Genomic DNA, 72,089 nt, shown 5'->3' on the forward strand with positions numbered 1-72,089 from the left:
AAAGAGTTATTTCCGGCCTGCTATGATTATTTGGGCCTTGATCGGGATGGTTTGAAACCCCCAGAATGATCCAATACGACTGTGCGTATGTTCATGATAATGGATGAAAAATAAATACTGAGAATATAAAAGAGATGGAGACATACATATCTACGTGGTTCAGCATAAAGCCTACGTACACCACGAGGGTGGTGGGGAGGGATATTCATTATAATAAGCTTATTTACAGTCATTTATAATTTCTCACCCCCATGCACTATACAATGGATATCGGATGCTTATTTTCTAGTGTAGATCTTGTCGCTAGAGCTCCTTTTCCTTTTGAGAGGTTGAAGAAATTGAAGAAGAAGTCCCCTCTTGAAATCGTCTTGCCATTTTCTTTTATTTGACCCCTCTTTTTGCGTGTTCCTAGGGAGTGGTTAGAATTGACCACCTTCATTTACGTGTTTGACATCTTCTTTTACTTTCTGTCTTTTTCCTTTTCCTCTAATCTTTTCCTCACTTTTCTCATGATATGTTCCATCTCAATGTCCCCTTTTGCTCTCTCTCTCTTGTCTCCTAGTGGTGGCCTTTAGGTGGGCTCGGCCTGGTCTTGGGTTTGAATATTTTATCCCCTTCCACATATTGTCCAAGACTTTGGAGCGAATGTACACGATACATGCGCTAGATTTATCTGTGGTGTTCATCGTGCAATATTACTGATGATAACAAACAAATGCAATTTGATCAGGGTGACTCTGAGAAGTTGATCCCTTACATGATTCCCCTTTCGAGCAACTTTCAAGAAAAAAAAAAAAAAATAGAAGCTAGCTAGTATCTCGATGTATATCAATGGACTTAATTTTTCTCAGAGATTTTGATACTGGCCAGATACTTTGTAAAGATATATATATATATATATATATATATATATGTTAAACAAAAATATATTGCACAAACTGACTTTGATCAATACGTCGATCTTCCAGATATACATTAAGGCTCACATTTAAGAAGACAGGACGTACTGAAATGTTATGCAAATTGCAAAAGGTGATTATTTAGCAAGCGCCTTTGTGTGATGTAACTGATGATCAAACTTCATTAATAGTTCTTAATGCTCAACCATGCAGAGAGCTTTAAGAAGAGAGATAAATACACGATTAATAGAATATTTATTATTGTTTATGTGGATTTTCTCGAGTAGCATTAAATATATGTTCAATGATTTTAATTTATAAGATCTATTTCATATCTCTATTTACTAATTTATTACTTGAAACCCTCAAATTCGGATAAGAATTTTAATCCAAAGGTTCCAACCACAGGCTCCCATACATCTATCTTGTTATAACTTCCTGACTTCAGTCGAAGACCCCATCTTGGTATTGCCAATCAGACCACCAAAGGTCTATATATGTAGTGTGTAGCACTAGTGGTACATAAAAGCTATGGGTGAACATTGGTCTGATGCTTCTGGCGAGACCAATTCTCAGGTGTCAAGAGAAGTACAATCCAATCCGAACAGAGGCAGCCTGATTTCATATTGTAGCCATTAGAAACAACTAATAATTCATGCCCATTTGTCCCAGCTAGCTGGTAATGAGGTCTGAAGTATTGGAGCTTGTTCTTTCACATGCATATATGAGTTTTCTTCTCCTATTGAAACCCTCCCTCCCTCTTTCCTCTCTTTACTGTTTGGCAGTCATTAAGAGGAGTTTTTTCAAATGAGTTTGTGTGCTTTTAACACCGAGACCCAAATGTTATTATATAATATATTATAAAATATATATATATATATCATTACTAGTATATTAATTACAACGCCCTTGTCACCTTCACACGGCCTGCTCTTGTACGCAGAAAGAATTATAAAAATAAAGAAGACGACTTTTAAGTTGTTAGTCTTTGGTACAATAAGAAAGTATAGTTTTTCTAATTTGTTGTAGGAAATTTAAGTTTACAAAGAGAATAGTACTTTGGTTGTTTGTTTGTTTGTGAATATGTTTTTACTGCAAAAATAATAAGAGAAGAATCGTGTGTAATAAGTTCTTTGTCATGCACAGAAAGCCTGCAGACGGATCGATGTAGCATTGTAATTAGGGTCATGCCAGGATCTTTGCAAAGTCAAAATAAACGAGGTTTAACGATGCTAACCAATCAATACAAGACACGTAGTACACATTTCATGAGCTTCATCCTGTCTGATTTTGGCCAGTGAGCGCGTGCATGTTACGGTTACCAATCTTGTTGATGTTTGGATTCGAAGATGACTTGAGATGATTTGAGATGAGCTGAGATGGATTGTGAATAGTAATGAGATGAGTTGTGAATAGTAGTGAGATTTATGAGTTAAAGTTGCTGAATAATAATGAATAATAGTGAGATGAGTTGAGATGAGCTGAGATGACTTGCGAATCCAAACAAGTGAGAGAGAGGCAGCAAGGGACACGGTGTGGGCCTAAGATTCCTTAAAAAAACTACTCTCTCTCTCTCCACTGAAACAGCATTCACATCACACTCTTTCCTAACCTTTTCCTAATTTTCCTCCTCTGCTATATTCTCTCTCCTGTGATCTACGCAGTTTATCACCTGTGGAGTTTCCAGAATGCAATCTATGGGCAGGTTTTGTTTTGTTTTTATTCACGCGTTTGTACTGTTGAAGTTGTTGAGTCCTACTTGTTTTTTCTGAGTTTCTCTCCTGACGTGTAATTTGAGAAATTCTTCTCTGGTGAATAAAATTTGAGAAATTTATTGGTTATGGAATCGTTGCTTTGTGAATATGGTGGCTTTGATTATGGTCTTGAGGGAATGAGTGGGTAGTTGCGGGGCTTTCGGCATGTGGGCAACTCTTGCTTTGATCAATGAATGCGTTGTACCGTTTTGGAGTTCTTGGCGTGTAAATGGAAGGGTTTAACTTTTGTGGGGATTAAAATTTTCTAATTTCTTGTTGGATTCCAACATTGCTCTATCTGCTTCTTGGATTCTTGTTTAATTGAGTAGCTGCGTTTGGCCGAATTGGAATCTGGGTGTTTTGACTGATTGCTTCTGGTTTTTTTGGAAGTCTTGATAAATGGAGGCTAAATGTAGAGGCAAAGCTCATGAATTATATGGTCCGGCGGTTCCAGATTTGAAGGGAGTTGGGAAAAAGAGTTTGGAATGGGATTTGAATGACTGGAAATGGGATGGAGATCTCTTCAGAGCAACTCCATTGAACTCTCAACGATCAGATTGTCAGAGTAGGCAGTTATTTCCAGTTGAACCAGAAATTCCAGAAAATGCTGGTCTGTCCAACAGTTCATCTTTCGGCTCAGATGAGATCAATCTATTGGATTATGGGGGCAAGAGGGAATTGGAGAAGCGGAGGAGGGCGGTGGCCGTTGAAGATGAAGAATTGAATGGTGAAACTGGGTCTCTTAACTTAAAGCTCGGTGGGAAAGTTTACCCTATCATGGAAGGGGAGTTGAAGAGTGGGAAGAAGACAAAGGTTGTTGGGACTATGGCGAACCTTGCGGTTTGTCAGGTAGAGGACTGCAAGGCTGATCTCAGCAATGCCAAGGATTACCACCGACGACATAAGGTTTGTGAAATGCATTCCAAGGCCAGCAAAGCACTGGTGGGAAAGGTTATGCAGCGGTTCTGTCAGCAGTGTAGCAGGTCAGTTGTGTTTTATAGTCGTCCTTGTTTGAGAGGAAACATTTTAGAGTTATAATCAGTCCTGGTCATTAGAATAGTTGCTTTTGTACATGCATTTTTACAAAAGCTGATAGATGATCACAGATGGGTTTTGGTGTTGAGCTCTGATACGGGTCCTATAAGTAGGAGCACGAACTTTTTACATGTCTATGTTAGGTTTAAGTAATTTTACGGGGCAATTTGTTTTTCAGATTAGATGCAACTTGGTTATACTTATTGGCATGTCCCATGTTACATGTCTGCATTAGGTATATGCCATTTTACCGTGCAATGTATTTTTCAAATAGATGCAACTTGGTTTTATTATTGGCAGGTTTCATGTTCTTCAACAGTTCGATGATGGAAGGAGAAGTTGTCGCAGACGTTTAGATGGCCATAATAGGAGGAGGAGGAAAACACATCCTGACACTCTGGTTAACGGAGGCTCTCTGAATGCTGAAAGAGGTAGCAGTTATATACTAATAAGTCTGCTAAGAATTCTCTCCAACATCCATTGTAAGTCTTTTTATTTAGTGCAAATTGTTTTCGTTGGGCTGCTTTACGAATGTACTATAGTTACAGTAGTTTGTTGCATATGTGATACCAGTCTGAAAGCTATTGGCTGATTAACTTGTCTAAATTTAATGATCTAATGAAACTCCTATCTTTTTTGAGTGTTGTTAAGAATATGCTTTGTAACCACCTCACCAATAACCCAGCAAAGTTGATATCTTGTTATCTTGATTCTTATGATATGTCAGTAGATGAGTTCATCAGGCCTTATCTTTATTAGGCTATTCTTTCTTTGCAAATGACATGCTAAAATTTAATGCTGATTTTTTGAAAGTTAAAATTTCTCTTGGGGGTGAGACTAATCTTTGCATCTCTCTCTCTCTCTCTCTCTTTCTCTCTCTCTCTCTCACTCTCTCTCTCAGAGTTGCCGTTTTCCTTGCACTTTCCTGCTTCAACTTATGAAAGTTAGAATTTCTCTTCGGTGCGAGACTAATCTCTGCATCTCTCTCTCTCTCTCTCTCTCTCTCTCTCTCTCTCTCTTAGAGTTGCTGTTTTCCTTGCACTTTCCTGCTTTAATTTTTTTGGGCCTATTCATTCTATATTAGACAGTCTATAATTCTTTAAAAGGGCAAACTGTCCTAGTGGATGTTGTTCTTGAAGTAATTCCATATCACTTGTCTTACTTTATTGTCAACATTTGTTTGTGGTTTTTGTGTTGTTTCTCTCTTTTTCTTGGGTTTCATGATTGGCATACTTATTTGACTCCACAGACTGTGCCTTCTATAAATTGCAGCAAATAGCTCAGATCAAACAAAGGACCAGGATCTGCTATCTCATCTGTTGAGGAACCTAGCCAATACAGTTGATGGAAGGAACATATCTGCATTACTCGAGGGATCTCAAGGTTTGCTGAATGCTGGGACATCTACTGGGGCCTCACAAAAGGCGCCTGATGTTATTCCAAATGGCTCTGAACACTCTAGGCCTTATAGTTCCGCCTCTAAGATGGATGATTGCGTCAACGTTCAAGACCATTGTATTCCTGTGGGACAATCCATGACAGCGTTTGCATCTGTTATGGCACAGAAAAGAATATGTTCAGATGATGCTGAGGGTGGACATCTAAAAGCTCTATCAGGTGCACAGGGCACAAATCTGCCTCCATCAAGGGATGGGCTTCCATCCAAATCAATTATATCAGAGACGAAAGTTGGGGAGGTCAAATTAAATAAGATTGATTTGAATAATGTATGTGATGATTCAGAAGACTATATTGAGCAAGTAGGGAGGTCTTGTGCACCTGAAAACTCAGGGACTGGGCTTATTGGCCTTCCATTATGGCTACAGAAAAACCCTCATAAGTCTACCTCACCTCAGCCAAGTGGCAACTTGGATTCAACTTCCTCACAGTCACCATCTAGTTCCAGTGGAGAGGTTCAGGTATGTTCTTGTTGTGACTGTATCTGAATCCTTTTATAATTTCTGAATTGGTAGCATTTGTAAATGTGTATATTATGGTGGGTGGTGGGACCATTGTAATAGGTTCGAGTTTATCACAAAAATTCATCTGGTTTTCCTTTTCAGTTGTTAGCAGATTTCACTGGCTGACCTCAACTTTTTACGAAAGTTTTAGAGGTTAACTTTTCGTGTCAATGCCTGTAGTTGGGTTGTGACTTGGTTGAGTCTGCGTTGCTAATGCCTACAGCTGAAAGAAGGGATAGAGTGATCAAAGGTCCTTATTAGAATCATAAATTGACATATGTGACTTCTTGCTTGTGTAGCACATCATCTCCCTTGGTTTCTGGGTCCTCTTGCTTGTTGATCTTGTTAAATGATATTCTTACTAGTGAGCAAATGGAAAAAAGTGGTTATGCATCTATTTTTAGTCTAGTGTTGTACACATTATAGCTCTCAGATATTGGTACATGCATTTTGTGAGTTAGAATTAAATTACTTCCTTTTTTACATGGACCTCAAAAAACTAATTCTCTAAGCCACTCTTTTCCTACCAATCTTCAGGGTCGCACCGATCGAATAGTTTTCAAACTCTTTGGAAAAGATCCAAACGATTTACCTCTTGTTCTCCGAACACAGGTATATAATAGGCCATGAAATTTCTTTGCTGCAACCTCTTTTGGGTGTTTTATTCATCATGTGGTTTGATTTTTGTTTTTTGTTTTACATTTTCAGATCCTCGACTGGTTATCCCATAGTCCTACGGATATAGAGAGCTATATAAGGCCAGGCTGTATCATATTAACGACATACGTCCGTCTAGAAAAATCCATGTGGGAGGAGGTAAGCTTCCATACTGATGCAAGAAATGTAAAATTACTAAACCCAGTATCGGTACAACATTTTTCATTTCCTTAACTACAATTGCTATGTACAGTTTTGTCGTGATCTGGGATCCTATCTGAGAAGGCTACTTGATTCAAGCAATAATTCTTTCTGGAGAACAGGATGGGTTTATATTAGGGTGCAACATTGTGTGGCATTTATGTATAATGGTTTGTTCTCTCTCTCTCTCTCTCTCTCTCTCTCTCTCAAGTGTGAGTGTGTGCCCTTGTGTGTGTGTTTCTATTTCTTTTGTTAGAGGACATGGTTGTAATAAGTGTAACTTAGGTATTGCATCCGCATGTCTTGTCTCATCAACTCAAGATTAGGGGTGAAAAACCGACCCCTTGGTTTGGTTTTGTGCACAAACTGAAACCGACCGATACTGATATTTTGGGGAAGAAAACCGACCAAAAATTGGCCGTGTAAGGGGTAAAACCGGCCGGTACGGTTGCCGGCCGGTTCACGGTCGGTTTGGCGGTTTGTTGAAATCAATTACGTCTCTTAAAAAAAAAAAAAATTGCCCCAAGTAGCCATTCAATCCAACCAGACAACCACAAAATTCAAAAATCCAGAAAATAGAAATTGTAAACAACAAAATCATCTAAGAATCCAAGAAATCGTAAACAACATAATCATCTAAGAATCCATGAAAATAGTAATCAACAGAATCATCAATCAAGAAAATAGAAATAACACTAGACAAAAAAAATTTTATCTGGAGAGTGGAGAGGACGAAATGAGGGGGACGGTTGAGGAAGCTGCCGATGCCGATGCCGCTGGAGAGTGGAGACTGGAGTGGAGGGCCAGGGCTTGAAATGGAGGGAAGTGGAGGGCTGTGCTGCTACAGATGTTGGAAGGGATGAGTCGCTGCGCCGCTGGAGATTGAGAGCAGTGAGAGGACTGAGTGTTGAGGGTCGGAAACGACAAAATGAGGAGACTGAAAGCAGGGTTGTTTAAACCCAGGCAGAAACGGCGGGCACCATTCTTTTTTTTTTTCTTTTTGGTTTTAAACTGCATAAGCAAAATGACGCCGTTTCACCTGGAATTACGTCATTTTAGAATGGATTTTATATATAAAAAAAAATTGGTTAAAGACGTCGGCCAGTTCAACGATTTTCTACTGGTTCGAACCGAGACCGAACCGGCCGACGTTGGTTTTGATAAAATTCCACCGTTTGCCGACCGGTTCCCTGTCGGTTTCAACCGGTTTCGAGATCAGCCGGCCGGTCTGAGTCTGTCCCAGTTGGTCCTTCGGTTTCTTGTACAACCCTACACAAGATCCATGGATCATTGATTCAGGAGCTAATGAATATTTGACCGGTTTTCCCTCTGTCTTATCTAAGTTAAATACTGTGATATCTCCAAAAAGTTCGCTAATGGTTCTCTTGCTAAACTTACAGACATTGGATCCACTAAGCTCACTGACTCTATATCCTTATTATCTGTTCTATATGCTCATAGTTTTCCCTTTAGTTTGATGTCCATTAGTAAGATTACTCAAAGTCTTCAATGTTCAGTGACCTTTTATCCCTCTTCATGTGTCTTTTATGATCTCAAGATAGGAAACAAGCTTGGTATGGGGCATGAAGCTGGTGGTCTGTATTATCTTGATGTTAAACAGTCACCCACTCCAGCCCTTACACCCTCCTCATCATTTGCTTATGAATGACATTGTTGCCTTGGTCATCCCTCTCTTTCATTTTTGAAGCGTCAGGTTAGGAATCTAGGAAATGTCTCCCTTTTCTAGCATGTCAAATTAGTAAACATCATCGCGTGTCTTTCGTACCTCGAGTTAATAAACGAGCATCGAGTCCTTTTGAATTGGTTCACTCTGATATATAGGGACCAATCAACATTGAATCAAACAAGTTTCAGTATTTTGTCACATTTATTGATGACTACTCTCGTGTGACATGGGAGTTTTTGATGAAGGCAAGATCTAAACTTCTTTCCATATTCAAAGTATTTTGGAAAGAAACTAAAACCCAATTTAATAAAAGGGTTCAAGTTTTGCGTTCTGATAATGCTAGAGAATATCAATCTAGTGTCTTTGTTACTTACTTAAGTAATAAAAGAATTGTTCATCAAATTTCATGTTCTTATACAACCCAACAGAATGGGGTGGCTGAACGCAAAATTGTCATTCATTAGATGTAACTTGAGCACTTTTATTCCACATGCATATTCCTAAATGAGTTTGGAGTGATGGTGTTCTTATTGCTTGTCACCTTATTAACCTTATGCATTCATCAGTTCTCAATGGTTCCTCTCCCTTCTCAATCTTGTTTCCTTCATCTCTACCATTTACCCTTCCTCCAAAAATCTTTGGGTGTGTTATGTTCATAACCTTAGCCCAGGTTTTGATAAGCTTGATCTACGTACTACCAAAGATTTTTTTATTGATTATTCTCGGACTCAAAAAGGATATCGTACTTATAATCCTATTCTTAGACACTACTTCACGAGTGCTGATGTTACCTACTTTGAGTCCATACCCTATTTCTCGGATACAACTTCGAGTGTTGAGTGTGATCCTCTACCATTACCTACGCTTACACTTTGTCCTTCACACTCACCCAACTTTACCCAACCCTCCTCAATGGCTCTCTGAGTTTCTTTACAGGTTTACTCGCGTCGCTTGCGGCCGTCAGCTTCCATGCCTTCACCAACCGTGTCTCCATCTTCAGATCCTGAGTTACCTATTATTTCAGACTCTCCACTTATTGCTCTCCACAAAGGTACTCGATCTTATGTTACTCAACATCCGATTAGTCAATTTGTCTCATATCATGCTTTATCTCCTTCATTCTCATGTTTTACTTCTCAATTTTTAAAATTTTATGTTCCTAAGACAGTTCAGGATGCTTTATCTGATCTGGGATGAAGGACATCTATGAAAAATGAAATGAATGTCCTTCACCATAATTGAACATAAGATTTTGTTCCACTACCACCTGATAAGCAACTTGTTGGCTGTAAATGAGTATATACACAAATTTGCATATGATCATGTCAATTGAGATTTCCTCCTGTATTTGTTGGGGAGATGTGGCTTTGGGCCTAGGTGGTGTAATTGGATTAGTTGGTGCATTTCCACAGCCAGATACTCAGTATTGATTAATGGTTGTCCTACCGGCTTCTTTAGTAGCTCTCGAGGTCTAAGGCAAGGAGATCCTTTGGCCTCACTTTTCTTTATTATTATTATGGAGGCTTTGAGTAGGATGACATTGGCGGTGATTATGCACGGGTTTGTGACTGGATTTCCAATTGGTGATCCCAATAGGGGTATTATTATTTTGTCTCACTTACTTTTTGCAAATTATACATTCATATTCTGTGAGGTTGATCCAAACCAGTTGAGGGCTTTGAAGGCTTTGTTACTATGCTTTGAAGCAGCGTCAGGCTTGAAAGTGAATTTTGACAAGTCAGAGTTAGTGCCAGTGGGGAACGTGAGTAATACTAGGCAGCTAGCTAGTATTCTTGGGTGCAAGGTAGCCTCTCTTCCTATTACCTATCTAGGATTGCCGTTGGGGGTTGCAGCAAAGGCCTTATCCATATGAGATTCAGTCATAGAGAAGATAGGAAGGAAATTGGCAAGGTGGAAAAGATTGTACTTGTTGAAAGGTGGCCGTTTGACTCTTATCAAGAGTACCATTTCTAACTTACCTACATACTTTCTATTTTTGTTTCAGTTGCCTGCCAGGGTCGCGGCTTGGATTGATAAATTGTACCGTGATTTCTTGTGGGATGGGCTAGGGGATGAATTCAAATTTCACCTAGTCAACTGGGATAAAGTGTATACACCACTCTCGTCTGGTGGTTTGGGTATAAAAAAAAAAATTGAGAACTTTCAATCGGGCCCTGCTTGGGAAGTGGTTATGGAGGTATAATAACGAGACAGAAGCCTTATGGAAGCTGGTGATTGACTGGGGGATGGTGTACTGAAGAGGTGTATGGGGTTAGAGGTGTGGGACTTTGGAAACAAATTAGGAAGGGGGGGGGGGATTTTAGAAGCCTTTCTAAATTGTTGTTGGGGAGGGGTTCTCGCATTAAGTTTTGGAATGACATATGGTGTGGGAATGAGGCCCTAAAGGATACATTTCCAGCTATTTTTCAGTTGGTATGCAACCAAGAAGCTTCAATAGAGGACCTTATGCTTCTAACAGGGGACCAAGTATAGTGGAATGTCACATTTAGTAGAGCGGCGCAAGACTAGGAAGTGGACACCTTTGAGGCGTTTTTCAACTTTCTTTATTCTGTGAAGCCGAATGGAGAGCAAGTCGATAGGCTGTGGTGGACTCCTACGGGTAAGGGCATTTTCTCAGTTCAATCCTTTTATAAGTCTCTTTTCTAAGTTGCCAACAACTCGTTCCCATGGAGGAGAATCTGGAGAAATAAGGCGCCTCCGAAAGCGATCTTCTTTACCTGGACAGTAGTAGCATTGGGGAAGATTCTGACTACTGACAATCTGAGGAAGCGCCGTTTAGTCATACTAGACTGGTGTTGCATGTGCAAGAGATCTGGCAAGACAATGAATCACCTTTTGCTACATTGCGAGACTACTAGAGCTTTGTGAGTTGAAGTATTTAGCTGAATAGAGTTAGCTGTTGTTATGCATGCAACGGTAGTAGATCTATTGACCAGCTGGACACTTCCAAGAGGAGTTCAACAAATCAAGGCGGTGTGGAATATGATCCCGATCTATATTATGTGGTGTATATGGCAAGAGTGCAACGATCAAACTTTTGAAAACAAAGAGCAGTCTTCAGAGGAACTTAGAACGCTTTTTTTCCGTACTTTATTTCTATAGGCCATTGCTTTAGATTTTAATGGCCTATCTTTTCATGACTTTCTAGTTTCCCTTAGTTCGACCTATATAGGTCTTATCTCTTGTATACTGTCTTGTGTACTTGGGCTCTGCCTATCTTTATTAATATATCTTTGATTACTTATAAAAAAAAAAAAAAATCATCCTGATGGTTAAGTGGAACTAGGGGTGGCAATATGTGATACGACCCGTTAATCTAATACGAACACGACACGATAAAAGCTGGTTAGGGTTTAGTTTTAACGGGTTCGGGTCAAAACGGATTGACCCGTTAAGACACGATTGCTTAACGGGTCACTAACGGGTCAACCTGTTATGACCCGTTAAGAAAATTAAATTTACCTTTATACCCTTAGACCTAAAGGGCAAGGAGGACGCTCCACTTCCTTCTTCAAGTTCTAAATTTGTTTAAATCTGTGTTTTTAATTTTTTATTATATTTGGGATTGTAACATTAATATATTTATATTGTATGTTTTGTTTATTATATTTGAAATGTAATTTTAATAATAAATATTATTATAAATTGTGTGGATCATATTTGTTTGGATTGTAATTTTAGACTTGTAGTTAGTTTTTCATTTTTTATAGATATTATTTATATTTAAATATTTATGTAAAATCAATTAAGTCAAACGGATCGTGTCGTGTCATATCGTGTCTGTTCAACCCATTAACGTAAACGGGTTGAAACGGAAATGGTCGTGTCGTATCGCGTCGTGTCAATTTATTTCTTATTCATTAACGGGTCGTGTCGTGTCAACCCATTATCTTACCTTGTCGTGTTCGGGTTTGGAATTTTGACACGAAATCCTTAACGGGTCGTGTTCGTGTCGACCCATTAAGTGTAATGTATATACCTTGACACGATACGAACACGACCCGTTAACACGATTTGACACCCCTAGGTGGAACGTCTAAAAGTCCGCTTAATTGCTAAGGGTTATACTCAAACATATGAAATTAATTACGAGGAGAATTTCTCACTGGTTGCCAAAATCTCCTTTGTTCGAGTGTTGATCTCTCTTGCTTTTAATTTAGACTGACCCTTATTTTAGTTCGATGTTAAGAATGCATTTCTGCATGGCAACTTGCATGAAGAAGTTTATATGGAGCAACCACCTGGGTTTGTTGCTCAAGGAGAGTATCGAGGTACTGTATGCAAATTAAAAAAAACATTATATGGTTTGAAACAATCTCCTCGAGCATGGTTTGAGAATTTTTCTGATGTTGTATTGGCATTTGATCTTCATAAGTTCCAAACAGATCATTCGGTATTTCACCTACATAGTAATGCAGATCACATTTTGTTGGTTGTATATGTGGACGACATTGTAATTACGGGGAGTGACTCTGCTAGAATTGCTAAGCTGAAACAGTTTTTACATGATCCGTTTCAGACAAGACTTGGGCAAGCTTAGATATTTCCTTGGAATTGAAGTAAGTAGATCTAAAGAGGGTATCAACCTATTTCAAAGGAAATATGTACTCGACCTGCTGGAAGAAATCAACATGTTGGGTGCACGACCTATTGACACCCCTATGGACCCAAATCGTAGATTCTTGAAAGAGGAAGGAGAGTTGTTTGAAGATCCAGGTAGGTATCAAAGACTTCTTGGGAAATTCAATTATTTCACTATTACTAGATCGAACATCTCTTATGCAGTGAGTGTACTGAGTCAATTTTTACAAATGCCTAGGGTTTCACATTGGGATGTTGTAATTCAAATTCTTCGTTATCTTAAGCGAGCCCCTGGCCTTAGATTACTGTATTGATCAAATGGACATCTTAGGGTCTTTTCAGATGTTGATTGGGCATGATCCCCTTCAGATAGAAGATATACTACTGGATATTGTACCTTTGTGGGAAGTAACTTGGTTACATGGAAGAGTAAGATACAAGTAGTAGTAGTTTGGTTTAGTGCAGAAGCTGAATACAGGGCAATGGCTCACACTACTAGTAAGTTGACATGATTGCAACACTTCCTTCAAGAGATTGGGTTTCCAGCTCCTATCCCTCTCCAGTTATTTTGTGATAATCAAGCCGTAGTGAATATTGCCTCTAATCCCGTGTTCCATGAGAGGACTAAACATATAGAGATTGATTGTCATTTCATTCGAGATAAGATACTAAGTGGTGACATTTCTACACTTTATGTGAAGTTGGCCGATCAACTCGCAGATATGTTTACTAAGTCCTTGTGTTAGAGGCAGTTAAAACTTATTTGTTTTAAGTTGGGTTTATATGATATATATGCCCCAGCTTGAGGGGGAGCGTTAGAGGACATGGTTGTCATAGGTGTAATTTGTGAGGGTATAATTGTCAATTGTATGTAGTATATATATGCTATTGTACATCAATGAATAAAGAGTGTGAAGTATTTTCCCTCCATAAGTTTTTTATAAGTTCCCTCCATAAGTTTATACGCTTTTCATGCTTTATAGCACCAAATTTCTAATTTCTGTGAGAAGGTAAAGCATTTTGATTTGTTATATCTTCCTTGCAGGTCAGATTGTCTTAGACACACCCTTACCTTTTAAAAGCAATAAAAATTGCAGGATTTCAAGCATTAAGCCAATTGCTGTTTCCTTATCTGAGAGTGTTCAGTTTACCGTAAAAGGCTTTAACCTTTCTCGGCCCACTGCTAGGTATTCTTTTTCTTCTCCATGCATCCCTGAATAGTTTGTCTACCTCTCTCAGAATTTGTAAGGGAACAATAATGTTTCAGTTTTATAAAACTTTCAGGGTTACTGCATAGATATTAAGTCCTGCCTTTTGGTTTCAGGTTACTCTGTGCTCAAGAAGGGAAGTATCTGGTCCAGGAAACTTGTTACGACTTGATGGACGGTGCTGATGCAGCCATTAGGCATGATGAACTCCAATGCCTCAGCTTCCCCTGCTCTATTCCAAATGTTATTGGGAGAGGGTTCATTGAGGTGTGGTCATCCCTGATTTTAAACATATCTTGTTCTAACCTGCTTAGATCAATAATGGGTGTCTGTATATGGTAAATTATTTGAAAATGCATTTGGCTGACTAAGTTTACAAAAGATTGGATCAAACACGAGTGTCCACTATAGAAAAGTTTCCCCAACACCTGTGATTTGACATTGTTTGTCCTAACATGCGTTGTGTTACTTCCAATGTTTTAAACAAATCTTTGTTCTAACCTGCTTAGCTCAACAACGGGTGTCTGTATTAAACTTTGGTTTACATATGGTAAATTATTTGAAAATGCATTTAGCTGACTAAGTTTACAAAAGATTGGTTCATACACATGAGTGTTCACTATAGAAAAGTTTCCCCCTCACCTGTGATTTGACATTGTTATTCCTAGTATGCATTGTATTACTTCCAATGTTTTAAACAAATCTTGTTCTAACCTGCTTAGCTCAACAACGAGTGTCTGTAGTAAACTTCAGTTAACATATGGTAAATTATTTGAAAATGCATTTAGCTGACTAAGTTTACAAAAGATTGGATCATACACAATTGTCCACTATAGAAAAGTTTCCACCACACCTGTGATTTGACTTTGTTAGTCCTTGTATGCATTGTATTACTTCAAATGTTTTAGACTATTTTGGGTTGGTCTTCAGCCTTAGTAGGTCACTGTGTGTAATTATCTCACAACATATGGTTTTAGTTTTGTTTCAGAAGTTAGGAATTTTTACACCCCATCTGTTAAGTTGCCTGAAGTCAGGCAGTTACAGCTGGTTTCTCTGGACTGTCCTGTTTACATTTAATTGTTGATCAATATCTCAAATAGATATTGGTGTTCTTACTCAAAATATATGTATTTTGAGAGAGAAATTTTCATGAAATAGGATGGGAAACTGATGCCGTGTTAATCACATGAAATTATAAAGATCTCATTTTTTAATTATAAGAACATATTGAGGCGGTGGTTCACTCAAAAGCAGAATGAGCAGGGACAATTGAACTAACTTTGAGAAGCATAGTCAAAAGAGCCCTGGCACAACAACATGAGAATGCTCTGCAAGAATGTTTGTTTGTATCTTTAGAGAATGCATAAGAATATGCCCATTTATCATTTAACACTTAAATATTTCAATGTTATCAGGTTGAAGATCATGGTCTCAGCAGCAGCTTCTTTCCATTTATAGTTGTGGAGAAAGAAGTCTGTTCTGAGATCTGTATGCTTGAGCACACAATTGACGTGGCTGAAACTGTTGATGACATTCAGAGAATGCCTGAACTGCTGGAAGCCAAAACTCAAGCCCTGGACTTCATACATGAAATAGGTTGGCTGCTTCATAGAAGTCACGCAAAATTTAGATTAGGTGACATGGATCCAAACCAGAATCTCTTTCCCTTCAAACGGTTCAAGTGGCTCATGGCATTCTCCATGGACCATGATTGGTGTGCCGTAGTAAAGAAACTCCTGGACATTCTTCTTGAGGGTGTAGTTGACACTGGAGACCACCCTTCCATTGAGCTTGCATTGTTGGATTTGGGTCTCCTCCACAGAGCTGTCCGGAGAAACTGCAGGCCTATGGTTGACCTCCTGTTAAGATTTTGCCCAGATAAAGTTTCGGATGAAAGAGGAGCCCGGGAAAAGCAACGGGTTGATAATGCCTATAGTGGCTTCTTATTTAAACCTGATACAGTAGGGCCTGCAGGACTTACTCCTCTTCATGTCGCTGCCAGTAGATCCGGCTCTGAGAACGTTTTGGATGCCTTAACTGATGATCCTGGACTGGTAATATGCTGTCTCTCATTATAAAACAATTTTTTTTTCTAACCCTACAGAGGGAAGACATAAAATTGGTTCATGAATCCATCCCTAGCACACATTTGACCTACCACTCAAGTAATCGAGCTGCATCTATGTGCATTATAGACCAGCAATAGCTTGTGGATGGTTCCTAGAGCTAAAATTGCCCTTGTTATTTTGGTCTCTCTCTCTCTCTTTCTATCTATCTCTCTCCCCCTCGATTTGACAAGTGCCATGTTCTCTCAAAGCATGCTTACAGGGAATTTCGGAATATGTAGCAATTTCTTGTATGTATGATCAATTTTAAACAAATCTAATATTGGTTATCTTCTGATTATAAATGAATTTCCAAAAGGGAGTTTCTCTTCAAACCTTACATTTTCTGATTATAAACCTAATATTGATTATCATCAATCAAAACTGCCTCTTCTCTTTCTTTCTTTTTTTTTTCTCTTTCCTCGCGCGAGGAGAGGGTGGGTGGGAGTTTCACTTCAAATCCTTATTTTGATCAGATATCTTAGTTTGCAATGCTACATTTGTTATTATAACATTTATAAGATCCTTGCGTGGTGCTTATATGGCCTGCCTTTTCCAGGTTGGAATTGAAGCATGGAAAAGTGCTCGCGATAGTACAGGTTTGACACCCAATGATTATGCTTGCCTGCGAGGCCACTACTCCTACATACATCTTGTCCAAAAGAAATTGAGCAAGAAATCGGAAAGCAGGCATGTGGCACTTGATATCGCTGGTGCTGTCCTAGACTTCAATAACAAAAGGAAGCAATCAGATGGGCATAAGTTGTCAAAAGTTGCCAGCCTGCAAATTGAGAAGATTGAAATCGGAGCAACTTATCGACATTGCAAGATATGTGAGCAGAAGCTGTCTTATGGCAGCGTGAGAAGATCACTGGTATACCAGCCGGCAATGCTTTCAATGGTGGCAATTGCTGCCGTTTGCGTGTGTGTGGCTTTGCTCTTCAAAAGCTCACCTGAAGTTGTTTACGTGTTCCAGCCATTCAGGTGGGAAAGGTTGAAGTACGGGTCAAGCTAAGGTGCTTATGTTTAAGGGGTGGGCTTAGATATCACCAGAGTATACTGTATGTATATGCATGTATTAGTGATAAGCCTATTTACATGGGGAAAAACTCAAAAGAGTGTTAATCCATTATACAGAAATGAATTCACTGCTTCAGTTGGCGAGTGAATGCCTTGATGGCTTGCTTTTTATAGACATCATTAAAACACGGGTAGTGCCAAGGTTTTAGTGGATATTTCAGGCTGAGTTTGCAGGCTGGCAATCTTGGAAGTGTAAGCCATTGTCAAGTCATGAATATGAGCTTATTAGTCTTCCAGTTTGCAGTGGCTTGAGCTTTGTCTGATTACCTGATCATTATAAAAAAGAATGGCCGACAGATTTAAGAAGCCAGATGAAAGGTCTCTTCAATAGGTCTCAGCTAGCAAGCATGTTTATATATATATATATATATATATATATATATATATATATATAACAATAAGAAGGTAGAAGATTCTTTAAATTTATTAAAAGGATTTCACTTAAACATTCACAAATTTGTATAAAAAATACATTCACAAATTATTTTCCTCTTTTCAATTTAATATCCAAACACCTAAACCCCTTAATTTGCAACTAAGTTACTCATTTTGCACCTCTTTTGTTAGTAGATCTCAAGTGATCGTTTTACTCAACAATTAAAACAATCTGTAATGGACCCTTCTCTTGTTGACTGGTTCAAGGGAGTCACCCTTCAAGAAAATCAAGAACTAGAAAGAAAAAGAAAGAGAGGGAATGAGTTATCTGAATTTCAAAATTAGACTCTTCTTCCAGCTCATGAGAGTATTTGTGTATTTCTACTTATAACACGGTATTTACTTCCTATCAAACGGTGTCGTTCCACATATCACTTCTGATTTACAAGCAAAACGACACAAAACTACAACACTCTACTAAATGAAAACGAAAACGTATCATTAGGGTACGTTTGGGTAGTGAGAAGTGTTGAGAATATTTGTGAATAATAGTGAAAAAGCAATGAAAAAGTAATAATAAAATATTGAATAGTAGTAAAAAGTAGATAAAAAGTAATCAATAGTAGAACAGTAGGTAAAAAATAATAATAAAATAAAAAATAGTAGTGAGAGTACTTGAGGTACTCTCACTTGCCAAACAATCCAGCTTCCCTCGTTACCAGCTTCCCATTTCCCTACTATACTCCTCCAATGCACATGTACTCTAGCTCCCATATCAGCCCGTCACACAATCTTAATCATAAAAGCCAAGAGAATGATGAACTTACGCCAGTCTATCAGGCTAAGTTGAAGAAGAGATGGTCACAGGATTACACAACAAACACCAGTGGTAGCTATGAAGTATGTGTGTATCACTTAAAATGAAGTGTTTTTATTTTATTTTTTATTTTATGAGAATTAGCAATGATACAATGATAACCAAACCACAACTATTACATAATAAAATATATATTTTTAAATTCAAACACATTAAATAAAATAAAAAATAATTTTTTTTAATAAAATCAATTTACATTTTATTAATAAATTTATAGAAAAGTTGTTGACATCATTTCTAAATTGAAAATGTAAATGAAATTGGAAATGTAAAAGTTGTTTGATAGTTACAAAATGAAATTGGCTATAAATAGTAAGTAGAGCTGAGCAGAGGATAAGGGTAAAAGAAGCCATTCAAGTACCCACTGCTTCTAAAACCCCACTTTATTACACTGTTCGTTCGTTCGTTCACCATCGGAGGCAAGTACTGTGTCGGAGCATGGCCTCTATATCCCTCTCATTCTCATCTTCGCTTCTCCCTCACGATCACCCCAACAAGAACATTATTTCCAGCATTAACCTCAAACCCCAAAACCCAAAATCTAGGCCCTTCCGATGCGCTTTCGCTGCTCCACAGAAAAGGACCACCAATCCCAAGTCTTCGTCTTCCTCGGTGGCTAAGAAAAGGCACTGGAAGGAAGGGGAATTCCCTGGGTTTTCAGAAACATCCACGCGGGGTAGTGGGAAGAAGACACCCATTAAAAATCTGAAGAAGAAGTTGGACCGCAAGAACAACGCCAAGGCCTGGGTCAACACTGTCACCGAAGCCTTGTCAGAACTTATCCAAAAGAAGATGTGGGTCCAAGCCCTTGAGGTATGGCTACGCTTCTAAGATTTTGGGCTTCGCTCTAAGTGGCAGTGTATTATATCAGCTTCTTGTTTTTTTTTCTATGTACTTGGTTCCTGGGAACTTGAATTTGTGAATTGTGCAACAATTGAATCTGTTCCTTTAACTTCATATCAGGTGCTCAACGCAAATGCTTTTTATCCTCTCAGTTGGGATTGCTTAAATTTTCAGATTATTATTATTATTATTTTTATTTTTTTTATTTTATATAATAAAACTGATTTGTGTTTTCTTTGCGACAACGTGTGAGTCTATATTCTTATCATAATAACTCAACAAGGGACGTGGGTTTTTCATAGTTTCAAAGAAGAAAGCATAGCCTTTTAGTTATTTCACCTCTCATGTATTGATCCCTTGTTGTTCACATCTTATAACTAGTATCGTATGGATAGATAAGAATCAATATACCTGGTTTGTAGAGTTCTTATATGCAACTGTGGCTGCTGTGATTGCTCAGGTATTTGAGATGCTCAGAGCACAGACCTTTTATCAACCTAAAGAAGGGACTTACATGAAACTTCTGGTTTTGCTTGGAAGATCTGGCCAACCCCTTCGTGCTCGTCATCTTTTTGACACAATGGTTGAAGAAGGATGTGATCCTACATCTGAACTTTACACAGCTTTACTTGGAGCTTATTGTCGGAGCAATCAAATTGACGAGGCATTCTCGCTTCTTAACCAAATGAAGACCCTCCCCCATTGCCAACCTGATGTTTTTACTTACAGTACCTTAATAAAAGCCTGTGTTGATACTTCTCGATTTGACTTAGTTGAGTCCTTGTATGAAGAAATGGCTGAAAGGTTAATAAATCCAAACACTGTCACCCAAAACATTGTGTTAAGTGGGTATGGCAGGGTAGGGAAATATGACCAAATGGAGAAAGTGTTGTCAGGTATGCTGGAGAGCAGAACTTGCAAACCTGATGTCTGGACCATGAACACCATCCTTAGTGTGTTTGGTAACAATGGTGAGATTGATATGATGGAGAGATGGTACGAGAAATTCCGGAATTTCGGGATTGAGCCCGAAACACGTACTTTTAACATCTTGATTGGTGCTTATGGGAAAAGAAGAATGTATGATAAAATGTCAACCGTTATGGAATACATGAGGAAGCTTCAGTTTCCATGGACGACCTCTACTTACAACAATGTGATTGAGGCTTTTGCAGATGTAGGGGATGCAAAGAACATGGGGTACACATTTGATCAGATGCGTGCTGAGGGAATGAAAGCCGACACCAAGACATTCTGCTGTCTTATTAACGGATACGCCAATGCAGGTCTATTCCACAAGGTGGTTAGCACTGTTCAATTAGCTGGGAAGTTTGAGATACCTGAGAATACCTCTTTTTATAATTCAGTTATATCGGCGTGTGTGAAAGCGAAGGATTTGGTGGAGATGGAGAGAGTTTTTAAGCGGATGAAAGATGAGCAATGTCAACCAAATTCCACAACATATTCTATCATGGTGGAGGCATATAGAAACGAAGGTATGACTGACAAGATCTATGATTTGGAACAGGAGCAGCAGGCAATGATGGCTGATGGTAATGAAAGTGATGAGGTCATTACAATGGAAACTATGGTTGAGATCAATTGAGAACATGCTGCACTTCTCTATATCTCCTACTTTTTCAGGCCCAGGTGAACTACTCTTTTAACAAGGTACCGGGTACCATTGATGGTGTTTACTGAATGATCAGCTTGTCCAAACTTTGCTTCGGAGATGGATAACAACAGTTGCTCTGCCTTCATCTCATTGTGAAGTACTATATAGTCTTTAGACATTCGTAGTATTTAAGGGGGAATTATCTAGGTACCTTATGTACATGGTTGATGTGTTGATAGAGGTAATTTGTGCCTCTCTACAAACTTGAGGTGATTCTTTAATTGTTTTGAAAATCTAACGTTTTCTTCTTATGAAATACCATTTGCGTGGCTATATTTCCTTTATTCCGTGGTATAAATTTGAAAGGAAATTGCTGTTATATATGCACATGCGAGCAGCCTATGCTTGCGCGCACTTACCGTTTTCTTTCTTTTAATGAAATAACGCTGTCCCTTATAAGGCTGTATTTTAGTTGTTTTAGAAAGTGTTATCCTAGAATAACCAAAAAGAAATACTTTAGTCATAAAAAGTCTTACAAAAGGGATCTCTTTGTGGCTGTAGCACTTCTCTTAACAAAGTAAGGGCTTCATATCACGGGAAATGTTTTGTTAGAACTCGGCAATACTTTGAAATGAGACAAAATATGTTCTAAATAAATCGCCGTTATTCATTTCAATAGATAGATATGTTAGACTAGGTGAATACGTGTAATGAGAGGGAGGGATTAGCAAATTCGTACTTTGAATGGCATTTTAAAGTACTAAGCTTCCTTTCCTTGCCATGTGCTAGAAATTCCAAATAATCATATACTTATGTCATGCTAGTTCACATTTGATATGTATATATACATATGCTTCCTTTCCTTGCCATGAGCTGAAAAGCCACGTTCCCAACGAACTATATAACAAATGCTGTGAAGATCTTTGCAACTTCTAACATTATCGATAACTTGGAAACAAATTTTTAGCTCCTTTCTACCTGCTTTGGAAGTTTACTTTCCCAATGCAGTAGGCAAACAGGGAAGCATAGATGACCGGATAAGCAATGAGAACAAAGGCCACAAGGCCTAAACGATCATGTTGAAAGCCATAATAATCCTCAAGAAAAGAACTAATCGTCTTGACCTCCCCAAAGATCAGAATCTCTTTATTCATGTCTCCGTATTGTGAAGTCAGCAGGCCATTTAGGGACCAAGATGTAGGGCAAATCCAATAGCACCAGATCCACCACTTTGGAATTTTCTGTAAATATATCAAGTAACATGGTTATTGTCTCTAGCTTGACTGTAAGTGCTAGATTGTATAAGAACAACTAAACTGTCCAGATCTGTTTACAAGAGTACTAATTAAACCAGTATCCTATGCGATTGACAAGTTATAGAAGAGTTGGAAGGGATTAGTACCGGTCCTGGCATTAGGAAGCCTGAGAAAAGGTTCAATATGGTGTAGACTGCAGTTGCCAAAATGGAAGCTACTTCGATATTTGTGCTCAATGAAACAATCAGCATCCCAAGATACACAAAGTATAGAAGAGTGCAGAATGTGGCATAGAAGTACCAAAAGAGCTTGTAAACTGACCATTGGTACCCTATTGTTGGATATGTAATGGCCACATACAAAACCGTTTCCAGCAGCACATAAGGTATTTCGATGGCCATCTACAGCATTAAAAAAAAACAAAGTTTATTGCTGTTACCACTATCTACTGAACAAAACAACCATTTGATTTACTTTGGTAGAAATGTCAGAAACCTGTGCAAATGAGTAAGCCATTGAGGAGTACATTCCAGCAAATTTTTCCCGGTACAGAATGGTGCGCTCAGTTACCACGTATGGTAGAACCGATGAACAATTGTTTAGGCCTAAGAATATTACAGCACTATACATGGATCCAAGTATGTTGAACAAATCCTGCTCAGTTTTTCTTCAGAAAATAAACTAAGAAATTTAGATGCTTCTCAGGCCATAATAATGCAAAAATTAGACTAGGGAAGTTTAGATGAACGCCTCAAATGGCATAAAAAAATAGTTATATGCAATTCAATGAACGAACTTAGCTAAATGAACTTTACTATTGGCCATGCATATCAGAGATGTTTTTGAAATCATTTTCTTAATGCATATGCAAGTGTAAGTGTATGTATGCATTTCAAAGTTTTTGAACTTTTTGTTATCCTAAGGAAAGCGTGCATGTAAAGAAAGCTTACATCTCCTTTCCTTTCTGCCAAAAGACTGCCCCAAACACCAGTGCGGCAGCAATCACAAACACGAAACGCCCCAAGTTGTATTCAGGACTCCTCCAATAAGATAAGTATTGTTTCCATAGGCATGCAATAAACTGAACCCAACCACTTTCTGGAAAACGAGAGGGAAACTGCAAGTCACTTGATCCTGGCTGTGGTTCACTCAGCTGTCGTACTAACTCGATGGTGTCACTAGAATGCAAGGAAAACCGAAATACTATGATTAATTACAACCGAACTAGAATTTACAATAAATTGTCTAAACTACGGGGAACAGTTTAACCCCATGCGAGATAGAGTGATACATGACTTCTAGTAAATGTATACTCACCGATACAGAGGTGACTCCTTGTAGATTTTGGCAAAATCTAAACCAATATCTGCTTCTACTGAAGCTGAAGTAACTTCTAGCATCCATGTTGCTGGATTATAATTATTTTTTATCTTTGGCACACCAGAAATACCCTGTTGAATGGTGATTTATATTCAAATCAGTAATCTATATCAACTTTCACGAATGTATGTGTTCGATATTGTTGGAAGCTAAAACAAATGTAAATAAGTGGAGAAAAAAGACTAGTCAGTAGTTGACATGAACGAGCAACTTTAATTTTTGAGTATTTTTTCAGTCTTATATTCCATTCTACAGATGGTAACAATGAGTAAATACTTATAACCAGTTCCACCAGAGCTAAGAGTCGAGACTTCCTTGCAGGGAGTCGAGAGAGGACTAGGAGGCTACCATTGTATGTAGGTATAAATCAAGCAATCTGGGAATTGATCTATAAAATATTGGATTAAGCAATATATAGAAGACAACAACATATATTTGTAACTTATATCACAAATATTTTGGAGTCATTAAATAGCCTTTTCTTGGGAGTCAAGATTCAATTTAGGGTTTATTTTTGGTAGATTTGAACTGTTACATGAACACATGCACTGGAGAATAATATTTTAACTTTTTTTTAACATATTGTTCATCGTTTATGATGGTCCACTGTCATTTGTCATTTCATATACATAAATTTTGATGTCTTTTGATTACCTTTCTGGTAAGCTCTTGGATGCTAATTCTATACTGAAAAAAGGAACTTGCATGGGATCATGCCACCATTCATTAAACTCACATGTGTGTGCGTGCCGCTTTTTGATTGATAAAATAGCTTTCATGATAGTATCTTGGTATCTGCTTATTGGACAATGTTGTTTCTGATTTCTGATTTTGTATAATTAGTCACCAATTAAAAGTGTCTCTCATTATCTAAAGATGTTGCTGTTTCAGATCACTTCAGCATCCAACATAATTCTTTCTCAAGTGTCATTTTTATTATGTATATAGTCAATGTTAGAAATAATCTATGGTGTATTGATGCAAGGAACGGCATATGTACAGATAAATGAATGTGCATTAATGTTGCAACAAGAAGTTTGCTAATTGCTAATTGTGAATCTGTGCTTACCTCAAAATATTCAATGAGTTTACTTGAATGGCGACCTAGCATTCCAGAGTAGATAATCTGTCCTCCAATTTTCATTAGAATCAACTGCACCAAAAGAACATCTATTGAGTTGTATAAAGTATCATCTAATAGCAACACTGAAAAGATTATAGTACTTTTTTCTGCAGTGAACAAACATGTGCCTCAACTTGTGTCTTGTATTTTCTTAAAAAATATATAATTTTGAAGACTCATGCTTTAAGTGGAAGGTTACAACCATAAACCCAATTTAAAGTAAAAATTTTCTGGATTGCTTGGAATTGTTATACTTATACTTTTGTTCTAGGCACTGTTATACATAATTTCAGTCTGAAGAGTGATCGATATTGTTATTAACTTATTATAGATTCCTCATCCTTGTGCATGTGAAAAAAATTGAAGGGCAAGCTGCTTGAGAACAATAGGTCGGATGAAATGAAGATTCACTCATAAAGTAGAGCTACAACAATCAATTTAAAGGAAATTTGGTACTATAGTAGTTAATCTTTACTTTATTTTGAGCTATTAATTGTATGTCAATACAGTGTACTCTGCTTTTATCATGGCATTGAAAAAATTAACCGAATAAAAAAATTCATGTACTCATTGTGACATAAAAAGAGAAAACATGTGGAAAAATAAGATGTATTCACATAATATATCAGATTTTGATAACAAAGACTGATTACTTGCCCCAATTACTGAAAATTATTGAGGTAGTAAAAAGTACTTTACATTATCTTGAAAGGTAACTAATGATATGGGTGTGAAAGCATGGGTTGACATTCTTAATCCCTCAAATACTTTGGATTAGGCACCTTTGAGTTGAATTTTAATGTGATCTGTATATCATGGGTTAACAATCTGTATACCATGGCTGTGAAAACATCGGTTAATAATCTTCATCCTCATATACTTTGGATTAGGCACCTTTGAGTTCAGTTCCAATGTAATATGTATATCATTACATACTAGCTAACTCTAGAATATAGGAATATGCTTTAGGTAGATTTAAGCACTAGCAAAGCACATTTACTGTAACCATTTGATAGCTGGGTGTTCAAGGTCACAAATGCTAACAATATGCTACCTATACAAAACCCTTTAGCATACTTGGGGCCAAGAAGAATGAAATAACTTATGATTTTAGGGCCAGAAGACATCAAGGGAAAATTGTTAGTAACTCATGGGGACGCTAGTCCTTTTACCTCATCAAAATTCTCAAATACGTCAATGCTTGGTTGGTGGATGGTGCAAACTGTTGTCCTTCCAGTGGCAACCACATTCTTCACTGCACGCATTACAATTGCAGCTGCTCTGGCATCTAAACCTGACGTAGGTTCATCCATAAATATAATTGACGGATTGGAAACAAGCTCCACTGCAATTGTTAGCCTTTTACGTTGTTCGGTAGATAGGCCACTTTGGCCGGGAATGCCAACTAACAAATCTTTTATATCATCAAGTTCAATTGTTTCAATGACTTCTTCTACAAATCTCTGCATAATAGATTTGTATAGAGTGATATGAGTAATGAGTGCATCATAATATTTAATCGATTGTATCAATAGATAGAAGTATATATAACAATATAGCTGTGTCCTCTGAAAGAAATTTTGTTTGTCTACAAACATCGGTAATTGTTTGTTTGTGCTATATGCATCATTGATATTCAGGGATTTTTAGCTTTATCTAAACGTGCATTTAAGTTTAAATCATTCTCTTGTTTCTTCCATATATTTCAATCCAATTAAAGTAGTTGGCTGTCTAAATGTGCAACACTAGTGGACACAAGTCTCTAAGTCATCAAGATTCTGACAGTAATAATTAAAAAATCCACAAAGTCTTTTATATTTGCTAATGTTTACTATGAATTTTAACTTAAAGTGTATTTGCCAAAGACTCTTGAAGCCTGTCTTTATTGTTGTTAGAGGATTAGTTTAGTTATGATGATAATGCACAAAGTTTTGACTCCCTTTAGAAATTGTTTGAAATTGAATTATAATACAGTAATACTATTAATAATAAATGTGGAGGGGAAGCAGAGGATATCATACAGCTTTTGTCTCTGGATCAGTCTCTGGTGGCAACCGCAACCAAGCTGAGTATGTCACTGATTCTTTTACAGTAATCTGAGGAGAATGTATATCATTTTGCTCACAGTAACCTGATATTCTTGCAAATGTACTCTGGATCTTGGGATACCCTCCAATTCTTATATCCCCTTCAATAATACCTCCAGTTTTCCTTCCAGAAAGGACATCCATGAGAGTCGTTTTCCCAGCTCCACTGACCCCCATAAGTGCCGTAAGAATTCCTGGCCTAAATGCTCCTGTAATATCTCGAAGCAGCTGAAGCCTTTTCTGATCGAAACCCTTCTTTCTCATCTCCTGTGCAGGAGAGATGAAGTTGACAAGTAATCAAACCTTTCTTTCTAATGTTCAAAAAAACAAAAATCAAATGTAACTCATTGGTTGAGTTTGACTACCGGAGGCGTATCAACAAAGTATTGCACATCCTTGAATGCTATTGTCAGAGGCTCAAATGGTATGACCAGCATCCCTGTACGACCAATACATTCTCTACTATCATTTAACAACCAAAGTTTATTCAGTGCATTAGGAATCGTGTTCTTTTTATTACTAGCTAAGAAGTTATAAGCTCAAAGCTTTATCTTACCAGAACGTTTTGTCTCTTCAGTAGCTTTGGAAAAGGTACCTAGAGTTGATTGGTTATCCAGTTGTGTGCTACTTCTGCTACCATTTTTTTCTTGTATCTGAGAAATACTTTTCTTCGAAATAATAGCTCGAGACATTTTAGGAGCTGTATTCATGACAAGCTTATAGGTGAACTGAATGGAATTTGAACTTCAATTGTTATGTTTGTTTCTCTAGTAAAAAGAACTTACCTGGCAAGTAAGTTAAGGCTAAGACAAAGCCTGCATCAAAAAGTATAGTGAACCCAAGCAAAGCCCCTAAGGATATCCAATAGAAATAGCCCTCAAAGTTCAAGCCATGACTGGTTAGAACCGCCGTCCCTATGGTCGTGTTTCCCTTTGAAACCTACAAAATGAGAGTGGACAGGTACTTAAAAATTCTTCTGAACAAGGGGACAGCATTTATCCTGTTCAGCTTACCTTTTGCCATCGTGGAGCAAGGAATTCATTTAGCGCTATGCCTATTTGTGCATAAGTCATGGGAGAAAGCCAGAAGCCCCAACTCAGCCAAGGTGGTAAAGAGGCTGCAAAGAAGAAAACTCTGTAAGTAGTCTAGCTGTTATCCCTTTAAAAAACAATTATGGATGCACTGACTTTTAGGAATAATGAAGCCTCCAAACAAGAAAAGTGTCATTAAGATCAAAGCGCCACAAGTTGATGCAGTCTCCATAGTCCGGAAAATTGAGGCGACAAAACGACACATAGACGTTGATGCTAGATGTAGGGCAAACAGCAGAAGAAACTGGGAAAAGAACCTGAATCATTTGCACATATGAATCATAAAGATTATAAAGGGGAGAGATTTATCCTTTTAATGTTTTGTATGGATTTTAAAAGTTACCTCCCAACTTCAGGGCTATACCCAATAACATAGTAAGTCAGTGCTGTCCAAAGTATTGAATCAACCAGAGAAAATGGAATTTTCAGTATAGATGCTGGGATCGAATAAGCCCATGCTGGATACAGATAGAATGATCTTTGCTTGTAAACCACTGGGAGTCTGATGATTGTCAAGGACAGTTCTGCAACTCCATTGGTCATGAGTCTGACAAGTGTATAGTATAGAGCGCCCAAAAAATAATTGGCACTGTTCAAGTCCACAGTCGTCTGAGTGCGTAGAAATATAGTCATTGCAATAAATGCAGTGATGATAAGCTGCGGAATAAGGGAATTTTGAAAACATTTTAGTTTGATGTGCTTTGGCACTTGGCAGTATAACTGTACAGCACCACGCTAAGAATTCTTGTGCTTAAATTATAACCTGGACTGTCTTGAACACATAGACAAATGAGTTCCGTTTCATGAGAAGTAGCTCTCTGGACATGCAAGCTTTGAACAATTCCCATTTTCGCAAAGAGTAAATACTAAATGACAAAGCATTTCTGTGGCTCTTAGATTTATCATATGGCTCTGAGAGTTCATCATTTAACCTCTGTCCTAAATCGCTTGCTTTGAACATTTCAGAGAACTGATCCACTGAGACATAATTATAGGGAAGGCCAGCATGGTTCCAGTATTGTGCCTGATCCTTCTTGGAGATTACCTGTAGATGGTTGAAATCAGAAGATATGAGACGATCAGAACTGTTGTCAACAGGAGAAAAGGAGATATTTTCTCACCTCCTGAAGGAAGTCTGCAGCACCTTTTCTTTCTGGGCACTTGAAACCACAATCCTCAAAAAATTGAAGTACATGACTACGAGGACCATGGTATGCTATTTTCCCTTCTGCCATTAGTATCACTTCATCAAATAGATCAAATGTTTCGGGAGCTGGTTGAAGAAGTGAAACCAATGCAGTTGTATCAGTGATGTGCACCAATTGCTGAAGACAGGTAACAACCTGAAAGGTTGTGGAGCTATCCAATCCAGTCGATATTTCATCCATAAATAGAGCTTTTGTGGGCCCAACAATCATCTCCCCTGCCAGGCAAAGTAGCCATGAAAATCTTGGTTGCTTGCATGGGAAGTATTTTAGTCACTTTCTCACTAGGGAAGAGGTTTAACAAATTGTGAAGCTATCACATTCCAATTTCCAAACTAAAGGTTTGAGAAAAAGATGAAGCTTTGATGATTCCTTTTATGTTCAAGAAAAACTCTTACAAGATTTATAAATAGGATGCCTGATATGTATAGATTGAAGACGTGAATTCAAGGGAAGAGGGAATTCAAGAAGGCCTGGTTGAGAATAGGATCGTCTGAGATGTACTAGGACTGCAAAATTGTATGCAAAAGGAAATTAACTAGCGACATAATCTTTTGTTAACAACCTGTTGTTAACCTTTTCTTCTGGCCACCCGAAATGCCTCTTGTCAATGCATCACCAACCATTATATCACTGCAGATATCCAGTCCAAGGATCTAAAAGGCCAAAATGTTGTAGTTTACACATCACGTTGGAAAAAAACATCTTGTTTGAACTTCTCCATTACCTACATTAATCTAGCTCTGCTTGAAGAAAAACTACCTTCAAAACATAGTCCGTTTGGAGATTTCGTTTTTGTCCTTCAACTGCTATTGCCTGCAAGTATCATGTTACTGTCTGGTATACCGTCCAATAAATTCCAGCAAAGTATTACAAACAAAGGATTACCTTCATATAAGTGTCCACATCAGGGTCAGGGACAATTCCTGCTGCTTTCTCTTTTCTGCTTACTTCCATCATGATATCTGCATACAGAGAAATGGAAATTAACTTCAAATATGTGAACTCATTGCATGAGTACCCTGGAAATGAAGGCATGAAGGAAAATAAGCCTTACCAGCTCTGCTTCCAACACCCTGGCAGCGCGCTGAAAAGTCAATTGTTTCCCTCACAGTCATTTCAGGTATGTGCAGGTCATATTGGCTTATGTAAGCTGATGATTTCTGTGGAACAAACTCATCTAGTTTGTAACCGTTATAAGAGATTTCCCCTGCAACCTAAGAAGGGAAAAGCTGAGGATTATTGTAAAGATTGTGACATTTAAATCTGATTCTCATAATCATGAAGTATATTAAGATTAATTACTTGTTCTCATGTATGAACCATAAATAAGATTAATTTCCTATGGAATATAAAAGCCAATGGAATTCTGATGTGGACAAAATGCATCAGTCTGAATGCTGATCATGCAGACCATAGTCGCATGATATAAATTTCTGTACAAACCATACTTCATGATATAGTCTTGAACTGTTTAAGAATGAAGTTTTCTTTCCTACTATCTCACTGCTTTTAAGCTCTTCTACTCTAGCATTTTGACTTGCTCACATTTAGAGATTGGTCTAGCTTTCCGGAAAGAGCCAATAACAAGGTCGTTTTCCCACTGCCTGGGGGACCAAGCAGAAGTGTAAGCCTGCATTCAAAGAGAAGTATTAGGAGTAAACAATTTTGGCCAGTAAATTGAATCTTGACATGATTTTTGTAACTTCGCTGACTCAAATTTGAATGACTTTCATGTAAACTTTTTCTGTCTTGCCTGTTTCAAGAAACCTAGTACTGAATCTAAATCAAAAGTAGCTTTACTATGTGCTATTCCAGTATCTAACATTAGAATCTTATTCAAACGTGTTGCATTTCATCCTCTACATTGCTATCCTTTCTGCCAAAGTCAGTCGTTACCTTAATAGACTAATAGTCAATACTACCACAAGTTCAATTCAAATCACAGCCCCTGATTTTGTTTAATGTATTTATATATTTATATATATATATATATGCTTTGAGATGTCCCCCAAATAAAATCTGGCTTACCTTGATGGCTTAATGATGCCACTGACATCTTTTAAGATGCTTATATTGGCTTCCTGAGAATTGCACCGTATTACCTTCTTAAAAACCTGTCCCAGAGAGAAGTTTTCATTAAATTTATAAGACAAAACTTGTAGCTCTTTTTGCTGATGACTTAGAGGTTTGGGCAGGAAAGTGACAAGGATTTATCTACCATTATAAAGGATAAATGCATACTTACTGATAACTGACTCATGAGAGAGTTCCATAGCGTCGGAAGAGGCTTCCCTTTGACTACTTCGCACTTCACTTCCACAGACAGATTCTTGTATCTCACCTCCACAGTGGGTAACTTTACGTTCACCCTAGCATTATCACATTAAGATATGTTGTTTGTAAACTTTGTTTTTTGTGATCTCTCTTTGTAAACACTTGAATAAGTAAGAATATATCTAACCAATATATCAATGTTAGTTTTCTTGTTTTGATCATGATATATATATATAAACCCCTAACGGGTTTACTGTCCTGATATCTTATACTTAGCAGAAGATGGTATGCTCTGATAGACTGAAATTAAAGGTCCAAACAGGAATTTAAACATGGCCTCAGTAATTTAGCATACAAGGGGCCTTAAAAATGCTATTTTTAGCCTATTCTCTTCATAACTTGAGAAAAATAAAAGTGATAAATTAGATTTTCTGGAACTGGTTGAGCTACTTCGCTATTAACTAAACCTGGACAAACCTGTCAATCCTGTCTCTCAGTTGCTGCAGCAACCGGAGATTATCATTCTCAATGTGCTTTATGAGCTTCTGAATGAAAAGATGTCTGTCAATTGCTCCAAGCTTGGTAACATCTGTCGTCCTCTTCCCTTTTAATTCCATTCCACTGCTTCCGAGGTCGTGATCAATACCAAACACTGAGGTTCTGAGCCGTTTAAATGTAGGTAATTTCTCAATTGCAGCCCATTGCAACTGAAGTTCCTCATCTTCCTCCTCTATAAAACAATCTGCACCAGTTTGTTGAAATGGTGGTTGAATGCCTCCTTCAATCGTGGATAACTCCATTTGAATGGATGTGTTGGTTTTTGCTTGGAGCAGAGCAGCACTCCACTGGGCTTCTCCAAGTTTTAGTAGACGACTTGTTGGAACTCGAAGTTGACAAGCACGGTATAAATGGAAAAGATATACTGGTTTTTCCTTGGACTGCAATGCAAACTGGTAGATGCTATGATCGGTATAAATAAAATTAAATTAATGGACATTTGACTTTGAGAATTTTCAGCCTTTTTGTGTCTATTAAGGCTGCTATGTATCATTTTCGAGATAAAATAAGACAGCTGCCTGTTGCTATTTTTTAATAGATTGTATTTGTTAGTTAGATTTTTTTAATATAACCGTTGCATTCCTTATATTTTTTGTTTGAATTTTTTATTTTATTATTCTGTATTTCCTAACAATGCCTCTCGCTGGACACCTGTCTTTTGATACTTATCGCGGTGAACTACTTGATGGTAATGTTTTAGAAAATTTGGCCTACCCACGACCTAATCATTATCAAAAGAGTTTTGTTATTTTTATTTTTAATTAAGTTTGTGTATAATTATGACAAGAAAGTCGCAACAAAAATAATTTTTCATGCTAGCTGATGTGGTAGACATCCACAACAACGACGTGTTTTATGTATCAATAAGCTGCCTTGCAAATAAATTGTTTAGGTTGGGATTAACTTGGCTATCAGCTGCTAATTTGAAATATAAAAGCAGAAGTAAACAACAAAAAATTCGACAATCATACAAAAAATATCAAGATTTACGTGGTTTGGCTTGAACAAGTCTACGTCCACTGGCAGAGTTGGTCGCAAGGAATTTACTATCACAAAAATGGAGTACAAGAGAGTTATAACAAATCACTCTTCAATCCTAAAAGTCTCAATACACCAAATGAGTACTCAGAATCTCACAAAATGAGTTCTCTCTCTTTTCTCTCTGTTTTGGCCTCTCAAAAGTCTCAATACAATGAAAAATAATATGTATTTATACTATATAGTGCGGAAAATCCTAATTATGAAAATTCACTCGAGTGGCGTGTTGAGCGAACAATCTGTCTAGCATTTACTTGAGCTGACTGTCAAGCAGATGCCGAGCGAACAATCTGTCTAAAATTAGCTCGAGCGAAAGTTCGCTGGAGCCAAGGTCGAGCCACAGTCAAGCCAAGCCTCTGGAATTACGTTTTCAACAAGAATCAAGCCACACTCAACAAATTTTTACCTTGGCTTTAATTCCATCAAGCCTAAACAAAAATGAATTTCAACAAATTGAATTTTACCATTCGACAACAAAGACATCAAAGATGCCCACCAAAGATTAAAAAAAAAACAAACTCACTCCTCCACAAATCCTAAACTGGACACACAACGCCTATCTCTTGAAAACCCATTTTCACCCAAAAGTCTTCATCTCCATAGGCATCTTGAGCAAATCACAAGCTTGATCCTAATGAAGAGATTCAACCTCTTCACACAAAAGCAAACATACTATGATACAAACTACTTACTTGAACAATGGCTTTCGAATATACAATAAAGCTAACAACAAATATTTTATGTCAAAGTAAGTATACCACAAAGTCTACATGAGCATATCCCGAAGGTGGCCAAACTGTCTCCTATATCTACACGATGAAACTGTAGACTTGCTCTCACTATGCACCAATGCCAAAATGAAAATCAAGCTACTTTCCAATAGCATGAACAAGAGTACCACCTGTACTTTATTGTGAAGCTCTCCCAACAACTTCACATTCTTGCTATAACCTCGCTCTTCTTTCCTGTGGAAACAACAACTGAAAAGCTGTGGAAGGAGAAAAGTTCACCCAATAGCAAGTTCTGTTGACCGCTTCACCCAATCTTTAGACAAGCCTGGCATAACAAAAGCATAATGTGGGCTCTTACACAAGAGTCTGATTCATTCCATTAATCTACCCCATTTATGTGGAGTGGACCCAACTGTACGGTCTGAAAAAAGCTCTACCTTCTTGTTTGTAGATCACTAGACTTCTCAAGTGCTTGAACACATTAAACACGTCACTCACTGCTTTAGAAAAAACAAGTCCAACCTTTTCTCAAAATGGTTATCAAACAACATGAGTACAAACAAGGCACCACCTTCCACAAGATGTACCCCAAAATCAAAACAAATAAATTGCAGTAAACCTGATTCTATACTGCTTCACAAGAATACAATGTCAACACAAAAAATCAAGTTTGCATGTCTTCTGATCACACAAAGCAAAAGTTGCCTACTCACAAATGACCACGCTCGTTCGCCCATATGGCCCAATCACATGTGCCATAAATAAATAATACCTGAATCCGAAACGTCTGAAGATGCAACTGCACCAATTATTATCTCACCAAGAAGAAAATAAAGACTATCTATCTTCTTCCCTGTCATTACTACCGAATAGCCCTTGTAGACTCGAATGACTCCACTTGCAATTGAATACTAATAACCAAATGAGTCAAGAATGCCCAAAGATATAAGATTTTTCTTTAAAGATGAAATATGCCGAATGTTAGACAAAGTTCTAAAGGTTTCATCATAGATCTTAATCTTGACTGAACCGATCCCAACAATATCACAAGTCATGTCATTTCCAACTAAAATGAAATCACTATTGACTGATTCATAGGTAGTGAACCAATCTCTCCTGGGACACATATGGAACGTATAAGCTGAATCTATGACCTACTTGTCACCAAAACGGCCTTTAAAGCCGTTGACTGCTAGGACAATATTAGAGCTATTAGACTGTTCTTCAATGCTAACAACATTGGAGAAACTTTTACCTTCCTCATTGTTCTTCAATCTGGGATACTCATTCTTGTAATGACCAAACATATGACAGTAGTGATATTTAATATTTGTTTGATTAAATTTTGAACTGCCATTGGAATTACCCTTACTTTTTTCTGAACTTCTTTCCTCAGATCTACCTCTAGAAGAACATTTCATAAACAAGTCATCGGCTTAATTATCCGTGCCTTGTTCACCCAATTTTGTTCTCAATTCCTTATAATTCAAAGTAGAGTTTACATTTGCCAAGGAGATGGTATCTTTACCATATAGCATCGAGTTCACAAAATTATCGAATGAAACCGGCAACGAACATAACACAATTAAGGCTTGATCTTCTTCATCATGCTTAGTATCAATATTTCTCAAATCTATAATAATTTTATTAAATTTATCTAGATGATCAGAGATAGGAGTACCTTCCCTCATCTTGAGAGTGTATAACCATTGCTTCAAATTTAAACGGTTGGTGATCGACTTCTTCATGTATAGACTCTCAAGTTTCTACCAAAGACCAGCAGTAGTCTCTTCATTAGCAACCTTTCGCAATACTCCATCAGAGAGATAATAGAATAACACTATGTGCTTTCTCTTCATCTTCCTTTGTCAGTGTAGAAGATTCATTCGACACCTTTTCATTCAAGACCTTTGCCAAGCTTGTTGTCGTAACAGAGCTTTCATCTTGATGCGCCATAAGCTAAAACTATTCTGACCATCAAACTTCTCTACATAGTCATCCCTCAAGATCTTCTACAGAGCTTGGCGCCTTGATAGCAGTTTGTTGGGATTAAGTAGCTATCAACGGCTAATTTGAAATATAAAAGCAGAAGCAAACAAAAGAAAATTCGAGAATCACACAAACAACACCAAAATTTACGTGGTTCGGCTTGAACAAACCTACGTCCACTGACAGAGTCAGTCTTAAGGAATTCACTATCACAAAAATGGAGTATAAGAGATGTATAACAAATCACTGCTCAATCCCAAAAGTCCCAATACACCCAATGAGCTCTCAAAATATCACAAAAAGAGTTCTCTCTCTTTTCTCTCTGTTCTGACCAATCAAAATTCTCAATACAATGAAAAATAACATGTATTTATTCTGTACAACACGGAAAACCCTAATTACGAAAATTCGCTCGAGCGGCGTGTCAAGTGAACAATCTGCCTGGTGTTCGCTCGAGCTGACTGTTGAGCGAACAATCTATCTCGGGTTCACTTGAGAGGACTGTCGAGCAAAAGTTTGCTCGAGCTAGGCTCGAACCACAGTCAAGACAAGTCTCTAGAATGAAGTTTTCAAGAATTGAGCCACACTCAACGGTATCCACTAGCAAATCACACATGCCAGGCCGGTTTAAAATACAGCACTCCAACCACCACGCAGTATTGGAGTGTTGTCCTCTTCGCTAAAAAAAAAAACGCAGTAGTATCAAGTTGAGATTGATACCATTAGTCTCGGTTCAAGGACAAATTACGCACATCTACATGATATATTTAAAGTGTTTTTTCGCAAATAGGACAGCTCCTTATGACTATTTATATAGTGCAGCCTAAACACACAGCTTATGGTGTAACTTAAAGCCTGTCTGTGTAATAATATCGTTTCTGCAATTATATTGTTTGTGCATTACGCTGCAAATGATGTCTTATAGCATTAATTCCAATGGTTTTCACTTCACCATACTGAATTTCCTTAAAAAAGGTATGACTTTTAAGTGAAATTTCATACAACATTCTTCAACAAGATTCAGAAATGATACCAACAAGTCATTGCTCTTGTTGATGTGAAAAGGCTAACCCTACCAGTTATTCAAGCAATGAGCTGCCCAGTCACCATCCTCAATATATGTGGGGAAGGATTTTATTCTTCATACACGCTATGTATAGCCATTGGCTGGTGCTATAATGTTGTCAATTCCAAGTGCAATGGACTTACAGTCTAGCCATAGGCTACTATTCTTCTTCGGCATAATTAATTTATGGGATTTTCCTTATCTTGCTTTGTTTAGCCAAAACATGAAAGTATCCCACTCTCTGAACCTTAGAAGAGGGAGTTGCCAAAAGATAGAAATCTGAAACGTGTATCCTTAAACTAAATTAAATGGAGTGTCCACTTTCAACCACTCCAAAGTTGTTTGATATTTTTATCGTACTCCCACAACAATTTGTCTATTTTTGTCGACCATTTCAGTCTTATCTTTACACTTTGTGTGTTTCTTTTGAGGGGTTACCATGTCTGTCCCATTTCATACCACTTTAATATGAGCAAATATATTTGTAATTGTGAATTGTGTAATTACTGCGTAATCGCTTTAAAAAAAGTGAATAAAATATGGGACCTACATGAAAAAAATTAATTTTTTAATAGTGGACCTCACTCTTTTTCAAAGCGATTACGCGGCATTTACTCACTTTACAATTGTATGTAAAATTACTCCTTTAACATTTCTCACTTTTAGCCCAACCAATAATCTTAAATTCTTAATTAATTTATCACGTAATATAAGGGAGAAATTAAAACTTTTAAACATATAGAGCAATTCTTCACTTCTAGGATAACATAAATATTCATTGCTTGTTTCTAGCTACTTTATATTTCAAATTATTAAAACTAGCTTGTTCCTTCTTCGAGCTAACAAGACTAATTTGTAACGTATATTAAGAAATCCATGAGCCTAGCTCATCTCATAAAATTATTTTTACAAGAGAGAATTGTTCATTCTTTATAAACATGCTTAAGATCTTGTCTACAGGTAATGTGAAATTAATCTTTAACATTCTCCCTCACATGCAGGCCAGTATTTTTTTCTGATCCTTGTCACGGGGTAAATAGCATGGGCCCCTATTCGTCCTGTGGCAGGCTCTGATACCATGAAAAATTTTATGGACCTAACTCATCTCATAAAACCGGTTCTGCAAGAGAGAATTGTTCATTCTTTATAAACATGTTCAAAACCTTGTCCACAGACAATATGTGATTATTTTTCAAAATTGCATTCTCCATTAAAATCCAACCATCAAAATTGTGTCATGTTACTTATTTTTCATCGATCTTAAAAAGAGTAGGGATTGGATTGAAGTGTTATTTGTTAGTTTTTGGCATTTTGCTAGTTAGAAGTGAGGTGTAAAATATATTAATGACTTGAGAACACAATGTGTACAATTCCCTTAAAGAAAAGTATATACACGCAAGAAGTCTTTATTTAATGTTTATAAAAGTTGGAGTTCATTTAAAAAGAAAAAGGAAAGAAAAAGAGACAAGAAAGAGAAAACAGAAAATAAAGAAAGGCAAAACAACTTAAAGTAAGTGTATGTGTAAAGTAGATAGAAAAGAGAACATTGACAAGCACAAAAGACGTACTAAAGTTAGTTAGTAAATGACATTCTAGTACTTACCTATCTCATAATAATTTTAGTAGGAAGCAAGTCAATTACATATAGAAGGCCGGATTTGGCTTACATCATGTTAAAACTAAAAACTCATTAGGTACATAGTACTTGTCCTTACTTTTTTTCAGCCAAATATGGAAGTGATCCACTCTATGAACTCTTAAAGGAGAGAGGTGTTATGTTCTTACCAAGAGTTTGATGGTCTGAAAGCATATGGTTCGGTTATCTAAATGAAAATTTTGGATTCGAAATTCACATCCACTTTGTATCAAGAAAAAAAAAAAAAAAAAGGTGGTGACAACGATAGAAATGTGTATCCTTACTATATGTATATTTTAAAAGGAATGTGTATCCTTGAAATTAAATAGACAAGTTTAAATAGATAGACGGTTCAAATTAAATTAAATTAAATTAAATGGAGTGACCACTTTCAACCTCCGCAAAGTGGGCTGATGTTCTTATCGTAGTCCAACTACTGCTTGTCTATTTAATCTACCATTTCATCAATATTATCTTTACATGTTTTCTTTTACAATTTCATACTACTTTAATATGAATAATATTATATACAGTCGTAAAATATATAAGCGTTGTACAGTCACTTTAAAAAAAAATGGAATCTATTATTAAAAAATTAATTAATTTTTTATGTGAATCTCATATTTATTCATTTTTTTCAAAATGATTACACAGTATTTGTGCACTCACGACTACAATTATCATTTCTTCACGACTGCACGACGCTTGCACACTCCACAACTTCATGTAGCATTATTCCTTTTAACATTTTTCACTTTTAGGCTGCATTTGAATATTGAGATTAATTGAGATGAGTTGAGTTTTTTATGAATAATAGTGAGTTGAGATTGTTGAATAAATTTGGTAAGGTCCACTTAAGATAAGTTTAAAATATGTTTAGATGTTAAGATGAGTTCAGATATATTTATGAGAAGTTGTAAAAGAAATAGATCTCACCATTATTCGGCTACTGTTCACCTGACAGTAAAAAAAAAAAAAAATTTCTTCTGACATTAAACACAGCACTTGAGAGAGAGAGTCAATGGTCAATGGGTCTCACAAATTAAAGAGAAATAGAGAGAGTGTAGGCAAATAAAGAGAAATAGAGAGAGTATCAGTGGATCCTATAAATTAAAGTGAGAGAGAGAAACAGAGAGAGGGGTGTAAGTAGGTACCCTTTTTTAGAGGAAATGGTATAATATGTACTAAATTATAAAAATATTATTTACTAAACTTTCTAGTTAAAAAGTATAATATGTCAGTTTTAATAGTTTGAAGTGCAAAATACAGGGATAACTTAATAATGCAACGTGTGTATTATTCTCTTAAATAAAAGTAGACACCGCCAAGACTTTATTTGAAGTTTATAAAGGTTGGAGTATACTTTTTTTTTTTTAAAAGGACAAAAGAGAGAGGAAAAAAAAATAAAGAAGAGTAAAAAGTTAAAAACTATTTATCATACCCCTTTTTTTTTGAAAAAATTATTTATTAAAGTTAGCAAATGGCAATTCATAAGTAGCAATCTATTTCATTTGAAACAATACACTACAAATTAACTCCAAATTTATATTATTATCTTGGAAAAAGTTAAAGTCACCGAAAGTTGGTCCTGATAATAGGTCTCGACAATTTCTCTTTTTAAAAAAAAAAAAAAATTTAATGATATTATAATTTTTTAAAAAAATAAAAAAAATTGACCTTATCGGAACTCATCCTCGAGCTGTAGCACGACTCTATTATCTTTGCATTCATTTCCATCAAACAAATAAAAACATAAAGGGATTGAATATTTCAAACATTTTAAAGTATATTGGGGAATATGCCAAAACAACAACATAATCCAACCAGAAGGTTTTCATGATGCGAGAGTAGGAAAGAAAAGCTTGGTGAATGGGGGAAACATTGATTGTTACATCAAATCTCAACCCCCCCAAAACTATATCTCTACGGCTTTAGTATCTTGGTCTGTCTATTCCCAAAGGGCCCTCTCACCACTGTTGCTTGGGCTATTGCTTGGGCTATCACTTTTAACTCTGTTGTTCTTTGTCCTTTTCGTTATCTACATGTTCCACGTTCTGACCATGATGTCAATGAAGTTATGTACGTAAGCAACTTCTTTTGCTGAATAACAATAAAAAGAAAAATAATAATTATATTTATGAATATATAAATATCGTATAATTATTTTAAAAAATATAAAATTTATATAAAATAAATAAAATTTTTAATAATAGACTTTATTCTTTTTTAAAGCGATCACATTATGTTTATATATTATACGACTATATATAATATTATTTAAATAAAAATATAATTTTTTTTCACTTTTTTTTTTTTTTTTTAGTATAAAGTAGTTTCAGAAAGTTGGCTCTTATTGGATAAACGTCAAATATAACAGACATGAGAGGCCAGAATTATGGAGTAAGAAAGTAATGTGAAACTCTTAAAGTAGGGTTGAGGTTGAGAAAGACATCAATTTAACTTTGGTTTTATAATTATGCCTGCCTTGGACAATACCACTCCTAGTGGAATTTGTCCAATGGCCTTGCTACCAACTGTTGCATATTGGCAAGTAAAACTAATTCATCGTTTGGTTACGCAGTTCAGATGAGATGATATGAAATGTTTTGTTAAAAGTTGAATAAAATATATTTATTTAACTTTTATTTTGAGATTTGAAAAAATTAAATTATTTATTAGATTTTGTATGGGAGTATGATAAAATTGTAATGATTATATGAGATGAGATATTTTAGTTTTGTATGACTAAACTAGTCAAATTAATTTTAGTGTGAGGATTGAGGACACCTCATGTTGTAGGGATAAATAAACAGTATGATCCACCACTTATGATTTGAGACACACCCACCATTATAATGTATATGATCATGTAATTTCATGTTGGCTACCTAATTAGGCCACCTTCAACTTATAGGCTTAAAATGGAGATTTTCATTACAAATAATATTCATCGTCGTTTTAATTAATATATTTTTATCATTTTTTGATGTGATATTAAATAATTAATTATATTTTCATTCATTCATTAGTTATTTTATGTCAGATCAAGAGTGTTAAAGGAATTATATTTAAAAGAATGACAAACACGAATTTTTTGAAATTCCATTTAGCTAATGAGGATTAGGGGTGAATTCTAGATCTTTAAATATATGGAAATTTTAAATATACAATTTATTAATTCATAATTTATGTCATTCATCATCTTGGTATGAGTGGAGTCAAGAGAAGACAAAGGCATATGACCTAATGGCATAACACACAAACTTCCAAAATGGAGGTATTGGGTTTGACCCCCTTCCCCGAGTTTAATTAAAAAAAAAAGAGAGAGAGAAAGAAGATAAAATCTATATTTTTTAATATATATATATATATTAAAGAAGTTAAGGGTGGATTAACCCCTTTAATCCTATTATGAAAAGAAATAATAAAAATAAAAACACATCTCTCATGTGCTGAAACGATACTTGAGGATTGATTTTCTCTCCAAACTCAAGAAAAATTATCCATAGTTCACGGATTCACATATGTGATAGAAAGTTGGGGAGGTGAGTTAGGAACAACTAGGCTTTGCAATTTTCGGGCCTTCACTTAAGGAAGATAGGGTTTCCCAAGGCCTAATATTACTAGTAATATGGTCCTAAATTGGGTAGATGGGCCATAGCTCATGTAACATCCCGCTTCCCAAAAAGATATTTTAGAATTTTCGAGTAAGTCAATGTGCTACTACTAAACTTGAACTTAAAAATTTTTTCTTTTTAACAACGCACCAGATACGAAAGTTTCCATATATAAAACAAACTATAATAAATACTGAAAATTTAAAATAGAGTCGGCGGAAGCACTTATTAAAGAAAATACGAAAATCTCAAGTGCTTATCAGAATAATTTATTTAAAACATAAACCATAAAAATAGTCATAGCATAATCTGTCTAGGCCTTTGCCTCACCTCCCTGGGTCAAGTCCTGTCCTGCAGTCTCGTCTTCATAAATGTCATTACCTGGGGTGGTTTAAAAAAAAACATAAAAATAAACTAAAATGAGTCAAATACTCAATAAGCAACACATCATATAGTAAACATAATAAATTTAAGGTTTCTTGAAAGACGTGCATATTCATAAATACATACATAAATAACATGAACATGAACTTATCCTTCAATTATCATAGGCTGTTACCCACTGTTGACCTCTGTGAGTTAGGGTTAGCAAATCTAAATAGATTATGATTCCGCCCGTGGCCACGGGTTGTAGAATCCATACATAAGGAAGACATACTGGGTGCACTACCAGCATGCACGACCTGGCAATGCAACATGTACATAACATAGGTACCGTCTTCATATCATAACATAAGCCGTTACACATTTTATCAAAATCATACTTGTATACTTGTCATTTCATAAATTTCAAAATAAATCATATACATCCTTGTCATATCATATCATAGATTTCAAATGAAATCGCATTATTTCATAAATATCGTGATTCATATTCCCTCACATAAATTCATGACTTTTCATAGATAATTTTATGCATAACTCTCACATAAAATAATTTTATACATAACTCTCACATAAAATCATGCATTTCATAAATAATTTTATGAAATAACTTTATCATAAAATCATGCATTTCATAAATAATTTTATGAAATAACTCTCACATAAAATCATACATTTCCTAAATAATTTTATGAAATTACTAATTTTATGAAATAAATCTCACATAAAATCATGTATTTCATAAATAATTTTATGAAATAACCTTCTCATAAAATCATGCATTTAGGTACGTAAAAATTGGCTTCCAATGAAGGGCATACACGCATAATATCTTTTATAAGAAGACACAGTTTACCGTATATACGTGTAAGGATATGATCATGCTACTCACCTCGTAGCACTAATCCAATATTTCCAGGACGCGATTGATTACCTATAAAATACACATAACTGACGTAAATTTCTTAACTTAACATGTATTTCGTGATCAAAACTTGAATTTCTAAATTAACCTATATTTTCATAAATCTTGATCATTCATAACTCTAAAATCACATTGACTCTATGCTATTGACATCAATTATGTATATCTAGAGTTTATATGCCGAGCTTAAAATACAACTCTATCACCATGATACAAATCTAATTAACCTCAAGCCCAGCCCACAGCTAAGCCAAACCCAATTTAAAATACTCCAAAAGGTTTCTTCAAGATGATTTACAGGAGCCTTCAAAGCAAGAGTTTTAAGGGCATAAAAGTAATCTTTTAATCACCTGCAGTAACCTAAAAACACAACTTAATTTGTAGAGAAACAGAGGGTATCAAGAGAGTGGGAGAGAGGCAGTCGTTTATAGGGAACGAAAACTCACCGAGAGAGGAGGCTGATGCGCGGCGGCTTTGGGTGGCTGGGGAAGGACCGGAGACGCGACTGGGTTCTCTGGGCAGTGGTGGTATGACGCCGAGAGGAGGAGAGAGGGAGTTCTGTCAAGCCAAAAACAACTGAGAGAAAGAAGGGGACGTCAACAGTTGTGGGCTTACTGGGATGGAGTGGGTGCCACTAGGTTGTGTTGGTGGCTAAGGGTGGCTGTGCTGTGGCTTACGATCGGAGAGCTCAGTGCTATGTTTTTGGGTGTGGAAAACAGGGGTGCCATAAGTGGTTGCCGTGCGTGGTTTGTGCAGTGGCTATCACACGGTGGCTGAGCAACTGGAAGGGGTTGCGGCGGGGTGGTGCAAGTGAAAGCTTGGTTGAGCGACAGTGGTGGAGGCAGCGTTATGGAGAGTGTCGGCACGTTAGGTGGCTTTCGTTCAGGGTCCTTGTGCTGTGTTAAAGGAGTTGAGTGTGGGTTTGGTTTCCCATGGTAATTCACGGCAGAGGGACGAGCGGCTTGGAGGATGGGGCTAGTGGTTGTTCACGCTGGAAAAATTGGCTCGGGTTGGACGTAATGAGCCTAACTCTATATATAGACCAATGAAAACCCTAGTGAAGAAGGAGAAGAAACGTACGTGCATGGAAGTGGATTAGGTTTCGTGCGTGTTTGAAATTTATAGAATAAAAACCGGTAGCTAGAAGTTTTATTATGAAGAGGAAAATAAGAATAGTAATAGTGTTTGGACTTTAACACACACGTGCTTGGAGTAAAAATTAAATAAAATAAAATAATAATAATGGAGCCTTAACTCTAGATTTTTAAAAAAAATCATCTGATAATTCGCTTTATCTGATTTATTGAGCTTTAAAAAAATTTATCTGTAATTTATTCCTAAAAATATAGGATCAAATCGTTACAACACAACATGCTTGCTCGTCATGCTTAGTTGGTCGAAAATACAGTTCAATAGTGGTATCAATGTCCAGGCTTTATCATAGCTAGAGTATTGGTATATGCTGGATTGTAATTGAATATTGGATGTTGTATTGTGTTTAGACTCCTTTATATTTGATTCATTTCATTTGAATGAATTTTGTCTCTTATCAAAAAAAGAACATGTATATTTTTTTTTGCCACGTGTTGTGTGCAAGAAGCAGGGGTAATTGAGCCATATTTATTAGCCTTTAATTTAAGATAAAATAATAATGGAATTATTATTATTATTTAGAAAACAATTTGTGCATTTATATATATTACATGCAAGTCTCATGCAGACTCTTTGAAAAAAAAATATCACCCACCTGAAAAAATATCACTTTTTTATATGATTAGTTATATATATATATTTTAAATAGATTGTACGAGACTTGTATGTTTTAGATTTATATCTAACATTACTTTTATTATTTTAATTCCATATAACCAGCCATTAGATTAAACAAATGAAAGTATAACCATACATCCATTGACATGCATGATATATATATATATATATATATATATATATATATATATAAGTTCCATGGCCTGTTATATCCATGCATGACATGATGTTGCTGGCATTATCATATGTGAAAACAATAGCAAACCAAAACATGATGTGTTTTCATTCAAAGGAAATGATAGAACAAAAATACAATACAAGCCTTGTGATGGTAAAAAAAATACCGAAATTCATCTATAGATTGAGGAAAATACCAAAGGTGTCAAAGGAAAGGGAATAGGAAGAGACGAAAAAGAAAGAAAAATGAGAGTGGGATGGAAAAAGGCAGACATGCAAGGAAAAACGCTACTACTCCTCACCACTACTGAGGAGCACGCGGAAAGAGGAATTGTATGAGATAAAACGAGAGGGCCATATGACTCTAGGGGGGACTTCTTCAGCAAGTCATTCAACCTCGCAACGAGAGTGACTCGATCTAAAATGTGCTTCCAAGTGTAGAAGTGTCAAGTTGTATCAAGGATAAGTCCAGGATCGTATTCCACAGGGACAAATGATTATCAAAGCATTTGTGAAATTTAATTGGAAAGTATGATGATGTATGTGAAGTGTGAAGAAGTAAAATGAAGTATGAAATTCTTTCTTTTTTGTATTTTTTATGTATGTATAAACAATGAGCAAAATAGATTTAATATATTCACAAAGAAAGATTTAATTAAAACAGAATATATGGTTGTGCTTTGAGGATCTCAATTTTGTAAATCTTAAAAAGATGGATTAAATCATAAAACAAATAGCTGCTGAAAATTTAATATTCTAAACAATGAAAAACTATAATTCCAATTCCTACAAATAACAAATAGAATTTTTAATATAAAGCTAAAAATAACAGTTCCAAAGAGATGATTTGACAAACACTTGGGTTGGGTATGAGACTCTCTTTGTTTCAGTTTCTAGAAAATTTTCTCGATTAACAATCCAGTCAAGGCATTGATAAATGGAAGATAAAAGTTATGCTCAAGTTTTGCAATATTTCCCTAAGAGATTCACTACTTTACTAGCCAAACACACATTAACAAACAATTGAGAGAAGCCTTGATAAAATTTCAAGTTTTTGTTGTGCCTTACGTCAACAACAAATCAAGAGCAAGAGCTACAATCTATTTTCCATTCGAATCCGACTAGCAACAAGTGAAATCAACATTTATCAACAAAATATTGCATTAAACTAGAACCCAAAGCAAATCAAGTCTCATTACACAACCCAAGTTTCAAAAATTAGCTACACATAGTATTTCTAAAAGCAAAAGTTAATCTAAATAAAGTCATCACAAAAACTGAGAGCAAAAGAAATCCAAATGGGTTAAACCCTAGAATGCAAAAATTAGCTTCTCCAAGAAAACGCTCTAGCCAAAATGACCAAGAAAAGCAAAGATCGAAATCGTAAAACTCAACTGTCCGAAAAGAACTCAAAATAAAAACAGCAGAAATCGATCCTAATGTGCTGAAGAAGAGACCAGAAAAATAAAAGTAAACTCAGCCAATGCTATCCCAAAAAAAAAAAAAAAATTGAAAAAGGGAGGAGAACAAAAAAAAAAAATTGCCAAAAAAACCCCAAACGTAAAACAACAAAATAAAATAATGAGAAGAAGCTTTCCCGATTTTTCCTTTTTCCTTTTATATCTCTCCTTTATCATTTGTGTGTTCCACTCCCGAATCCCCTCTGCTGTAAGTCGGCGTGCTCATTTGATTCGCTCCACTTCACTCGTGCATGTCTCACTTCATCAGCGCATCAGCTCCATTTCACTCCAGCTGCAGAATGCGATCCTCTCCTACCGCACGTTCACTCCCAAAAAGCAGCCATCAGACCACGTGGTCTTCCCTTAGGCCTTAGTTTAATCTTCATTCTTCAAGTCTAGAGTCTCTCACAGACTTCACTCTCCAATGGGCCAAGATTGTACATGGACCCTCTTGAGACCATTTATCATAAACTAAAAAGCCGCCTGAACAATTGCAACATGTAACAGAGTATTATCTTATTAAAATATTAAAATAATCATTTCACATGCCAAAACCCAATTAACTCTTATTATCTTATTAATACTCTTATTTTAATAACTAAAACTCATTTAACCCAATATATCAAGAGTATCAATAAAACATAATTGACCATTTATCACACCCTCCAACTGACTTTTTGCTAGTCTCTAGCAAATAAAGTGAATGAATTCATACAAAATGGAGGTTACCAACTACAATTCCAGAAAATCTGAAAATCACATGCCATGAAGTAAACTTCCTGAGTTTTAGAACATTAGAAATAGTTTAATTTGGAATTTAGTATCAACTGAGAGATTTATACACAATTTAGTAAATCAACCAAGGGAATTAAATGTAACAAAATTTGCTTTCCTTTAAGTGCATGGGAATAAGGTTAGAATTCTAAGATCGACTACCAAGAGACATTAACAATTTCACAGCAGTTAATCTGAGATAACCACATGGTTTTACTCTAATTCAAAGTCGTTGTAGTGGCGGCTTTCACGCTATTACACTTTAAAAGTTACCTATTTTTTTATGTAGTAAGGACCCCGGTAATAGGTAACCTTTTCCAAAACACAAATGTAAACCATATATGAAAACCTTCTTATTTCACTTCTTTTTTTTTTTTTTTTTTTAATTATTATAGGATCCCTGGCTTATCCATTTTCTCATTTAATATACTTCAAATTTCTTTCTAAGCCATTAAGATATAGTTCATTAGAGTCCCAAATAACAGAAGTGTAAATCAACAAATAATGACCCAATATAATCTTTCTGAGCATTCTGGGCATGTGTTGTGTGTTTTAGCAAAACTTTTGACATTTTTCCCTTGGTTTAACAACTAAATAAAATGGATAAGTTCCTCTTTTGACATATACTCAGATTTGCACTACATTCCACATGTTCTATAATCTTAACAAATCATTTTTTTGTTCACTTTCCAGCATGTGAAATTCAGAAATAGGAATTTTAATCTGCTTTGAATTCATTACCAGCACTCTCCAAGGTGGACCAAGATATGTCTGACGCATGCAAACAGAAAAATAAATTATCTTCCACACCCCCCAACTAGATTGTAGCATTGTCCTCAATGGTGCAAGAGAATGAAAGAATTTACATAAAGATAACAATTAAGCAGCTAACAGAAGAAACAAGTAGTTGAAGAAAAATTGAAGGAAAGAGGAAAAGAAAGTACCCGGGCAGCTTTGAAAGGAATGCAGCCAAAATGAAAATAAAGACTGAATAAAAGAAAACAAAGAAAAGAAATGGCAGATCAAGAAACCATTAATTAGGATCAAGCAAATGTAGAGTAGATTCCTCAGGTGCAAAGTTAGAAATAAAAGGCTTGAACTTTTGACCATTAACCTTAAAAATGTTACCATTGAGAGGATTCATTATCTCGACAGCACCATGGGAAAAACAGTTTGTACCACATAAGGCTCACTCCACCTAGACCTTAACTTACCAAGGAACAAGTGTAACCAAGAATTGTACAATAACACTTGTTGGTCAGGCTCAAAAGTCTTACGTTGGATGTGTTTGTCATGGAAGTTCTTCATTCTTTCTTTGGACAACTTAGAGTTATTATAGGCATCCATCCTCAACTCATCCAACTCAGACAGCTGCAATTTCCTCACACAACCAGTTTCATCAATATTGAAATTACATTGCTTAATGACCCAATACGCTCTATGTTCCAGCTCTACTAGCAAATGGCAAGTCTTACCATATACTAGTCTATATGGAAACATGCCCAAAATGGTTTTAAAGGCTGTTCTATAAGCCCACAGGGCATCAGACAATCTCAAAGACCAATCCTTCCTGTTTGGGCTAACTGTTTTTTCAAGGATGTTTTTAATTTCTCTATTTGCTAGTTCAGCTTGTTCGTTGGTTTGAAGATGGTAGGGAGTAGAGATTTTGTGATGGATATCATACTTCTTCATTAAGGCCGAGAAATGTTTGTTACAAAAATGAGTACCATTATCACTGATTATGGTTTTAGGCATGCCAAACCTTGCAAAAATATTTTCTTTCAAAAATTTTAAAACAACTTGATGATCATTAGATTTGCAAGGGGCTGCCTCGACCCACTTAGAAACATAGTCAACAACAAACAAAATGTATAAATAGTCATAAGAAGAAGGAAATGGTTCCATAAAATCTATTCCCCAACAATAAAAAATTTCAATCACTAGTATGGGTTACATGGGCATCATATTTCTCCTAGTGATTCCTTCTAATTTTTTACAAGGTTCACAAGCTTTACAAAAACTAAAAGCATTCTTGAACATAGTTGGCCAATAAAATCCGCTTTGAAGAATTTTAGCCATTGTTTTGTGGGTTGAAAAATGCCCACCACAAGCTTCCGTATGGCAAAAAGTTAAAACACCAGAAATTTTATTATTAGGCACACACTTCCAAATGATTTGATTTGAACAGTACTTAAAAAGGTATGGATCATTATAGAAAAAATACCTAGTTTCAGATTTCAGCCACTTGATTTCCTGAGCAGTCCACTGAGGGGGAGTTTTTCCTGTGACCCAGAAAATTTACAAGTTCAGCATACCATGGTAAAGCTTCAACTGAAAATAATTTTTCATCAGGAAAATAAACAGAAATTAAAGGAAACTGCTCAGAAACTTCAGGTGTAAGGCGAGAAAGATGATCCGTCACCACATTTTCTACTTTTTTTTTGTCTTTTATTGTGAGATCAAATTCTTGCAATAGGAGTATCCATCTTACCAGCCTCGGCTTGGTATCCTTTTTTGACAATAAAAATTTTAAAGTTGCATGATCAGTGAATATTATAACAGGTAAACCAAGAAGATATGATCTAAAATTATCCAATGCAAAGACTATAGCTAGTAATTCTTTTTCTGTGGTGAAATAATTCTGTTGGGCAACATTCAAAGTCTTACTAGCATAGTATATGACATATGGCAACTTATCTTTTTGCTGTCTAAGTGCAGCCCCCACATCAAAGTCACTTGCATCACACATTAATTCAAAAGGAAGTGACCAATCCAGGGGCTGAATGATAGGTGCAGTGGTGAGAAATGTTTTCAGCTGATTAAAGCAATTTTGACACTCTTTGGTCCATTCAAACTTGACATCATGCATTAAAAGTTGACAAAGAGGCTTAGAGATAAAGCTAAAATTCCTTACGAACCTTCTATAAAAATCGGCATGCCCTAAAAAAGATCTAACACCTTTCACATTTTTAGGTGCAAACAAATTTGAAATTAAATCTATTTTAGCTTTATCTACCTCTATGCCCCGAGGAGATACAATATACCCCAAAACTATCCCTTGTCTTGCCATGAAATGACATTTTTTCTAATTTAATATCAATTATTTTTCTTCACACCTTTTCAAAACAGTTTGTAAATTAGACAAACATGTATAAAATGTTTTCCCAAAAACTGAAAAATCATCCACGAAAACCTCAACAATGTCCTCAATCAAGTCACTAAAAATGTTTTAATATGCATTTTTGAAAAGTGGTCGAGGCATTGCATAGCCCAAATGGCATTCTCTTGAAGGCAAAAGTCCCAAAAGGATAAGTGAAGGTGGTCTTCTCTTGATCCTCAGGGTTTCTATTTGATAATAGCCAGAGAATCCATCTGAGAAACAATAATATTCATGTCCCGCCACTTTTTCTAAAATCTAGTAAAGGAAAGGTAAGGAAAAATGGTTCTTTCTAGGGGCGATATTTAATTTCTTATAGTCTACACACATTCTCCAACCTATGGTCTCCCTAGTAGGCACCAATTCCCCATTGTTATTTTCCACCACAGTTACACCAAATGTTTTTGGAACCACTTGGATTGGGCTAACCCATTTGCTATCAGCAATGGGATAGATGATGCCTATGTCTAGCAATTTCAAGACTTCATTTTTTACCACTTCTTTCATTGTGGGGTTTAGTCTCCTTTGCATCTCTCTAGAGGGTTTTGAATCATCTTCCAAATATATCATATGTGTGTAAATAAACGGACTTATACATTTGATGTCAGTAATGGACCAGCCAATAGCTAATTTGTGTTGTGCCAAAATTTTCAGCAACTTACTCTCTTGGTCAGGGGTTAAGAGTGCAGAAATCACCACTGGGAATGAATTTTCTGGCCCAATGTAGGCGTATTTCAGCTCTGAGGGCAGTGGCTTTAATTCCAGCATTGTGATCTTTTCATTGGAGGGCTGTGCCGAGGCTTGTAATGCTGGTAGTGGCTCAAATTTGAGCTTCCACTACATCTCATTTGAATTTCCTGCAGCACAAAGAGAAGCAAATTGATTAGTAGATTCCATTAAATCAAATGAGTCTTCTAAATCCTCCCAATGTTTATCACAATTGTAATTAAATAAAGAATTTTTAGAAAGTAAGGATTCTAATGCATTGACTTCAACGTCTTCAAGTTCTTGAGGTTGCCTGCACAAGTTAAAAATATTTAGTTTTAAAGTCATATTTCCAAAACTCAACTTTAAAACACAACTCCTACAATTAATTATTGCATTAGAAGTTGTTAGGAATGGTCTTCCTAAAATCACAGGTGGTGAAGAGTTTGAATGGGATGACAACTTCATATCCAATACCACAAAATCCACATGGTAATAGAATTTATCTACTTGGACCAAGACGTCCTCAACAATACCCTTAGGAATTTTTATGGATCTATCAGTAAGCTGCAAAATGATGGAAGTGGCTTTTAATTCCAATAACCCCAATTGTTCATACACACTGTAAGGTAGCAAATTAACTCTCGCACCTAAGTCTAGCAAGGCCTGACCAATCTTGAAATTTCGAATGACACATGAAATAGTAGGTGATCTAGGGTCCTTGTACTTGGGTGTTGTGTGATTTTGAATAATGGCATTAACTTGCTCAGTGAGAAAATCTTTTTTCTGCACATTTAGTTTGCGTTTCACAGTGCATAAATCTTTTAGAAACTTGGCATAAGCAGAAATTTGTTTAATAGCATCAAGAAGTGGAATGTTAATCTTAACTTGCTTAAAAATCTCTAGGATTTCAGCATACGGTTTTTCTTTATGCAAAGAAAACAAACGATGTGGAAAATGTGCATGTATGGGACATGCATCATTATTTGGATCTAAACTGCTTGACTCACCACTAACTAAGGGAGGGTTAGCTTTTTTTTACCTGAATTTCCTACACTATGGGTAGGGATATCCACAACCTTACCATTTCTCAAAGTTGTAATAGCTTTCACTGATCTCACATTGGCCCCTTCACCATTATTCTGAGATGGTTGACATTGCCCTTGTGGATTGGGTTGGGGTTGAGCTGAGAATTTGCCCTTCTCTTCCTTCTCTTGGTTACTTAGAGTAGTGGTTACTCTAGTGAGGGTCCCTCTGATCTCATTGATGGCCTGGGCATTTTGATTGTTGATCGTGGTCTGACTTTGCATAAAATGTTATAGGCTAACAGTTAGTTGCTGAATGAAGTCTTCCACTCCCTTTTTCGGCATTGGAGGGAGTTGATTTACAAAATAAGAGGGTCTCGAGCCTTGGTCAGTTGGTGCATAAGGGGTGTACTGACTTTGTACTTGTGTAGATGGCCCAGGTTGTTCATTTTTCCAGCTGAAATTTAGATGATTTCTCCAATCTGCATTATAAGTATTAGAATAAGGTCTGGAAAAATTTTTAGAAATCATATGCACATGGTTGGATTGATTAAGCAAAACTTCCTTAAAAGTAGGAATTGTTGGACATGCATTAGTCACATGCCTTGGATCCTCACATATGTTGTATTTTTCAGAAATTGATGGTAAAACATGCATTTCATTGACTTTCTTAAGCTCTAAAGACTCTAACTTTTTAGACATTAATGCAAGCTTAGCATGTAAATCATCATATTTTTTTAAGTGGTATTTACCACCCCCACTAACATATTTTTTATTTTCATATCTATCATACAAATTGGGCATTTTCTGCCAAATAGTCAAAATATTCAAAGGCTTGCCCAGGCCCTTTGTTGAAGAATTCACCACTGCACATGGTTTCTATAAATTACCTCATTTTTTATTGCAAACCCTCATAGAAAAAGCTTATGATCCTCCAATTCTCATATCCATGATGAGGGCATGCATTTAAAAGGTCTTTCAATCTCTCCCAACAATGATAAAATGTTTCCACATCCTTTTGGCAAAAATTCATGATTTGTCTTTTCAATGCATTGGTTCTATGTATTGGAAAATTTTTCTTTAAAAATTTAATTTGCATTTCTTGCCAAATCCCAAGAGATCTTGGTCTTAAGGAATTCAACCATGTTTTAGTCTTGTCTTTTAAGGAAAATGGAAACAATTTTAATTTTATGACCTCTTCAGTGCATGTTCTATCCATAAATGTGGAACAAACTTCTTCAAACTCTTTGATATGCAAGTAGGGATTTTCGGATTCTATGCCATGAAAATGTGGTAGCAATGGAATCATCCCGAGTTTAAAATTAAAAGCATTTGCATTAAGAGGCAAAATTATGCAAGAAAGGGTGCTAGTCCTAACAGGCTGTAGATACTCTCTAAGTGTCCTGTTTTGATTTACCATTTCTCTATCATGATGTTCATCTTCAGTCATGATGCTATCAGTGTCAGATGATGTTTCAAGAGATAGTGATGCAGAGTTAAAAGATGCCAATGATTCTGTCCTAACCAGCCGAGATGTTTGGTCTCTAGTCCAATCAGTCATACACACAAGTGCAGAAAATCAAAGACAATGAAAAATAAACAGAGAAAATGGAAAAAGATCAGATATCACCCAGGCTGTGAAGAGGTTCACAGCTCCACAAATGCCCTTTCAGCAGTAGAGGAATGCTCTGATAAGCACCAATTGTCCCAGCAACGGCGCCAAAAACTTGACTCGTTCTAAAATGTGCTTCCAAGTGTAGAAGTGTCAAGTTGTATCAAGGATAAGTCCAAGATCGTATTCCACAGGAAAAAATGATTATCAAAGCATTTGTGAAATTTAATTGGAAAGTATGATAATATATGTGAAGTGTGAAGAAGTAAAATGAAGTATGAAATTCTTTCTTTTTGTATTTTTTATGTATGTATAAACAATGAGCAAAATGTATTTAATATATTCACAAAGAAAGATTTAATAAAAATGGAATATATGGTTGTGCTTTGAGGATCTCAATTTTGTAAATCTTAAAAAGATGGATTAAATCATAAAAGGAATAGCGGCTGAAAATTTAATATTCTAAACAATGAAAAACTATAATTCCAATTCCTACAAGTAACAAACATAATTTTTCATATAAAACTGAAAATAACAGTTCCAAATAGATGATTTGACGAACACTTGGGTTGGGTATAAGACTCTTTATTTCATTTTCTTGAAAATTTCCTCGATTAACAATCCAGTCAAGGAATTGATAAACGGAAGATAAAAGTTATGTTCAAGTTTTGCAATATTTCCCTAAGAGATTCACTACTTTACTAGGCAAACACACATTAACAAACAACTAAGAAAAGCCTTGATAAATTTCAAGCTTTTGTTGTGCCTTACATCAACAACAAATCAAGAGTAAGAGCTACAATCTATTTTCCATTCGAATCTGACTAGCTACAAGTGAATTCAACATTTATCAACAAAATATTACATTAAACTATAACCCAAAGCAAATCAAGTCTCATTCCACAACCAAAGCTTCCTAAATTAGTTACACATAGAATTTCTAAAAGAAAAAATTAATCTAAATAAAGTCATTACAAAAACTGAGAGCAAAAGAAATCCAAATGGGTTAAACCCTAGAATGCAAAAATTAGCTTTTCCAAGAAAACGCCCTGGCCAAAATGACCAAGAAAAACAAAGATCAAAATAGTAAAACTCAATTGTCCGAAAAGAACTCAAAATAAAAACAGCAGAAATCGATCCTAATGTGCTGAAGAAGAGACCAGAAAAATAAAAGTAAACTCAGCCAATGCTATCCCAAAAAAAAAAATGAAAAAGGGAGGAGAACAAAAAAAACCCCAAACATAAAACCAGCAAAATAAAATAATGAGAAGAAGCTTTCCCGATTTTTCCTTTTTCCTTTTATATCTCTCCTTCATTATTTGTGTGTTCCACTCCCAAATCCCCACTGCTACGAGTCGGCGTGCTCATTTGATTTGCTCCACTTCACTCGCGCGTCCCATTTCATCAGCGCAGCAGCTCCATTTCACTCCAGCTGCAGAATGCGTTCCTCTCCTACCGCACATTCACTCCCAAAAAGTAGCCATCATACCACATGGTCTTCCCTTAAGCCTTAGTTTAATCTTCACTCTTCAAGCCTAGAGTCCCTCACGGACTTCACTCTCCAAACTCTCCAATGGGCCAAGATTGTACGTGGGCCTCCTTGAGACCATTTATCATAAACTAAAAAGCCGCCTGAACAATTGCAACATGCAAAAGAGTATTATCTTATTAAAATATTAAAATAGTAATTTCACATGCCAAAACCCAATTAACTCATATTATCTTATTAATACTCTTATTTTAATAATTAAAACTCATTTAACTCAAGATATTAAGAGTATCAATAAAGCATAATTGATCATTTATTAGAGAGCTTTAGTGAGAATATCTTCTTCAGCAAATAGGTCTTCGGCTTCCATTGTACAATGAGAAGTGAGAGATTATGAGAGACTATAACATACTCATATTATAGTGGATTTGCCCTCCAAACAATTCATGGAGGTGCGCCCAGTGTCGAACCACGTAAATTTGTGTGTTTTCATCTCTTTTATGTTTCGTGCATTATTTTCCATTCACTACCATAGATGTACGTACGAATGTTGTACAGCTGCAACGGACTGCTGCTGGAGGCTCCAAGCCATACCGATCGAGGCCCGAATCGCCATAACGGGCTGGGAATGACTCTTTCTCCCCTTCTGACTTGTCGTGCTATTTTTATGCATTAACATTTGGCGACATTGGTGAGATTCAAGTTACTTTCTACATTGAAAGTGGGAGAATGACGATTTTTCAACGTGCTAAATAATTTTCGAATAAGCATATTAGAGTTTTCCATATAAGTATTCTCAGCCTTTCGACTTTTATTTCTATGAACTTAAGCGCTTCTTTATGCACCTGGCGTGAGGCCGGGAACCCAAGTTTCCAGGCCGCTTCAACTACAAGTGCACTTTGAGTGCACTGTGCAAAGAGAGGGGGGCATGGGCAACCACTATGCACTTAAAAGAACTGTATACACGCACATGCATGCCTGAAATCTTTGACATTGTGCGCGATGCATAGGCGAGCAAGCATTGTGCACTTAAGTGCACAATGCCCCATGTCCATGCACTTCCCGACTGTGCATGGCATGCATAGTGTGGGTGCGCGACGCAGCACACCACTCAGACCGCCGGAGGGTTCTGTCACCTACCAGCTCATCCTCACCACCAAAGGCCGAGCATGATGCGCCTAACAGGTGAACATGCATCCGAGAGACTCACGGCAGCCAGTTGAGCCCGCTGAACCTACTAGTGACCACCACATGGCCCGTCGCAGTTTCTGTCCCCGCTCGGCCGTCCCTCATCGATGGAGGACGGGCATGCCGTGTGCTGCGGGAGGCAACGAGTGCATGTTGTCATGCAACCGACGGGGGCCTCTCTCCCGAAACATGTGAGTTGGTGAGATCACTGTCAGGCATTACAAAGCTCACTGGCGATTTCTGTCGCTAGCAAAATGCTCCATTAACCAAGTTGCTCGACCATCCAATGGCAGGCACCCTACCTCGGTCCAAGATCTTGCTCGGCCACCCAGTGGCAGACACCCCTCCTAGGCTCGGGATCTTGTTCGGCCACCCAATGGCAGGCAATCACTCCCTCAGCCCAAGATCTTGCTTTGCCACCCAGTGGCAGGCATGGCCTTTCACTCGGCCAGTGACAGGCATCTCTCCCACCTGCTCCTCGCCCACTTTCATCGACCATGTGTATCTCAGCCATGGCCCTGCCATGCACACAAGCGGGTATATAATAGGTGGGCCACTCACTTTCCTCAGCCATGGGTTGCCTGACAAGAAACTTCCTTGGCCATGGGTTTTCCCGTCATCCACTTTCCACGACCTTGTGTATCTCAACCATGGCCCTGGCACGCACATAGGCGGGCATGTAATAGATGGGGCACCAATTTCCTCGACCATGGGTTTCCGAGCCACCCATCTTCCTTGGCCATCACACATGTCTTGGCCACCTTTCTCGGCATCACATGCACGGCCACCACATGCATGACATGTGCTTCCAGGGTTCCTCAGCCACATGCACGGTGGGCACAGTGCCCCCTACCTCACTTGGCAGGCAACTTCTCGACAGTTAACAACCAGTGTTTATGCGTGTGTTGCGCATGTGTAATGTGCACCATGCATGAGCCATGCACGGTACACATAATGCAGAATAAGGAATCACCCAATGTTCGCTCACCCGCAGTACATGACCCGAGAGAAAATGAACAGGAAATTTTGTAAGAGATGGTTAAGTCCAAATCACTTCGAAGATACTTAAAGACGGACGACTTCTCCAACAGTAAACAAACTGAATTGCAAAAAAAAAAACAGCAACCAACAACGAACAATTTCAATCAGGAAAAAGTCATCTACAACTACTAAAACACCATGGTTTGTCTCTCTCAAAATATGTGTGAATTTCTTTTGAACTAACAGAATTGGTTCCTGTGGCGTGAAACACCGACTACATAGCCCCACTTGGACATCGTTTGGGTGTCTTAAGGTGCCTCCATTAGAATAAATTGCTTGGCATCACGAGCACTCGGATCTTCATCATCGCCGAAATATGGATGCCCACAAGCCTCGCCAGCATGCCTCCAACCTTTGCCACACTCTAGCAAAGCGATTCAGGTTTACAAATCTCACATTTGTAATTTGGGTTGTTTACGCTAACCAAGTTTGGCTTTTTTAGCACGAACAAACGTCTTCTTCAAGAAAGTCAAGTCCCTTCACTCGCCTCAATGCAAAAGTAGGACACAAGTTCCTTCACTTGCCGACCCTATCGCTGACAAAACCGAGTCCCTTGACTTGCCGTAATGTAAAAGTTGGACACAAATCCCTCGACTTGACGACCCTCGCGCTAACAAAAGTGAGTCTCTTGACTCGCCGCAATGCAGAAGTCGGGAAAAAATTCCTTGACTAGCTGACCCTCACGCCAACAAAGACAAGTCCATTGACTTGGCGAGATACGGAAGTCGGACAAAGTCCCTTGACTTGTTGACCCTCGCGCCAACAAAGTCGAGTCCCTTGACTCACTGCGATGTACGAGTCGAGCACAAGTCCTTTTAGTTGCCAACATTCGCGCTGACAAAGCCGAGTCCCTTGATTGGCCGCGGTGTACAAGTCGAACACGAGTCCCTTGACTTTCCGACCAATTAGACACAAGTCCCTTGACTTGCTAACCTTCGCACTGACAAAATCAAGTCCCTTGACTTGCTACAATGCAGAAGTCGGACACAAGTCCCTTGACTTGTCAAGTCGGACACAAGTTGCTGAACTCACTCCTGGACAACAATACCACCACAGCATCTTGTCCAGCAAAAGTCGAGTGTTACACTAGTGCCACAACTGCCGCCAGCGGGTTATTTCCGAGAACAAGCCTCCGAGCTCCACAACCGCCTCGCGCAAGTTACCTTTAAGAACGAATCCACAACTGGTGGATTCAATCTGGTTTGTAAGCAATCCAATGCGGTACCGGTTCTTAAAAACTAAAATCAGTCTTAAACTGGTGCGGTACCAGTTTTTATATTTTAAAAATCAGTTTAAACCAAACGGGACCGGTATATATTTATAACTTTTTATACTATATTAGATGTTAAATTTCTATTTCATATAACTTAAATTCTAATCTTATTATACAAGTCTGTTAATCTTATAGCATAAAATTAATCTTATAATTTGAAATATAACATTGATACAACATATAAGTTCTAATCTTATAATATAAAATTAATATAACATAAAATTTTAATCTTAAACATAAATATTAATATTAAGTTATTAATTTAAAATTACTTTTGATATATATATTTATATACATTCTTGGTATAATAAATTATAATATATATATTCTTTTTATAAATATATTTTTACATATTTGATCATATATACTCATATAAAAAGTCTAGAATTTATATGACTATAGTTAAATTCAATACTATACTTGTATGTACTAATTATTAGAAAATAATATACTTATATTATAATATAAATAAACTAATGATTTAGTATATGTAAACATCATATTATTACTAACATAGATCATCCATAAAATCGAAAAAATCGAACCAGATCGGACTAAAACTGAAAAAATAGAAGTTCCGGTTTCAGTATTGAATCGATTAAGTATCAGTTCTTAAATTTTCAAAACTAGTGTATACCGATTCAATTCTAAAAAATATAAAAAAATGGGCCGAACCGGACCGGATACACCTCTACGCAAAAGCCAAGCTCCGCGCTCGCACCTTACGCGGTCGAGCCCATCTCCTACCAAAGCCGAGCTTCGCGCTTGTACCTGACACGGTCGAGTACATTTCCTGCCAAAAGCCGAGCTCCGTGCACTCCGTGCTCACACCTTAGGCGGTCGAGTGCACCTCTCAGAATTTATTTTTTTATGAATTTCAACAAACTATCTATGTCGCATATTTTAGCTTAAAGATTCTCAAGGCCTTATTTTGGAGCAAATCGACCTTAAAAATTCTATGCAACTGAAGAGGATAAAATATCTCAGGCCTAGCCCATCAAAGGGCCTCCACTAGAAGACAATTTAAAGAGAGAGGAATGAGAGACAATGAGAGGACAAGGGAAAATGAGGTGTCAGAGGGAAGGAAAGGAAGAGACGGAAAGGAAAAGAAAAATGAGAGTGGAGAAAAGAGAGTATGTCAGACACGTTAGGAAAAAGGTTGACACTCCTCACCACTACTGAGGGGCATGTGGAAAGAGGGATTGTATGAGATAAAAGGGGAGGGAGAGATGACTCCAGGAGAACTTCTTCAACAGCTCCTTCAACCTCAAAACGAGAGTTCCAGTGAGAATATCTTCTCCAACAAATAGATCTTTAGCTTCTATTGTACAGTGAGAAATGAGAGATCATGAGAGACTGTAAAATACTCATATTATAGTGGATTTGTCCTCCAAATGACCCGTGGAGGTAGGTATAGTGTCGAACCGCTTAAATCTGTGTGTCTCCATCTCTTTTACTTTTCCTACATTTATTTGTCATTTATTGCCATGAATGTACGTACGGATGCTGTACAACCGCACCTTACAGTTGCCGGAGGCTCCAAGCCACACCGATTGAGGCCCGAATCGCCATAGCAGGTTGGGAATTACTATTTCTCCCCTCCGGCCTATTTTGCTATTTTTATGCATTAACTTACATCATTCTATATAACAATAACATCTTTTTAAAGAATAGCACGCCATAATACTATAAGTAATAGTATCCAAATTATTATTTAGATTATGATTACTAATAGCTAATAATTATGCTTACTGATAGCTAATAATGTTGAACATTTGAATTAAATGAACAAAACAATATAAAGAAAATATTCATTGGAGGGGTATAAATGAATCTATGCTAGATACAATCATGGGTTATACGCATACTCATTTTGAAAAATAGTGGAGTCTACTATTAAAAAGTTAATTTTTTTTTTATATAGATCTCATAATTATTTACTTTTTTAAAAAATAGTACACGACACCTGCCAGTTTGATGAATGTTTCAACATTATCCAAATAAAATGGGATCGATATGGATCATACCACAATTTCATATGATAAAAGTCAATAGTTGTTGAATTGACTAGTCTATTCCACAATTCCTTAATCGATGACACCCAAGCTTATCTGCCTTAAAGGACCTGTGCCTTGACCCGGCCCATGATTGGGTCCTAGTGTTCAAAATAATTTGGGCCAACACCGCAATCCAATAACAATTTGGACTTTTCGAGCCTTCCCAAGTTTGTAGGCCCAACATCACACTCAAAATGATTCTGAATCTTGTCGGCCTTAAAGACCATGCAACTAGGTCCAAATCATGTCAATTCCCATAAATTGGGCCAGAACTGCTGTTTAGATCCAGTAGCATCGACAATCAAATCCACTTCTTTTTGGGGCCTTCTTGGTATAAAGGCCCAATATCACACCCGAAGCAATGTTTCCGTATTATGATAGCAAAGAAACTATATCGGGCCTGTTCCCGACTCCGTGCTTCCTTCCACCTATCGATCAAAGGCGTTCCAGAGACTGATAGTTCCTTTCCAGACTCTCTACCATTCCCCTTCGGTCACAGAGAGAGAGGAAAAAATGGAGGGAGATTGAATGATCGTATCTCCTCGGGAGAAGAAAGACAATGGAAACAGATATGTGCTTCGAGTGTCTCCAGCGCCGAATCGAGTCAGATTTCTCTGACCGGCTCGTTTTCTCCTATGGAGTCTCTGACTCCCACTCCGCTCTCCCTCTCGGCTCTTCTGCCGTTGTTCAGGTCCCTCTCCACCTGTTTACGTGTGTGTGTGCGCGTGTCAAATGGCTCTCTGTCTAATGGAATTTGGTGTTGTGGTGGTGCAGATGTCTAATCCAAATGGTGACGGCTCAGCTTATCAGTTTATCTTGGTGTATATTCCAACTCATTACAGTAATTGCTTGACCAAATACGTGTAAGACTTTCTCATCCTATATTCTACATACCAATTCCAAATTTCATTCATTCATTCTTTTTTCTTTCCGAATTTGAGTTTAACTTCCTTGTTTGGCCTTCATTATGTTATTGAAACTAATAACATTTTTCTTTTAAATTCTTTATGTAAGTCTGTAAGCTAGAACAATTGACTAAGGGAAAGACGGAGAAACTTTTGAAAAAATGGAAATAAATATGTTCGTAGATGGTATATGTAAAAGCATTAGTAAGTTAAGAATATAATAAAAATAATTAAATTTACTTATTTCCAAACTTTTGAAACAAGTCGTGATTTTTACACGGTATCAGAACAGAGGTCCCGAGTTCGAATCCTGATTCTATACTCTATCCCATTTAATTAAATATTCTACGTATTAGGTTATCCATTGAAGGAAAGTATGACCCACACGTGAGGGAGAGTATTAAGAATATAATACAAATAACTAAATTTACTTCTTCCCATCAGCTTAAACTTTTAGAATAAGTGGTGATTTCATATGATATCAGATTAGAGGTCTTGAGTTTGAACTTTGACTTTGCACTATATTCCATTTAATTAAATATTTCACGTATTGGGCCAAGTCATTGAGGGAGAGTCTAACCCACACGTGAGGGAAGTGTTAAGAATATAATATAAATAAATTTTTTATAAGAAAAGATGTTATTAATCCACGTAAATAGGCAAAGCCCTGGTACACAGGGAGTATACAGAGAAAGCCTAATTACAAGCTAAGTGCTGAGAAAAAGCAGCATGAAAGTTGTTAAAAGATGTTCTGTTCATTACAATAGAAGAAGCCCAAAGTAGAAGGTATGATAAAAAAAAAAGTCCCTAAATCCTTTCGGTTTGCACTCCTTGTTCTCGAAACAATGACTATTACTCTCATTCCATGTGCACCACATTAGGCAAAGAGACACCATCCTCCAAATAGTCACGATCTGCCCATTACCCCAGATTCCTCTCCAGCATGCTAATAACTCTATCACCTTTCTAGGCATTACCCATGCCATACCAAGCCTTGTATGAATATCATCCCATAAAGCCTTAACTACTTCACAATGAAGAAATAGGCGATCTACTTATTCGCTGTCATGTTTGCACATGAAGCACCAATCTGTTAAATAGAGGTCACGCCTTCTCAGCTTGTCGATAGTCAAAATTTTCCCCTGAGATGCTAGCCAACCAAAGAAGGCCACTTTGAGGGGAGCATTACTCCATATGCACTTCCAAAGGAATGCATTGGGAGGGTGGGGCGATAATACCTTATAGAAGGATCAAATTGAGAAGTTTTTGTTCCCTGTAGATGTCCAAAGCAAGTGATCCTCTCCATTTGCATGGAAGTCCAGCGCATATAATGCATTGTAGAAATTAGCAATATCTCCCATTTCCCAGTCCTATGCCGCTCTAATAAATCTCACTAACCATTGAGTGGAGTCAGAGGAGGAGGCCATATTATCAACAACTACAGCATCCTTATTGAAACAATCCTGAAAAGAGAGGGAAAAGTGATCTTCAAAGCAATATCGCCACACCAAGTGTCATGCCAAAATATGATACCGCCATAACCAGTTTCCTAGGAGAGCATTGTTGAAAGTTCTCAATTTACGAACCCCCAAACCACCATTGGACAAAGGCGTGCATACCTTATCCCACTTGATCAAATGAAATTTTTTCACGTCCTCAAAACTGCTCCAAAGGAAATCACAAAAAAGCTTCTCCAATCTATGCGCCACATCTGTAGGCAAGGAAAATAGAGATAAGAAAGATGTCGGAAGATTGGAGAGTGTGCTCTTAATTAAAGTGATTCCGCCACCTTTGGACAAGTAAAGTCTCTTACAACTTGCTAGTTTGCGCTCGATCTTCTCAACAATCCCATCCCACATTGCCTTGGATTTATAAGGGGCCTCCAGATGGAGTCCAAGGTACTTCATAGGCAAGGATGACACCTTACAGCCCAAAATGGCAGCCAAGTCGCTTAAGTTATTAACCAAGCTAACTTGAACGATTTCAGATTTTGATAGATTCACCTTGAGACCAGAGACAGCTTCAAAGCAAAGTAAGAGGGATCTCAGGGAGCATATCTAATTGGGATCTAACTCACAAAAAATCAGTGTGTCGTCAACAAAAAATAGATGGGAGATTGATAGGTTACCTTGTGAGGAGTCGCCTACAGAGAACCCCGAGATGAAGTCCCTATCCACCATCCCTTTCAACATTCTACTCAGAACATCCATTACTAAAATGAATAGGAGAGGAGATAAAGGGTCCCCTTTCCTCAAGCCCTAAGAGCTATTGAAGAAGCCTTCGGGAGTGCCATTAACCAAAATAGAGAATCTAACTATTGTGATACAATGCTTCATCCATTGACACCACCTTCCCCAAAGCCATACCTACCAAGTATATACACAAAGAAATCTCAATTTACAAGATCAAAAGCTTTCCCCATATCCAATTTGCATAAGATACCTGGAATGCTAGCTCTGACTCTACTCTGCAAGCATTCATTAGCGATGAGGACCGAGTCTAGTATTTGCCTTCCTTTTACAAATGCGTTTTGGGATGTCGAGATGATCTTCCCCATGACAGCGCTCAACCGCTGGGCTAGCACTTTGGAGATGATTTTGTAAACCTCATTCACCAAACTAATGGGATGAAAATCTTGCACCTCCACCAACCTTGCCCTTTTCGGAATAAGGGCGATAAGTGAAGCATTGAGGCTTTTCTCAAATTTCCTAAAAGAGTGAGATTCGAGAAAGGCCTTCATGATGTCCTCCTTGACAATGTCCCAACTAAGCCTGGAAGAAAGCCATTGTGAAACCATCTGGATCTAGGGCCTTGTCTTTTTCCATCCCCTTTAATACTTTAAGCACCTCCTCCTCTTCGAACGGTCTCTCCAACCAAGTTGCACTTGATGGATCAATAGAATCGAAAATCAGCCCATCTACCTTGGGCCTCCAATGATCTTGCTCCTTTAGGAGCTGGTCATAATAGTGGACAATGTGATCCTTTATAGCTACTCTGTCTGAAAGAACCCTCCCTTCTGAATGAAGAACCTCAATGGCATTGGTTCTTCGATGGGAATTAGCTACTTGATGAAAAAACTTTGTGCACTTATCCTCTTCTTTCAATCGAAGGGCCCGAGATTTTTGTCTCCAGGATATCTCCTCCATGAGTGTATTTTTTCCAGCTCAGCTACTACGACCATTTTCCTTGCCTTCTCATCAACCGGGAGGGCCCCAGTCACCTCTTTTTCCTCAAAACGTTGTAGTTCCTTAAAAAGGTTAATGCCTTGGTCATTTAAGTACCCAAAAACTTTTGTATTCCATTTTCTCAAGTCATTTTTCAAGGCTTTAAGTTTCTCGGCTAAAACAAAACTGGGAGTACCCAAGATCTGATATGAGGACCACCACAATCTAATCTTATCTGCGAACCCCTCTACCTTCAACCACATATTTTTAAATTTAAAGTATCTCCGCCCTCGTGGATGCCCCTGCAATCCAATAAGAGTGGAAAGTGGTCCGAGCAAAGCCAGGGGAGGCATTTTTGGCATAGGTTGGGAAAGTGTGCCTCCTAGGAAGGAGAGACAATGAAGAGAAATGATATTTGCAGTCATGGAATGAACAAGCGCCTTGCACTCCTTTAAAAAAAGTGAGTAAAGATGGGACCCACATGAAAGAATTAATTTTTTAATAATGGATTCCACTTTTTTTCTAAATGAGTGCACGATACTTGCACAATCCATGTCAGTATCTAGCTTTACTAGACAATGAATTTGTCTAGCCTAGACTTTGCCCTCCCATTAGACCAAGTGTAGTCGCCCCCAGCTAGAGGTAGGTCAATCAAGTCCAACTTGAAAATTAAAGCTGAAAAGTCGGCCATAGCTGACCCTGAGCTAGAAGTCCCCGACCTTTCGCTCGCAAACCGAGTGATGTTGAAATCACCTCCGATGCACTACGGGCCATCCCACCAGCTGCACAAACCAGCGATCTCATCCCAAAGAAGCTTTCTATTGTTGTCGTCGTTAGGCCCATAAACTCCTACAAACCCCCACCCAAAACCAACATCCAAACTTGTGAAAGAACATGCTACTGCGAACTCTCCAATAAACTCCTCCACCAAATCAACTACTCTCATGCCCCCTGAAGCGCCCTTTGAAGCAAGGCTAGTCCATCCCCATAAGGACAGTTCCATAAACTACAAATAATCTTCCTGTTGACGTACTTCAATTTAGTCCCCTGCAAACAAATAATGTCTATCTTTCAATCCCGTATTAAGTTATTTACTCTAAGGCATTTGTTCAAGTTATTCAAACCCCGAACATTCCATGAAAGGATCTTGGGCTTCATGGGTTGCCTAGGTTCGCCCTGTCATTATTCATTCCCCTGCTAGTGCTTCCTTCCCTTGTTTCATAATTAATGGAACAAGATAGCCTCTTAAGCTCCCTTTCTTTTTTAGAGGTAGATCTAGCTAAGAGGGGTTGTCCTACTTCAATGGCTGTAAGTAGCACTTTAAATTGATCCTCGAATCCTTCACAGGAGATCCCTATGCAGTGTTGGACTTCATCGACCTTCTTTAGTACCCAATCTGACTATGGATCAGTCCACAGAAGCACTGGAGGCAAAGAACAAATAGGATCAAGGTTGTCCCCAGGGTCCCCCAGTTCAGAAAAGGGAACAATATCTCCGGACACTTTGCAAGCCAAGTATAGATTTGACCCAATTGATGCCTTGTCGTCCGAGAGTGCCTCATCTTCAGAAGCAGTCTCCTCTTCTTCTTCCACCGTACATAGAACCCTGGAAGGGATCTCAGTTGCTGTCATCGTGAGAGGTCCTAGGCCCTCGGTTGTGTGGGTCCTAGAGGGAGCCTCTAGAGGTTGTGGGAGTTGGAGTCCAGCGAGGGCTTCGACCAGCTCAGGTGAGGCCTCCACCTCATCTTGGCTATTTACTCCCTCCAAGGCCGAGAGGTGGTCCAAGTTACAAACCATGAGGGCGCCTAAGGAGGACGCATCATGTTTGACAAGGTAAATATAGCCGCGCTTAGAGTGCTAGAGTTTGGATTTCTATTCCAATGTGCCTTTATGTGTATGGTTTAGTCAAAAAGAAATACTTGGACAGATTCAACAAACTTCGATCTCAATAGAATAAAAGATTCATGTAGTTGCTGTGTGCTTGGATATCTGCATTTGTGAATGTTTTCTCCACTTTTATAATTTTTTTTTTTTTTATTATTAATTTTTTTTTTAATCTTTTGGACTTTGGTTGTAATTTGTAATCTCCTAGCTTGTAATTAGGTGTTCTCTTTTGTATACTCCCTATGTACGTAGATTATGCCTAATTACTTGGTTTAATAATATATATATATATATTTGTTAGCAGTAGCTCTTGTATACTTCATGTGTATTGGGGCATACTCCTCTTTTTCATAAAATGATTATTTACCTTAAAAAAGAGTATGTTCGTAGGGAGTATATCAAGTAAAGGATGCGAAATTTTAAACTCTTTTCCTCTTTTTCTTTTACAGAAATGAATATATTGAAGAAAATCTTCAAGAAAGTTGTAGTAATTGTGGGATTGATAATATTAGTCAAGATCAAGCGGATGTCGCCATACTAGAAACTCCGAGTGATAAAACTATTTCCGATAGTTCTACATGTAACCATTCTGCTAGGTTCTCTTGCTCAAGGATAATCACTGCGTTGGCCTCTATTGCTCAAGTTGGGATTTGTTCCTACTCTGTTTTTGAAGAGATTGTTGCCAACTACCTGTCTGGGTCTCTAGAAGATCACATTTTGTGTTCACTTAGTCTCTTGGTTGAAGGGAAAGCTTCAGGGCGAGACAGCATAAATTTTCTTGGTTTACTTGGGATACCATCATTTCAGGAGAATAACTTTCCCGGTGCCCTGAGGCATCCAAATATAGCTCCTGTTCTTGCAATTCTCAAGACATCTGGCTATACTAATTTGGTGCTTCCAAGAGCACCTTACACCTTGGAAAACATTCTCCACTATAGTCCAAATGCTTTAAAGTCTGAGTGGCATATAAAGTTCTTAATATATCAGATACTCTCTGCCCTGGCTTACATTCATGGTTTAGGGGTTGCCCATGGTTATATATGCCCATCCAGTATAATGTTGACTGATTCATGCTGGTCTTGGCTGCGGATTTTTGATAAGCCATGGTTAGGATTCAATTGTAGTACAAGACATAATGGGCACACTGATGCTACCCCTGCAAAGATAGGTCGCTGCATAGAGGGTTGTCCATCTCAACGTCTTTATGCTGATTTGAAGCTTTCATCATCTATAGACTGGCATTCTGATTTTAAACGGTGGTGGAGGGGAGAGATGAGTAATTTTGAGTACCTGCTCATCTTAAATAGATTAGCTGGGAGAATCTGGGGTGACCATACATTTCATACGGTGATGCCATGGGTGATAGATTTTAGCACAAAACCTGATGAGAATTGTGATGCAGGGTGGAGGGATTTAAGCAGGAGCAAATGGCGGTTGGCAAAAGGGGATGAGCAGTTGGATTTCACCTATTCAACATCTGAAATCCGCCACCATGTATCAGATGAATGCCTTTCTGAATTGGCTGTGTGCAGTTACAAAGCAAGGAGGCTACCTTTGAGTGTTCTACGTACAGCTGTTCGTTCAGTATATGAACCCAACGAGTATCCTTCTACTATGCAAAGACTCTACCAATGGACCCCTGATGAATGCATTCCAGAGTTTTTTTGTGATCCTCAAATTTTTAGTTCTCTTCATGCTGGTATGACTGATTTGTCAGTACCTTCATGGGCAGGTAGTCCTCAAGAGTTCATTAAGTTACATCGTGATGCTTTAGAAAGTGACCGGGTCTCACGCCAAATCCATCATTGGATTGATATCACCTTTGGGTACAAAATGTCAGGTCAGGCAGCCATTGCTGCCAAAAATGTTATGCTGTCTTCTTCAGAGCCCACAAAGCCAAGGTCAGTAGGACGCCGACAGCTCTTTACTCGACCACACCCTATGCGTCAAGATGCTGCCAGGAGAACATGTGATGGTGCCAATGGCTCAACTACGCATCAATGCCGACCAAATGAAGTGGAGTGTGAGGAATCTCTTCTCTTTGAAACTGCTTATTTACAAAAACTGGAAGAAGCTTCTGCCTTTGCTGAACATGCCAGGCATTTGGGTGCTCCCTATGGCTTCCACCCAGAATATTTTGGGAAGGATGTCTCTCCTGCAGAGGAGCCACCAGGTGAGAGTTCCAAGGGAAGTATGTCTATGCTCTCTGACATTGTCAGAAACAATGGAGTGCCTTTTGGTATTGATCTGAATTATCTTCTTGAGCATATTGAAGTTGAGGGTGAAGGTTCCATGGGATATCAAGATTTCCTACTCTGGAGGCAGAGGTCATCTTGTATGAGTATTTTTTCTGAAGATGCTGCAAAAGACATATTCTCTGTAGGTTGTGTTTTGGCAGAACTGTTTTTGAGGAAGCCATTTTTTGATTCAACTTCACTGGCCATGTACTTGGAGAGTGGCATATTACCTGAATTGATGCAGGAACTTCCTCCTCACACTAAAGTACTTGTTGAAGCATGCATTCAGAAGGACTGGAAGAGGTATTGATTTTGTTTTTTCTACCTAAAATATAGTTGTTTTTCCTTTCCCTGATAAGTAATAAAAATTTCATCAAAGAGCATAAAAGGTGCAATCCAATCAAGTACACAGGTCATCTGCATAATACTGCATGTTCTTTATAAGTACATAAAATACTATATGTTGTTTCATAGATAGTAAGCATATGCTGATTATGTTTCTAGAATGCGTTTTAACTCTTGTTTTTTTCTGCTTTCTTTTGGCTGGGGGTGGGGGGTTTCTTATATTTCTTTGTGTTTGTGGCTTTGCTCTTTTGAATGTAACTGAGGTTGAATTCTCTTTCCTATTCATCAGGAGGCCATCTACTAAAAGTCTTTTAGATTCACCTTATTTTCCTGCAACCATTAAGTCATCATACTTGTTTCTTTCTCCACTTCAACTTCTTGCTAAAGATGTCTCCCGTCTTCGTTATGCTGCGAGTTTTGCAAAGCAAGGAGCCCTCAAGAAAATGGGAACATTTGCAGCTGAAATGTGTGCTCCGTACTGCTTACCAATAGTATTGACTCCTTTGTCGGATACTGAAGCTGAATGGGCTTACATATTGCTGAAAGAATTCATAAAGTGCTTGAATCCAAAAGCAGTGAAGGCATTGGTCTTGCCTGCTATTCAGAAGATTTTACAGGCTAGTTACAAACTTTTCTTTTTAAAAATTTGTTTACTTTATAGTCTTTCTTTTTCGACTTCCAATTGATTGAGATATTAATTTCAGACTACAGGTTATTCTCATCTGAAGGTATCGATTCTCCAAGATTCATTTGTGCGAGAGATATGGAATCGAGTTGGTAAACAAGCATATCTTGAAACTATACATCCTTTGGTCATATCAAACTTGTGTGTTGCTCCTCATAAGCGTTCAGCGGCTGCTGCTTCCGTGCTGCTGATTGGTTCTAGTGAAGAGCTTGGAGTACCCGTTACAATTCATCAGGTTAAAGTTGTTGTGTGAAAAAAAGGAATTCAAGTTTGCTGATCTATTTCAATCTGCCCTTTTTATTTAGTAGAGAGCACACGCCTGTAGAAACACAAACACCAAACGCTATTATATATTTCATTTACTGTTGTAGCATACTAATTTCAAGTTGTTGAACCAGACAATCTTGCCTCTGATTCAATGCTTTGGGAAAGGCCTCTGTGCTGATGGAATTGATGTCCTGGTTAGAATTGGTATTCTTGGTTCTTGGGTCATGGTTATGTTGTCTTTTTCTAGTATCGGCATGTTCAGCCTTTAAGAAACTTTTATATTTTTATTTTTCAGGTGGCCTTTTAGGCGAGGTTTTTATTGTCAAGCAGTTGCTACCATTGCTTAAACCTGTTATTCATGCCTGCATTGAAGTCTCATATGCGAAGAAGCCTGAGCCTGTCCAGAGCTGGAGTGCTTTAGCTCTTATTGATTGTCTTATGACATTAGATGGCCTAGTTTTATACATGTCAAGGGAGATGGTCGTAAAGGAGTTAATTGATGTATGTGATTTTATTCTATTTTTGTTTTATCTGACCGTTTGGGCAATGTGTGAAGACTTAAGAGCTAACAATTGCACATCTCTTGTGATTTTGCAGGATCGGAGTTGCCTTCATGTTATGATTCTTATGCAGAAGAGTGTGGAATTTGCAGTGCTTCAGGTGCTTCAAATTTATCTATTTGTTTGCTTTGGGTGCAGTCACACATGCTTTAGTAGGTTTACAGGACCTTATCTTGTTGCTTGTCCTATATAACATGTAGTTGCCCTCGTAATACTTGCATCAAAATCGGGAAGAACAAATTGATTGATTATTGTGACCAGATCAGTTTCATTTCTGCCCCAGCTCTTCTGTAGCATGTTATACAGACAACAAACATGCACATCCCTATAAAAAAAGTACATGTTTGTGCAAGTAAATGTTTTACGCTGATATAACACATACTATATGGATGTCAGATTTGTGACTCTCCAACTAAAGATGAACTGCATATGAAGACCAATAAAGCAATAAGGCATTTGCTTTTTCTGTGCATCCAGGGAGTAGGTGTGCTATTTCATGGGTTGAAAAGATCATCTGAGATTTTCCTTGCATTTCGAATCAGATCTTCAGGGTGTCGCACCTCATATTGCTCCCTTTAATGCTTGACTATTGTTGTCTTAATGGGTTTGTAGGTAGAAAAAAATTAATTTCGATGTTTCTTTAGAAGTTAATTCAATCAATCATTGAGACTTCCCTTACTTGTGTTGTAGCTTATAATGGATTGATTTTGTAATTTCATTATAACCAATCCTCTTTTCCATTTTTTGAATCTCACTAGCCAATTAATTAGTCCGAAGGTGTCCAACAGTGCAGTATTTCTTCTTTTTGGCCAGGTTGCTGCTACGACTCTCATGGCTGTTTGTCAGCGGATTGGACCAGATTTGACCGCATTGCATGTTCTGCCTCAACTTAAAGACCTATTTGATGAGCTTGCTTTCTCACGTGAAATTAGTGAAGGGCCTGCTTCTCTTGTGAGAAGAAGCTCGAAGGTTTATAAACCTAAAATTGATGGGGAGGCTCAAATCGAAAGCCGTATGGACCTAGCGTGAGTGCCGATCACATTTCACACCACC

At 37.3% G+C, this 72,089-nt stretch overlaps 4 protein-coding genes across 6 annotated transcripts in view; 3 read left to right on the plus strand and 1 right to left on the minus strand.

The window, feature by feature from the left end:
- The first annotated feature begins 2,493 nt into the window (after positions 1-2,493).
- LOC109013043 (squamosa promoter-binding-like protein 1) lies at positions 2,494-17,428 on the plus strand. The gene is made up of 10 exons (XM_018994969.2): positions 2,494-3,636; positions 3,989-4,170; positions 4,961-5,607; positions 6,187-6,261; positions 6,358-6,465; positions 6,560-6,677; positions 13,842-13,983; positions 14,121-14,271; positions 15,420-16,058; positions 16,669-17,428. The coding sequence occupies exons 1-10, from the start codon at positions 3,053-3,055 to the stop codon at positions 17,122-17,124; spliced, it is 3,102 nt and encodes a 1,033-aa protein (XP_018850514.1). The 5' UTR covers positions 2,494-3,052; the 3' UTR covers positions 17,125-17,428.
- Positions 17,429-18,766: 1,338 nt separating this feature from the next.
- On the plus strand, positions 18,767-21,243 carry LOC109013044 (pentatricopeptide repeat-containing protein At3g06430, chloroplastic-like). The gene is made up of 2 exons (XM_018994971.2): positions 18,767-19,254; positions 19,745-21,243. Exons 1-2 carry the CDS (start codon positions 18,880-18,882, stop codon positions 20,888-20,890), a joined length of 1,521 nt encoding a protein of 506 aa, XP_018850516.1. The 5' UTR covers positions 18,767-18,879; the 3' UTR covers positions 20,891-21,243.
- Positions 21,244-21,623: 380 nt separating this feature from the next.
- Positions 21,624-32,245, minus strand: LOC109013042 (pleiotropic drug resistance protein 3-like). 3 transcript variants are annotated; one of them, XM_018994967.2, is made up of 24 exons: positions 31,796-32,245; positions 31,290-31,413; positions 31,073-31,158; positions 30,590-30,674; positions 30,099-30,258; positions 29,930-30,006; positions 29,804-29,857; positions 29,607-29,697; positions 28,958-29,259; positions 28,600-28,881; positions 28,180-28,493; positions 27,933-28,093; positions 27,759-27,862; positions 27,531-27,684; positions 27,302-27,445; positions 27,111-27,184; positions 26,680-27,012; positions 25,831-26,121; positions 24,605-24,688; positions 23,473-23,606; positions 23,106-23,333; positions 22,651-22,822; positions 22,302-22,556; positions 21,624-22,140 (listed from the first exon to the last, which is right to left on the minus strand). In XM_018994967.2, exons 1-24 carry the CDS (start codon positions 32,116-32,118, stop codon positions 21,874-21,876), a joined length of 4,299 nt encoding a protein of 1,432 aa, XP_018850512.1. In that variant the 5' UTR covers positions 32,119-32,245; the 3' UTR covers positions 21,624-21,873. The 3 variants fall into 3 exon arrangements, with proteins under 3 accessions (XP_018850512.1, XP_035539378.1, XP_018850513.1); XM_035683485.1 differs by lacking the exons at positions 31,073-31,158; positions 31,290-31,413; positions 31,796-32,245 and having other exon boundaries at positions 30,099-30,251; positions 30,488-30,593; XM_018994968.1 differs by lacking the exons at positions 30,590-30,674; positions 31,073-31,158; positions 31,290-31,413; positions 31,796-32,245 and adding an exon at positions 30,488-30,588.
- Positions 32,246-61,549: 29,304 nt separating this feature from the next.
- The window catches only part of LOC109013040 (protein GFS12), a 14,047-nt gene continuing 3,507 nt past the window's right edge, over positions 61,550-72,089 (plus strand). The window contains exons 1-9 of the mRNA XM_018994965.2: positions 61,550-61,681; positions 61,765-61,853; positions 67,392-69,482; positions 69,814-70,141; positions 70,229-70,444; positions 70,608-70,680; positions 70,772-70,977; positions 71,074-71,136; positions 71,850-72,061. Coding sequence (XP_018850510.2) covers positions 61,550-61,681; positions 61,765-61,853; positions 67,392-69,482; positions 69,814-70,141; positions 70,229-70,444; positions 70,608-70,680; positions 70,772-70,977; positions 71,074-71,136; positions 71,850-72,061 — 3,410 coding nt within the window. The remainder of the gene's footprint in view (positions 61,682-61,764; positions 61,854-67,391; positions 69,483-69,813; positions 70,142-70,228; positions 70,445-70,607; positions 70,681-70,771; positions 70,978-71,073; positions 71,137-71,849; positions 72,062-72,089) is intronic.

The sequence above is a fragment of the Juglans regia genome, chromosome 12, assembly GCF_001411555.2.
Source record: "Juglans regia cultivar Chandler chromosome 12, Walnut 2.0, whole genome shotgun sequence".
NCBI lineage: Eukaryota > Viridiplantae > Streptophyta > Magnoliopsida > Fagales > Juglandaceae > Juglans > Juglans regia.

Excerpts from the sequence above, each read along its gene's own strand:
- LOC109013044 (XM_018994971.2), top strand. The coding sequence starts at position 18,880 with ATGGCCTCTATATCCCTCTCATTCTCATCTTCGCTTCTCCCTCACGAT. Across the intron at positions 19,255-19,744 it reads TGTGGGTCCAAGCCCTTGAG|GTATTTGAGATGCTCAGAGC; the intron begins GTATGGCTACGC and ends GTGATTGCTCAG.
- LOC109013042 (XM_018994967.2), bottom strand. The coding sequence starts at position 32,118 with ATGGAGTTATCCACGATTGAAGGAGGCATTCAACCACCATTTCAACAA. Across the intron at positions 27,013-27,110 it reads ACTTTGTTGATACGCCTCCG|GAGATGAGAAAGAAGGGTTT; the intron begins GTAGTCAAACTC and ends TCTCCTGCACAG. Across the intron at positions 23,334-23,472 it reads AAGGAGTCACCTCTGTATCG|TGACACCATCGAGTTAGTAC; the intron begins GTGAGTATACAT and ends CTTGCATTCTAG.
- LOC109013043 (XM_018994969.2), top strand. The coding sequence starts at position 3,053 with ATGGAGGCTAAATGTAGAGGCAAAGCTCATGAATTATATGGTCCGGCG. Across the intron at positions 6,262-6,357 it reads CTCTTGTTCTCCGAACACAG|ATCCTCGACTGGTTATCCCA; the intron begins GTATATAATAGG and ends TTACATTTTCAG. Across the intron at positions 16,059-16,668 it reads TAACTGATGATCCTGGACTG|GTTGGAATTGAAGCATGGAA; the intron begins GTAATATGCTGT and ends TGCCTTTTCCAG.